The sequence below is a fragment of the Durio zibethinus genome, chromosome 12 (genome assembly GCF_047325235.1).
Source record: "Durio zibethinus cultivar Kanyao isolate XHJ-2024 chromosome 12, ASM4732523v1, whole genome shotgun sequence".
Lineage (NCBI taxonomy): Eukaryota > Viridiplantae > Streptophyta > Magnoliopsida > Malvales > Malvaceae > Durio > Durio zibethinus.
The window spans coordinates 1,807,377-1,879,465 of NC_143173.1; the positions used below are offsets into that span (position 1 = coordinate 1,807,377).

Here is a 72,089-nt window from a genome sequence, read left to right on the forward strand (position 1 = left end):
GAAATATCACACTCAACAGTAACTCGTGTAATCTTTTCCTTTTTTTCAAGGTCTGTTATGGTTTCTTTTTCATAAAAGACCACATCTCTGTTTCTGACTGTCTTTTTTTTTACTGGATCCCATACCCTGTAACCAAATTCTTCATCACTATATCTTACAAACACACACTGTATGGCTTTACTGTCAAGCTTTGATCTCTGCTCTTTCGACACATGCATGAATGCTTTACACCCAAAAACTTTCAAGTGAGAGTATGAAGTATCTTTCCCTGTCCACACTCTTTCTGAAATGTCAAAGCCCAAAGGAACTGATGGTGACCTGTTAAGTAAATAACAAGCTGTGTTGACTGCTTCACCCCAAAATGGCTTTGGTAATTTTGCCATCATCAACATACATCTGATTTTTTCTATAATGGTACGATTCATTCTTTCAGCTATACCATTATGCTGCGATATTCCAGGTTCTGTCATCTCATGCCTGATTTCATGCTTTGAACAATACTTTTCAAAGCCTTTAGATGTGTATTCCTCACCATTATCAGTTCGAATACACTTCAAGGGTAATCCTATCATCCTTTCAACCATGGCATGAAATTTTTAAAAATACTGCAGTACCTGACTTTTGTATTTCAACATATACACCCAAGTCTTACGTGAAACATCATCAATAAAAGTAACAAAATATCTGCTACCACCTAATGACTTAACCTCAATGAGACCACATACGTCAAAATAAATTAATTCTAATATATTTTCTTTTCTCTAAGAACTTTTACGAAAAGAAACCCTATGATGCTTACCAAATAAATAATAATCACATAAATCAAGAGACATACCTTTGGTTAAAGAAATAAGAGACTGCTTTGTCAAAACCTGTAACCCCTTTTCACTCATGTGTGCCAGCCTCTTATGTCACAAGTTTGCTGAAGCATCATTTTCAACGGCATTTACCTAGTTACCGTTTAATTGCATCCATGTCTTATACATTGTGTAGCATAGTTTTTCTCTTGCAACTATCATAGATCCTTTGAGAAGCTTCCACTGTCCATTCTTTTATCGACTTTCATATCCCTCTTTATCAAGGACATTAATAGCAAGCAAGTTTATTCTCATATCTGAAATGTGTCTAACATCCCTCAAAGTTAATATGCAACCTGTACTAGTTTGTACAGCAATATCACCAATCCCAACAATCTGTGACACATTCTTATTTCTTATCTTGGTACAACCAAAGTCTTCTGCTTTGTAAGTTGTAAACAACTCTCTTTTAGGAACACAATGATATATCGCTCATGTGTCAACTATCCACTCAATGCCGGGATCACTAACATGATTACAATCATCATGTGTATAAATCAAAGTAACTGAATCACTATCTGAATTCACTGCTGTAATATTATCATCATCTGAACTCTTGGCTTTCTCATCTTTTCATTCTTGCTTCAAGATTTTACAGTTTCATTTTATATAACCCATCTTACCATAATAGAAACATTTCACTTTACCTCTAGACTTGGATCTATGTTTAGACTTACCACGGCATTTTGAGTCCTGACCTCTATCGATATTTTTATCCCTGTTCTCTGTGACCAGAGCTTGATTCCCAGAGTCTACATCTTTTCACCTTGCTTTTTCATTAAGTATACTATCATTTACCATCTTCAATGTCACCTTATAATCAGAAGCAGAATTAAGAACAGTCACAACTAGAGTATTTCAACTGTTTGGCAATGAACCCAAAAGAAATAATGCCTTTATTTCATCATTTATCTTAAGCTCCATAGTAGTCATCCGATTACATATATCTTGAAAATCACTCAAGTGCTCGATAACAGATCGTCTATCCCTGTACTGTAAAATTGTAAGTTTTTTAACAAGCATAACTTTATTCATACCTATTTTTCTCTCATACAATGCTGCCAATTTTTCTCAAGCAATGTGAGCATCTGACTCCTGCGCTACATGATGGAACACGTTGATATCAACCCATTTTTTTATTGTAGCTAGCGTCTTTCTACCTAGCTTCTTTCAGCTTTCATCTTTCATATCTGTTGGTTTAGCCAAATCACTCAATACTAACTTATACAAATCTTTACAGTATAGATGATCCTTCATCATAGGCTTCCAAATTGAATAATTTGATGCTGTTAATTTTATCATAGAACCTGTATCACCCTTCATGATCTCAAACAAAATTTACTTATATCCTGGGTTACTTCTGTATCGATGTCTCAAAATAACCTTCGCTCTGATATAACTTGTTACACCTGAAGCAATAATCACAACAATACAGAAGCAATAGACAACAATCAATAATCAAAAACGCAAGAAAGATAAAGCACACCAAGATTTACGTGAAAAATCTTTCAGTGTAGAAAGAAAAAATCACGGACCACCAGAAAAATCTTCACTATCAAATAATAGGTATACAAAGTTTTTCTCTAGCTAAAACTAGAGCTAATCAACAATTAGAGAAACAATTGGAGAAATCTCACCAAATAAATGACTCAACAAATACACCCTAGATTTATTCCTAGAGAGCTTCAAACTCGATCTTTACCGTTAGAATGTAAAATTCTAAATCATAAACCTCCTGACAAGGTTTCAACTTAATCGAACCACGGATCGACTTCCGTTCAACCAACTCTTCCTTCTTCTTTTTCTCTCTGCTTTTTCTGGCTTTTCTTCTTTCTCTACTTGGTTTTTGAAACACTCTTAAAACAATCTCACTTCTTTTTTATTAAGTAGTTAAGGCTCTGTGTAAAATGAAAGATCAAGGCCCATGGCCTTTACTTAGTCCAAAACCACTTACATGAGGTTGGACCACATTTTCCTAACAGTTTGAGCCTGTCAAGATTCTAATACCCCATTTGCTTGGAGGTAGAAGGCAAAACAAAACTAGCCCAACACTTTTATATTTAAATATATATCGTTTAAATTATACAACTAGAGTTTATATACAATTTAATACGAAATAATAAAATTATAATTACTTAAATTAATATCGTTCAATTATGCAAAAATATTATTACATTTTTTATTACATCAGTTATAGATTCAATCAATCAAAATACAACATGTCATTAAAATTTACAAATTCCCTCCTTATAATTTTAAAAGAATTTTTTTTTCATGGCTTATATGAGGGGTTAGATTGCTTGTTGGATATAAAAAAAGAAAAGTTTGGTGATACTATATAAATCATACTAAGTACAATCAAATCGAGCATTGAAATCTTGTTTTAAAATTTTGAAATTTAATTTAATTGATTCATACAAATATTTTTAAAATATGATATTCAGTAAATTTAAAATTCAAATCTTAATATCTGTAATTATGAATTGTGAAAATTATACTAATATTTGGTGATTAAAGTTGTATTGAAAGTTAACGGATAAAAAATAATTATGCTAACTATGAAAGATAAACTGAAATTTTAATTTGCAAAATTAAGCATTTTACTCTCATAGATTTTTATATAAAACCACTTTTTAAATTTGAATTAATATTCTTGTTTCGACAAATTTCTTAATTTTAGGATCCATACATATATTAAAAAAAGTAAGTAACTATAGCAAAAAAAAAAGAAAAGAAAAGAAAAAAGAGTCTTAGCTTCTCTAGATTTTTTGTAGTTTTTTTTTTCTATATTTTCATTTTTATTTATATTTTTTCTCTTTTCTAAGACTTAAAGAGTTAATTGTTTGGCCGTGGAACTTACTTCATAGATTTGGTGGACTTGACTTACTTGTCAAGTCTTTTTTGTTCTTCTTTCTAGAATTGTAGAATTTAAATGGACCATAAATGCTTTCCGTGGAAAATTCAAGTTGGAAATTGGATTTTCTGGAAATTTTTAACTCCATATACTTGGTTGACTTGACTTGACTTGACCTCCTTGTCAAGTTCTTTTGATGTTCTTTCTACACGCCGAATTTCATTCATACATATGAATGCTTTCTGTGGAAAATTCAAGTTGGAAATTTAAATTGGAGTCTTCGAAGAAATTTCCTAATGCTTGATGTGGTAGAAAACATTTTTCTGTAACTTTATATATTAGGTGTTGGTAGCAATGATCAGTACGCAACCATGAAAGCAGTTACAATTTCCTTGTTTGGGTTTCTTCTTGTCATCGCAGCCGCTATTATTAGCTTTTGTGATGGGAATTCCAAAGTGCTTTGCATTGGAAGTGAGGGGCAAGCCCTTTTGACGTTCAAGCAAGACCTCATTGATCGATCAAACAGGCTATCTTCTTGGGTTGAAGGTGAGGATTGCTGTGAATGGCATGGTGTTTTCTGCAATAGCCTGACTGGCCATGTTAAAGAGCTGCATTTGGGGCTTCTTTCAACTAGTCCTGATGTTTATGCACCGGCTGCTGAATGGGATGCTTACTTTCGATCAAAGTTAGGAGGCAAAATAAATCCATCTTTGGTCGATTTGAAACATCTCAGTTTCCTAGACTTAAGTAATAATGAATTTGGAGGCCTGGCAATTCCCGAATTCATTGGTTCGATGAAGAGTTTGACGTATCTTAACCTCTCTTGGGCAAATTTCCTAGGAGCAATTCCCCATAATCTTGGAAATCTCTCAAAACTGCATTATCTTGATCTTGGACTCAATTCCTTATTTGAAGCTAAAACTCTTCAATGGGTTTCTGGTCTTTCATCTCTGCAGTATCTTGGTTTGAGCCTTGCAAATCTTAGTAAAGCAACTGATTGGCTGCAGGCAACACACAATCTTCCTTCTTTGGTGGAGTTACACTTGTCAGGATGCTCTCTAAATAATGGTCCATCTCCAATCAGTGTTAATTACACATCTCTTGCTGTTCTTGATCTTTCTCAAAACATGTTGTCTTCGGTGACATGGATATTCAATCTTCGTAGTCTTGTGTCCATTGATCTTAGCTCTAGTGGAGTTGAAGGTATGATTCCCAGTGGCTTTCAAAACATGTCTTTTCTCAAATTTCTTGATCTTAGTTGGAATTCATTCTCTTCATCATCGACACTCAACTGGTTGTCTGATTTAAACCAACTTCAATTCCTTAGTCTTAACAGTGTCGGCCTGCAAGGTAATTTTTCAAGTACCATTGGAAACTTAAGTTCTCTTACTCATCTTGATTTTTCAAATAACCAGCTTGAGATTGAACCCAAATATTTGGAAAGTCTTTGCAATATGAGGGAGATGGATTTGTCAAATAATACAATTAATCATGAGGTCTCAGAAATCATAGAGAGTTTGTCTAGATGTAGTTTGGATCGATTAGAGTCATTAAATATTGCATTTAACAAACTTTCTGGCCATTTACCTAATCAACTTGGCCAATTTAAAACTTTAGCATACCTTTACCTTAACCGAAACTCCATTTCTGGTCCCATTCCATTCTCAATAGGGGAGTTGTCATCATTGAAAGTTCTTGATATTTCATACAATCGATTGAATGCAACTCTTCCTCAAATTTTAGGACAACTTGGGAATTTGGAACATTTAGACGTTAGCAATAATATGTTGGAAGGAAATATATCAGAAACGCACTTTTCTAATCTCACGATATTGAGATCTTTTTGGGCATCTAACAACATGTTAACGTTTATACCAAACCCAAGTTGGATTCCTCCTTTTCACTGTGAAGGTATTGGACTAGGTAACTGGCGTCTTGGTCGGCAATTTCCTCAGTGGCTACAATTCCAAAGGAACATGTATAGTTTAGATATCTCCCATGCTGGAATTTCAGGTGTCATTCCCACTTGGTTTTGGAACCTTTCGACTTCATTTGAATATCTAAACCTTTCCCATAACCAATTAGTCGGGGAGTTTTCATATTTACCGATAAGTTGGATTGCTGACTTGAGTTCCAACCTATTCACAGGTCCATTGCCACAGGCAATATTCTCAGATTTGGGGGATTTATTTTTGTCCAAGAACTTTTTTTCAGGATCACTTTTTAATTTTCTTTGTAATTCCTCAAATAACCTGAAAGTTTTGAACATTCTTCACGTTGAATCAAATCTTCTGTCAGGTGAAATTCCAGATTGTTGGGAAAATATGCCAATGTTGGAAGTCCTAAATTTAGGAAACAACAGTCTAACTGGGAAAATTCCTAGATCCTTGGGATCTATGCGTCTTATTGAGTCATTAAGCCTTCGTAACAATAACCTGTTTGGAGAAGTACCATCCATATTGCAGCATTTAGTTAATATGCTTGTTCTTGATCTTAGTGAAAATCAATTGACGGGAAGTATTCCAGCATGGATTGGAGACAAGCTCTCAAACCTTGTGATTCTAAACCTCCGTTCAAATAACTTTCAAGACTATATTCCTGATCAGATTTGTGCTCTTAATTCTCTTCATGTCTTGGATCTTGGTTATAACAACATTTCAGGAGCTATTCCAAAATGTTTTAGTAACCTAAGTGCCATGGCCACAAACCTCAACCCACACGTGGCTAATTGGTTCTCGAGATTCTACCCTGACAACTCGTTTTATTTTGGTGCATTATTGGTGATGAAAGGAAGAGTGGATGAATACAGTACCACACTCGGACTTGTTACCGGCATAGACCTTTCAGTTAACAGTCTCACAGGAGAGATCCCCAAAGAACTTGGTTATCTTATGGGACTGCTGTCATTAAATTTGTCAGGGAATCTCCTAACTGGAAAGATACCAGAGACCATTGGTAATATGGAGATGTTGGAATCTCTTGACTTGTCCATGAACCGACTCCATGGTGAAATCCCTTCAAGTTTTTCCAATTTGAATTTCTTGAATCACTTCAACTTGTCCTACAACAACTTGACAGGACAAATCCCATCAAGCACCCAACTCCAAAGCTTTGACAAGTCTTCTTACATTGGCAATCATCTTTGCGGACCTCCAGTCACTAAAAATTGCAACAAAAAGGGCGAAGCACCTGATGGTACAAATGGAGGTAGTAGTGGAGGAAAGAAAACATCAGAGGTGAATTGGCTTTATGAAAGCATAGTGCTTGGATTTGCGATGGGGTTTTGGGGAGTAGTGGCTCCCCTGGTTTTAATCAGGTCTTGGAGGTTTGCTTATTATAAAAAATTGGAGCAAATTGGTGACAAGCTATGCATGTTTTGGGCTACTATTGGTATGTAATTATTTGTAATGGCAGCTCATGTCGGTGTGTTTGGTAATGTAATAATTTGATTTGCATGCTCTTGACTTTATCCATGTATTCTGATTTGGAAGTGGTATTTCATGTTATAATTTATTAAAATGAAATAAAATTATGTGTGTTAATGTATTAGACTCATAAATATGTATTGGAGTTTTATTAAATATGAGTTGGGTGCTTTTTTTTATAAATCCCCTAATTTCTTATATGGAAATTAGAGAGTGTCGTTTTACAAGGGAAAAAAATTTGTCGTATTTTCCTTTCTCTTTTTCTAAAAGTTCTTAAAATGTTTATAATTTAAAATAAATTGAAAAAACGTCATAGATTTGATCAAATCATTTATAAATTTAAAAATAAAAAATAAAAGTTCACATCATCGCACAAAAAAAACCAACAACAAAAACGTAATCATAATATATTAATTATTTTTAGTTTTGATGTATTTATAAGATTCAAATGTTCATAATTTAAAATAAATTGAAAAAAGGTCATAGATTTGATCAAATAGTTTAAAAATTTTAAAATAAAAAATGAAAGTTCACTTCATAGCAAAAAACAAACCAACAACAAAAACGTAATCATAGTATATTAATTATTTTTAATTTTGATATATTTATAAGATTCAACATGTGAGTATTTTTTTTTTGTATTAAAAATAATTATAAATATATTAAAAACAATGAAAAATAACTTATCCTAAAGTAGTCAGGGTTCAAATTCTAGTAATGGATAAAAACATAAAAAATATTGACCGATGTATATATATGAACAATCATATTTTTGAACAATAACATATTAGAGACCATATTAATTATATATCATTGTCAATTTTATTAATTGTGTAATCAAAATGTGGTCAGAGAAAGGGAAGAAAATGATAGCTATGATCAATTTTTTCCTTTTTTTTTTTTTTTATGGATTTGAAGTCCTTTTCTACTACATTGGGTTGGGTATTAAGGTGAAAAATATTGAAAAAATTAAAAATCAATTTAAAATAATAGTTTTGATTTGGTTTATATTGATTTTTTTAATTCAGCTTGAATATTAAATATATATAAATATATATATATTAGGTTAGGATCCAATTTTAAATCAAAAAATAAAAAACAAAAACAATCGAATAAAACAAAATTATATATTTTTATTAGTTTATATATTTTTTAATTTTTATAAAATAAAAATAATAATTGTATATGAAAATATATTTAAATATATAAAATTTTATATGAAAATAATATATATAAATAATTAAATTTTAAAAATTGATAAATTGAACTGAATTAAATTAATAAAATTCGATTAGATTCAAATTAAATTATACAAAAGATCGGTTCGAATTTAGATTAAATTTTAAACATTTTTAATATTATATAATATTTGAAAAATTGAACCAAATTTAATTTGATCCAAATTATTATCACTTCTAATCGATGAGGAGGTATTGAAGAATAAGGCCCTCTTCTTTAAAAATAATGGAGATTACACTTTCAGCCTCCTCTGACACCACTTCTTTCATCACCTAAGCTGATCCCAAAGGAGGATGGTGGCCGCGGTGATGGTGGCAGTTGTAGTAGCCATATCTTTGGAATTGGTGCAGTTTGAACTTTTCTATAATGGCCGCTGGTGGTGGATATATGGTGTTCGATGGAAACCCTGTGGATTTCAACCGTGTGACAGCTTGCAATGCCATTCTTTCACGGTGGATTTGATGAAAATGCAGCAGAATATCCCTGCCGTAACACGTTCTAGCACTGATTCCATCAATAACTACTAAGAGCAACGGAGTTACAATCATGGATAAGGATGCCCTCATTCTGATTGTGGAAGCCTATTATCATTTTGGCTCTTATATATATAGGAATAGATGGATTTTTTTTAATTAAATTGTAAATTATTAAGCTTAATTAGAAAGTTCTTAATATTTTTGTTATGGCTGAGCTCCGACCTTGGGGTGTTTTTGGAGAGGCAATGGGGAAGAAAAGGGCGGTTAGAGGCAAATGTAGGATAAATTTCTTGCGTTTGCACTCTAACACGTATGTGAAAAAGATTCACATTGAAAATGAAGTGGGAATGAGAGAAAATGAAATAGTATCAAGTTGTGTTAATGATGTTGGGACCTTTATATTTATAAGTAAATTATGAGGGATCATTAGAGGACAATAAGAATAATACTGGGTTGATGTGACCCTGAATGTATCAGATTAATTTGATATATCAAATTAACACAAATGACAAAAGTATCTCTAATTATTTACTAAAAGCTTCAAAGAAAAAAAAAAAAAACCATATGCCTCTTGACCGTCAAATGCCCCTAACGATTTTCTTCAAAATTGATAACTAATTATTTTATGATGTCAAGTGTTGATTCAATTACGCGGAAAGCATAATTCATATCTATTGAATAATGTGTATCTTGTAGAAGATAGAAGAGATGACTTTAATAGCTTTTTTTATTAATCTATTAGCAAAGTTAACATTTCTTATGTTCAATCTCAAACAGCTTTTACAGGGGAGATACTTCTAGGGAGTGCTGCCGTTGCCAACTATACTTTTGAGCAAAACTTAACTATAGGCCTCGGAGAAGAATAAAAATGAAAAACGAAAACTTACAACTTAATTTAGTTAATTTATATAATCATTTTTAAAATATAATATTCATATCTTATCATCTACAACCTATTTTTTTATACATAAATTACGACTTCTTTATGTATAAAAAAAACACGGAAAATGAGAAATAGTTTGAGCTAATTAAATTTTAGGTTTTTGTTATGTTTTTATATTTTTTTTCTTTTTTCTTAAACAAAGAAGGAAGGGAAACATGTTTGAAAGTCTACCCCTAATACATAGGGTATTTCCACCTCTAGATAATACATTCCATACTTTTTTAAGACATGTTGGTGTTAATTATTTCTCCTTTCCTATCCTAAGTTCTTCAATTGGTCATTGTTTGAAAACCCCATTAGTCAAATTGCCAACTGTTAATTGGTTGGATGCCAAGGAATCATGATTTTACTTTCTTCGCTAATTTTGGGTTTTAATGGCTGAATTATATAAGGTAGTAGATGATGATAAAGTGTTAAACTCTTATTTTCAATTATTAAAATTTAATTTTTGATAATTTCAATTAAAAAAAACACATGGAAGAAGTTAATTACTTATGGAAGTGGAAGTGGAATTGAATGGATGTATCTTTTCCATTTCATTTCTATAAAGAATTGAATCTCCGTTTGTTGACCCTTTCGTGATGGGCCTATTAACATTACACGTAAAGTTTATATCATGTGATAGATGTGATGGGAAGTGTTGAAGTGGTCTGGACCATTCTAAACACATAAATATAAGATCTTTCCAAAATATCAGATTGAAAGTTTAATATTCGAGAGTTCAATTCTAATCTAACTATTTTTTATTGGAGCCTTTGGAAACTTCAATTCCATTTTTCATTATTTCATTGATTATAAAGATAAAGGTATTTGTTTCTTTGACCAACAGCAATCAGCCAATCACACTGCTGAAAACATTTTATATATAAAGTCCAAATAGCAGATATTACCAGGAAAACATTAAAAAAAAAATCGAAGATTTAACAATTACACAAAACTATTCATCAGGTAGAGGAAAAAATAAAAATATAATAATAAAAAGGTAATGTGTGGAATTCATGAATTATAAGGTGGTGTTGGTGGGTGGTGGAAGCAGCAGCAGAACTCTTGAACAGTCAGACGGTGCTGGAGGAACAGACATATGAACGGGTCCGCTCGGCATTGGGGAAGGCCTTTTGATTGGGATTGGTTTCCCAGTTTTTCTGCCACAACAATCATATAGACTGGATTTTTACAATCACCTCCCTTAAGTTCTAGAATATAACTCAGAAAATTTGAAAGCATCAAAATAATGCATTTTTTATTAATTTTTTCTGTTCATTGTGGATTGAGACATGGCTCTAATTGAAGTTTGAAATCATATACAGTTCAATGCCATGCATGAGAATTATAAACTTCGAAAAATTCAGAAGATTATAAGCATTTCTGTTACAGGGCATTTGCACATGCTGGTTTTGAAGGAAAAAGTGGTTCATCTACAATCAAGCAACCCTGAATATGAAGAGTAGTTTTATATTGTTCTAATAGTTTTACTACTTTCAATTTTGGTAGCTTTGAGAGGGCAGTTGAGATCTTTGAATATTATATTGTTTTGAATGTCTTAAATATTTTATTATTTAAGACATTGATAAAATTAATAAGAAAATGACAATATATTAAGAATGCCAATTACCATTCTATATATCCTCTTCCACCTCACCCCCATTCAATGTTCAATTATACGGCTGATGGGCCGGTAGAACACCTACATCATGGACTTTAATCAAGCAATGGAATAGAAAGGGAATCAGGATGATGTTTCTGATGTGCAGGAAGTTGATTGTAGCTACTGCTTCCCTCTTCCTCAAAGTAGTTGCTTTGTTCTAAGGCTGAATTTGACTTTATAGATCCTTCCTTTAAGTTACTATCAGGTATTTTATTGTTCTACAAATATCGTCTGCATTGTACTTGATGTCGAATCAGGTGTAGTATTGTGGATGGTATTTGTACGAAGATTTTGGCCTTAAGAGAACTGTTTAACTGCTGCTCATGTACCAGCTATCGCTGCACTAAGGCTAGATGATTTCTCAATAGCAGATGCTTTTAAATCAGGAAAGTGTTGGGCTAAAAACCCCAATCCAATCACAATAATGGAAGTAAAATCAAACAATTAATCAATAACATAAAAAACAGTAATTTAACGTGGTTCGACTCAATTGACCTACATTTATGGATGAGAAAAAAATTCACTAATTGTAGAGAATTACAGACATACATTAAATCAAGCACTCAACAATCAATACCCATAAGCCCTCTCAATCTCTTCTAGTCTTATGGAGTATTCTTAACCAAACAAACACAAACACAAGTGCTTGCTTTCAACACAAACAAACACGTACCTATATGTACCTATGCATCATACCTATTTGAACTCTCTCAGTCTCTTCTAATCTACTCATAAACATTTAAATATACACACCCATAAAATGTAAATCTCCAGTAGTCTTATAGGGTGTCTATCCCATAAAATCCTATAGCTATCTTACATATTTTTCTCATGCTTAACCCTATGAAAAATTTACCTATTTATAAGTATACAAACTTGCCTATTAGAAATCCCTTTCCTCTTAGAATTCTTCTTCTACAAGTCAAACTTGCCTATTAATAATCCATTTTCTCTTAGAATTCTTCTTTTGCAAGTCTTCTTGTCCATCAAGTAATATTTAATCAATCCCAAACAAATCTCTTAGAGATTTGAGTCACTATTCCCAACAATCTCAACCTTGACTTATATTCCATCAAATCATCTGTCTTCATACTAGACATGCTTGGCTCTACCTGCAATGAAAGTCTCACAATCATCTTCTCTTATGTGTCCTTACGCTTCACGCACATCGATCCTCAATCCTCAAAATTTAAACTCGAACTCTTCTCTTAAATCGAGCTCCTCTAGGCATGCCTTTTCCCATGGCTTGAACTTTCAGCTCTTCTCACGTCTTGAACCTTCAATTCTAATCCAATCCCACTAGCAGAAACAAAATCAAATGATTAATCAATCACACAAAAGGTAATAATTTAACGTAGTTCGACCTAATTGACTTACATTCATGGATAAGAAAAAAATTCACTAGTTGTAGAGAATTACAAACATACATCAAATCAAGCACTCAACAATTAATACACATAGGCCCTCTCAATCTTTTTTAGTGCTATAGAGTATTCTCAACCTAAACAAATACAAAGCCATGTGCACCATTTCAAAACAAACAAACACATACCCATATGTATCCATACATCATACCTATATGGACCCTCTTAATCTCCTCTAATCCACTTCCATGCATCATACTTATGTGGACCCTCTCAGTCTCATCTAGTCCACTTATAAACATTCAAACATACATACCCATAAGATGTAAATCTTTAGTAGTCTTATGGGGTGTTTATCCTATAAAAACCTATAACTCTCTTGTATATTTTTCTCATCCTTAACCTTATAAAGACTTTACCCATTTATAAGTATAAAAGCTTGCCTATTAAGAATCCTTTTTCTCTTGGAATTCTTATTCTACAAGTCAAACTTGTCTATTAAGAATCTCTTTTCTCTTAAAATTCTTTTTCTACAAGTTTTTTTGTCTATCAAACAATATCTAATCAATCCCAAATAAATCTCTTATAGGATTTCAATCACTATTCCCAATAGAAAGGACGCAAGAATAGATCTTGGCTTCAAGGAGAAAGGATTTATTCAAAGCAAAATGAGATAAACCATCACTCATAACTTTTTCCATGTGATTACCTTTTTTCCAAATTATAAATGCCTTGGTACCCTTGCATTTCAAATTTATATAATCACATTTAAAAAGTAACATTTAATAAATTTAGAATTCAAATCTTAATATCTGTAACTAGGAATTGTGAAAATCAAACTAATATTACTGATTAAAGTTGTAGTGGATAAAAAAATTGATTATGTTAACTAGGAAAGATAAACCTAAATTTTAATTTTTGCAAAATTAAACGTTTGACTTTCATAGATTTTTATATAACTTCATTTTTATATAAAATCATGTTTTATATTTGAATTAATATTGTTTTTTCAATAATTTTCTTAATTTTAAGCGTCTAACATATATTGTAAAACTTGATTTAACCAAAAAAAAAAGTAACTATAGCAAAAAATAATAAGGAAAAAAGTCTTAGCTTCTCTAAATTTTTTGTAATTTTACTTTTTAAAAAAATATGTATTTATTTATTTATTTATTATCATTTCTAAGACCTAAAGAGTTAATAGTCTAGCCGTGGGATTTACTCCCATAAAATTGATGGACGTAACTTGCCAAGTCTTTTTTGTTCTTCTTTCTAGAATTATCAAATTTCAATGGACCATCAAATGCCTTTTGTGGAAAATTCAAGTTGAAAACTGGAGGTCACAAGTTTTCTTTGTAATTCAACAAATTAAGGTGGTTAGCTTACGATGAAAAGATGGAAAGCATTGGTTACCAGATTTCTTTCATACAGAGTAGATAAGTTGGTTTAGGCTCCTTCATTACTTTTCAATGTATTTATCATTATCATTACTTGTTTAAGACTTTGTCATGAATTGAAAAAAATGATGCTGATGAACGGTGATTAAAGTTATATTAAAAATTAATAAAAAATAATAATTGCGTTAATTATGAAAGATATATTAAAATTTTGCAAAATTAAATGTTTAAAATGACATATATATATATATATATATATAAAGTTATTATAACTTCATTTTTATATAAAACCAGTGTTGTATTTGAATTAATATTCTTTTTCAACAATTTGCTTAATTTTAGTCAAGCATATATATCAAAATTTGAATTAAACAAAAAAAAAAAGAAAATAACTATAGCAAAAATAATAAGCAAAAAGAGTCTTAATCTCTCTAAATTTTATGTAATTTTATTTTTGTTCAAAATTTTTCATTTTTCATTTCATTTTTTCCTCGTTTCTAAGACCGAAAAAGTTAATTAGCTGGCATAAAAAATAAAATTACCGGAAACTTAACTATAACCCAACTATATTAATCAAATCATGTTCATCAATATAAGTTAATTAACTATGTAATTGAACAAGCATAGTGATTTACACAATTTTTAATTAGCTAAAAATAATTGTGTTAACTATGAAAGATAAACTGAAATTTTAATTTGCAAAATTAAACATTTTACGTTCATAGATTTTTATATAACTTCATTTTTATATAAAATCATGTTTATATTTGAATTAAATTCTTTTCTCAACAATTTTCTTAATTTTAGGCACCAAACATATATAGCAAAATTTTGATGTAACCAAAAAAAAAAAAAAACTATAGCAAAAAATAATAAGAAAAGAGGGTCTTAGCTTCTCTAAATTTTTTGTAATTTTATTTTTTTCTAAATTTTTATTTTTTATTAATTTATTTTTCTCTTTTCTAAGACCTAAAAAGTTAATTGCCTGGCTGTGGGACGTATTCCATGGACTTGGTGGACTTGACTTACTTGTTGGTTTTTTTTTTTTTTTTCTTTCTTTCTAGAATTGTCGAATTTCAATGGACCATAAAAAAAGATTTTGTGGAAAATTCAAGCTGGAAATTGGAGGTCACAAATTTTCTTTCAAATCATGGTGGTTAGCTTACTATGAAAAGTTGGAAAGCATAGGTAAGCTTTCTTCCTTACGGGGTAGATCAACTGGCCAATTTATGTTTCGTGTTTGTTACTTTTCAATACATTTATCATTATCATTACGTGTTTAAGATTTAGTCATAAATTAAGAAAATGATGCTAATGAACGGTGACTAAAATTATATTAAAAATTAATAAAAAATAATAATTGTGTTAACTACTAAAGATAAATTAAAATTTTTGCAAAACTAAACGTTTGAAATCACATACATAAAGTATTTTAACTTCATTTTTATATAAAACCTGTGTTGTATTTGAATTAATATTTTTTCAACGATTTGCTTAATTTTAGACAAACATATATAGCAAAATTTGATTTAACAAAAAAAAAAAAAGAAAAATACTATAGCAAAAAAAAAAAAAAAAAAAGGAAAAGGAGTCTTAACTTCTCTAAATTTTATGTAATTTTATATTTTTTTCTAAATTTTTCATTTTTTATTTCATTTTTTCCCTCTTTTCTAAGACCTAAAGAGTTAATTGGCTGGCCGTGGGACTTACTCCGTAGACTTGGTTGGCTTGATCTCCTTGTCAAGTTCTTTTTATGTTTTTTCTACACGTCGAATTTCATTCATATATATGAATGCTTTTTGTGGAAAATTCAAGTTGGAAATTTAAATTGGAGGTCTTCGAAGAAATTTCCTAGCGCTTGATGTGGTGGAAAACATTTTTCTTTAACTTTATATATTATGTGTTGGTAGCAATGATCAGTATGCAACCATGAAAGTGGTTACAATTTCCTTGTTTGTATTTCTTCTTGTCATCGCAGCCACTGTTATTAGCTTTCGTGATGGGAATTCCAATGTGCTTTGCATTGAAAGTGAGGGGCAAGCCCTTTTGAAGTTCAAGCAAGACCTCATTGATCAATCAAACAGGCTATCTTCTTGGGTTGAAGGTGAGGATTGCTGTGAGTGGGTTGGTGTTTTCTGCAATAACTTGACTGGCCATGTCAAAGAGCTGCACTTGGGTCTTCTTTCAAGAGGACCTGATGCGGATGAGCCGGTTGCTGAATGGGATGCTTACCTTCGGTCAAAGCTAGGAGGCAAAATAAATCCTTCTTTGATCGAGTTGAAGCATATCAGTTTCCTAGACTTAAGCAACAACGACTTTGGAAGCCTGACAATTCCCGAATTCATTGGTTCGATGAAGAGTTTGACATATCTTAACCTTTCTCTAGCAAATTTCCAAGGAGAAATTCCCCATAATATTGGAAATCTTTCAAAATTGCTTTATCTTGATCTTGGACACAATCCCCTATTTGAAACTAAAACTCTTCAATGGGTTTCTGGTCTTTCGTCTCTGCATTACCTTGATTTGAGTGAAGTAGATCTTCGTCAAGCAACTGATTGGCTGCAATCAACACAAAAACTTCCTTCTTTGGTGGAGTTACACTTGTCAAGATGCTCTCTAAATAATGATCCATCTCCAGTCAGTGTTAATTACACATCTCTTGCTGTTCTTGATCTTTCGAGAAACACGTTGTCTTCGGTGCCTACATGGATATTCAGTCTCCGTAGTCTTGTGTCCATTGATCTGAGGTCTAATGGAGTTGAAGGTGTGATTCCCAATGGTTTTCAAAACATGTCTTCTCTCAAATTTCTTGATCTTAGTAGGAATGCCTTCTCTTCATCGACACTCAGCTGGTTGTCTAATTTAAACCGACTTCAATTCCTTGGTCTCAGCAGTGCCGGCCTGCAAGGTAATTTTTCAAGTGCCATTGGAAACTTAAGCTCTCTTACTCATCTTGATGTTTCACATAACCAGCTTGAAATTATAGAACCTAAATGTTTGGAAAGTCTTTGCACTATGAGGGAGATGGATTTGTCAAATAATGGAATTGATCAAGAGGTATCAGAAATCATAGAGAGTTTGTCTAGATGTAGTTTGGATCGATTAGAGTCATTAAATATTGCATCTAACAAACTTTCTGGCCATTTACCTGATCAACTTGGCCAATTTAAAATTTTGGCATACCTTTTCCTTTCTAGAAACTCCATTTCTGGTCCCATTCCATCCTCAATAGGGAAGTTGTCATCATTGAAAGTTCTTGATGTTTCATACAATCGATTGAATGCAACTCTTCCTCAAAGTTTAGGACAACTTGGGAATTTGGAAGATTTAGACGTTAGCTATAATGTGTTGGAAGGAAATATATCAGAAACGCACTTTTCTAATCTCACGAGATTGAAATTTTTTTGGGCATCTAACAACTTGTTAACGTTTAAACCAAACCCAAGTTGGATTCCTCCTTTTCACTGTAAAAGTATTGGATTGGGTAACTGGCATCTTGGTCCGCAATTTCCTCAGTGGTTACAATTCCAAAAGAACTTGTCTTTTTTAGATATCTCCTGTGCTGAAATTTCAGGTGTCATTCCCACTGGTTTTGGAACCTTTCAACTCAATTTGAATGTCTAAACCTTTCCCATAACCAACTAGGCGGGGAGATTTCATATTTATTGATGAGTTCGATGGTTGACTTGAGATCCAACCAATTCACAGGTCCATTGCCGCAGGCATCCTCTGATTTGGAGTATTTATTTTTGACTAACAATCTAATTTCAGGATCCTTATCTAATTTTCTTTGTAATTCCCAAACTAAACTGGAAACTTTGAGCATTCTTGACATTGAATCAAATCTTCTGTCAGGTGCAATTCCAGATTGTTGGAAAATTTTGGGAAGTTTGCAAGTCTTAAATTTAGGAAATAACGATCTAACTGGGACAATTCCTATATCCTTGAGATATATGGTTCATATTGAGTTATTAAACCTTCGTAACAATAACTTATTTGGAGAAGTACCATCCTCATTGCAGCATTTAAATGTTACGCTTATTCTTGATCTTAGTGAAAACCAATTAACGGGGAGTATTCCAGCATGGATTGGAGACAAGCTCTCAAAACTCGTGGTGCTAAACCTCCGTTCAAATAACTTTCAAGGCTATATTCCTGATCAAATATGTACTCTTAATTCTCTTCAGGTCTTGGATCTTGGTTATAACAACATTTCAGGAGCTATTCCAAAATGTTTTAGTAACTTAAGTGCCATGGCCACAAAACCCTCCGACCAACACCTAAGTTATTGGGCTTTCGAATTAGACTTTGATAACCTGTTTTATTTGGGTGCGTTATTGGTGACAAGAGGAAGGGAGGATGAATACAGTACCACACTTAGACTTGTTACTAGCATAGACCTTTCAGTTAATAGTCTCACAGGAGAGATCCCCAAAGAACTTGGAAATCTTATGGGGCTGCGGTCATTAAATTTGTCGAAGAATCTCCAAACAGGAAAGATACCAGAGAACATTGGCAATATGGAGGTGTTGGAATCTCTTGACTTGTCGATTAACCGACTCCATGGTGAAATCCCTTCAAGTTTCTCCAATTTGAATTTCTTGAATCACTTCAACTTGTCCTACAACAACTTGACAGGACAAATCCCATTAGGCACCCAGCTCCAAAGCTTTGACAGGTCTTCTTACATTGGCAATCATCTTTGCGGACCTCCAGTCACTAAAAATTGCAGCGGAAATGGCGAAACACCTGATTTTACAAATGGAGGTAGCAGTGGAGGAAAGAAAAGATCTAAGGTGAATTGGCTTTATGTGAGCATAGTGCTTGGATTTGTGATGGGGTTTTGGGGAGTTGTGGCTCCCCTGTTTTTCATCAGGTCTTGGAGATTTGCTTATTATCAAAAACTGGAGCAAATTGGTGATAAGCTATACGTGTTTTGGGCTACTATTGGTATGTAATTATTTGTAATGGCAGCTCATTTTGGTGTGTTTGATAATGCAGTAACTTGATTTGCATGTTCTTAACTTAATCCTTGTATTCGGATTTGGAAGTAGCATTACATGTAATTTATCGAAAGGAAATAAAATTGTGTTAATGTATTTGACTCATATGTGTGTGTTTGAATTTAATTAAATATGAGTTGAAGGTATAATTTTTTATAAATCTTTTATTTTGAAATATTTCTTATTCTAGTCTTATTTATGATTTTGGTTATTCAAAAGTAAAATTTCAAAAACTACAGATTTTTATAAATCCAAATGAATTGAAAGCTTTTATTGTAACTATGCAAAAATTGGAGGATATTGGTTTACAGAAAAAAAAAAAAAAAAGCATGCGAAATGGGCCGGATTTAACCAACCCGTTTTTGTCAATTCACCCCACCTTACGAACCCATTAGTGAATCAAGCCTAATACTTTTTACCCTATTTTATGTATTTTTTTAGTTCTATTTATCAAAAATTTGAAAATAATAATAAATATAAAAATATAAAAAGGCAAAAAAAATTAAAAAATTAAAAATCAAATCTAAATCATCATAAAAAATTTTAGTCGTATTTTTCTTTTAAATCTAAATCATCATAAAAAAATTTAATCGCATTTTTCTTTCTCTTTTTCTAAAAGTTTTAAAAAATGTTTATGATTTAAAATAAATTAAAAAAATCTTGGATTTGATCAAATAATTTATAATTTGAAAATAAAAAATAAAAGTACACATCATAGCAAAAAAAGCCAACAACAAAAAACGATACCATAATAAATTAAATATTTTTAGTTTTGATATATTTATAAGATTCAATATGTAAGTTAAAATTTTATTTTATTTTTATTAAAAATAATTATAAATAGTGGGATCAAATTCTAGTAATGGATAAAAATATATAAAATAATGACCAATGTATATATGAACAATCAAATTTTTGGCCAATAAAATATTAGAGACTAATTAAAGAGTGGCAAATCATCCAATTAAGGCTGGAAGGTTATGCTTATGTAGGGTGTGAATTTGAAGAAAAAAAAAAAAAGAAAGGTAGCACTTGAGGGAAGAGGTAAAACTAACCTATAATGCCACCTAGAAAGTGACCACTGACTTTTACATCTTATTATCAATTCAAAAAGTTATTATAACATCAATTATGCTAGTTTAAGAAACTTATTTATGATAAATTTTGACATAATTAATAAAAGAAGGATTATATGAAATAATTATTCAATGTAAAAATATATCTTTTTTATTTTATTAAAATCACACCATAAAATAATATTTTTAAAAAATGTTGATTATTTATTTTATATTATACGTTATTATTAGATCGGTAAATTTTTTTTCAACAGCATTTACTTATTAGTGGTACGTGAAAAATTAAAATTAACCCGTGTCAATAATATGATTATATTATATAATTTAAATGAAAAGCATATATATATAAAGTAATCTTTTTATAAATTCAAAGTCTAATCTAAGTGATTTATACAAATATTTTAAAAAGTACTTCTAATCGGATTAAAATTAAAATTTATGCACTTGTAATTCTTTTTTTAATTCTCAAATTTAATTTATTTGGTATAAAAATAAAATTACGACAAACTCAACTATAACCTGACTATATTAATCAAATCTTGTTCATCAATATAAGGTAATTAACATTGTAATTGATCATTCTAAGCATAGTGATTTACTATTTTAATTAGCTAAAAATATAACTTATAGGCAGGACATAAAAGTGAAACATCATGGGTGATGTAAGAGAATTTTAACTTGATCTGGCCACAATGCCCCGACAAGTATTCCTTTTGACTCAGCTGTTGATTCTACTATTAACGACTAAATAATGATGTTCGACGCTAATAACTTGTTCATATAATTTTACTCTCTTTCCATCGTTTCTTTAATTTGTTCTTTCTTTCTTTTTTTTTTTAAAACTTTTTTAAAATAAATATTTGAATAATATAGCCTTTCCCTCCCTTGCTTGTAATTACTGTATATATAACACTGAGCTTCAAATTTCATTTCCTATGACCAAAACCAAAATGCAAAATCAAAGAGAATTAATTATAAGATCGAAGAAGAATCGTTTCCATAATAAGAACGACTTGATTTTCATACATGGACTCTTCATTTTTTCAATACCCAAATCTCCAATTGTCTCTTGAATCCTCTTCTTCCTATATTTCTCAAAAAATTTCTCACTAGAATCATTCAATTATCTCCATAACCAAACCCTTTCAATGGAAATGACTCCCGTGTAATCTTCCTTTGGGAGTCCTAAATCAAGCATAGGAAAACACTTTCGATACCACATCCGTTAATAGTTTTAGAAAGGATCATTAAGTGAACTTGAATGCAAATGAAGATGAGACAGGAAAGGAGGTTTAGTATAGAGGAGTTAGGAAGAGGCCATGGGGAAAATAGGCAGCTGAGATAAGGGATTCCATAAGGAATGGTGTTGGGCTTTGGCCTGGAACCTTGGATATAGCTGAGGCTACAGCTAGTGTATGATCAAGCTACACTCGCAATGCGAGGTCCGATGGTGATACTCGGTTTTCCAATGGATACAGTTTATGATTCACTTCAAGAAATGAACTATGGACTTGAAGAAAGTTGTTCACCTACTTTGACAATTTAGAAAAGGTACTCCATGAAGAGCAAAAGATCAGGGAACACGAAGATCAAGAAAGAAGGAAATGGGGAGGGAAAATATCCTGGTGTTTGAGGATTTAGGAGCTGATTATTTGGAGAAGCTTCTAAGTATATCTGAGAGTGCAACTCCTTATTGGTGAATAATTGAGTTCAAACACCAACATTTTTTCTTCTCTTTTTTGTTTCTTCTCCCTTTTCAATTGAGATAGTGGAGGAGGACCAAATTTTTTGTTGGATATCGTCTGTGAATTTGTAAATCTTTGAGATGATGTACAATCAAAGTTTAGTGCTATGCATAATTTTAGCCAACAATAATATTACATACTAGTTGAACATTTCTACAAATTTTCATTCTTCTATATATACATATATATATGATAACAATTTCTAGTTATTTTGAATTCATAAAGAGTTATCATCTATGTTAATCATATATTAGTAGTAGTTTTATTTTCCTTTTTGCTTAAAAGAACACTTGAAAATAGAGGTCGTTGCGCCAAATTGTATTCTCATTTCTTTTTTTCTTGGTATAAAAGAAAATATTTTTTTCGAATTTATAAGATTTCTGTCCATATCTCACCACATCCTTTTTCGTGAAAGTAGAATATTAACCAGCTTTTCCTTGAGCAATATGTGCCATTGCCAAGGCAATTTGGACCCAATTTTGAATCAGATGAAGCTCTAATTGAATGTGGCTGAAAACTCACCGAATCACTATCGTAATTTATAACTAACACTGTTTTTAATGTGGAAGAGAACTCAATCCCCCTAAATCCAAGCCCATGGATGTGTTTTTACCATCATGAGCTTTTTTATGCTGCCTATCGAGCTCAATCAACGACTTGCATAATAAAAAAAGAGAGAACTGTTATTTACCTATCAAATTAAAGTTATAAAATCTAATGGACCGGCTTCATATATATATATATATATTAGTCAAAATTGATCCATCATATTATGATTCAAATACAAAATTAAATTGGGATCATACTTAATTAATATCGTACTATATGTTTGAATATATTACAATATGATACCACTATAATTATTTGTAATTTGACATTAATTGACCTAAATCCAGATTAATTGATTGACTGTGTTAGCCCACGATATAATTACAAACACTCTGCACTGGGGAAAAGGGTTACGGAATGTCTGGGAAGCCATTGCACTGTAAAGGGTCAGCATTTCGCCGAACCATCCCGAGCTTCAGGTGTCAAGGTGGAGATTTCACAAAGGGGAATGGCCCTGGAGGAGAAGCAATCTATGGCATGAAATTTGCAGATGAGAATTTCAAGCTTACACATACTGGACCTGGTTGTTTGTCAATGGCCAATGCAGGACCAAACACCAATGGCTCCCAATTCTTTATACGCATGGAGAAGACTCCATGGCTTGATGGAAAGCAAGTTGCGTTTGGTAAAGTAGTGGATGGATAAGCGTTGTCAAGGAGATGGAAAAAGCTGGCTCAGACAGTGGGAGGACTTTGCAACCAGTTGTGATCGATGACTGTGGTCAGCCAAAAGAAATTGATGGAGAACCTGGGAATGATGAAGTACTGTATTTTTTTTTTTATGTTTCTACATGGCAATTTGGACTCTGTCCTCTTTGTTAGTCACTGCTAATGTACGTTACAATAGAAATTTGAGGCACTCCTGAAGGAAAAATTGCTTCAGTGTCATGTTTTATCAGATTATACATTTTTGGTTAGGAGAGGAACTGATCAATTTCATTTATATTATACTTGGATCACAATTTTATTTCCATCGCATGATACTTGAATTATACTTGATCACAATTAACAGAACATAGTCGAGGACTCTTATTCATGGGTCAAGCGAACGGAATCGGGCAGGCAATGGAGATGGGGGTGGCCGAAAAGGTTAGTAAAGTTGTTGCTGTAGAGGTTTGGGGGGTTGCTGGGGATTAGAATCGCTGAGATGTGTTTTAGAAGATGGGAAAGGGAGGTGAAGGAAAAAAAGAGATGGTTTTGGTTCAAAAATGAAGAAAATAAAGGATTTTGGCAATTGGCGATGGGTTTAAGAGAGGTTGATGAGAGCATGGCGAGGAAAAATAGATGTAGAAGATATTTGTAGGAAGGAGGGAGAAGGGGAAGGCTTTATTTTGTTTATTAGCAGCAGCAGGGTTGTTTAGGCCTGTCAAAATTCTAATACCCCATTTGCTTGGTGGTATAAGGCAAAACAAAACTAGCCTAACACTTTTATATTTAAATATATATCATTTAAATTATACAACTCGAGTTCATATATCATTTAATACGAAATAATAAAATTATAATTACTTAAATTAATATCGTTCAATTATGTAAAAAAATTATTACATTTTTTATTACATCAAATGTAGATTCAATCAATCAAAATACAACACGTTATTAAAATTTGTAAATTCTCTCTTTATAATTTAAAAGAATTTTTTTCCCATGGCTTCTATGAGGGGTTAGTTCCATTGCTAGTTGGATATAAAAAAAAGGGTTTGGTGATACTATATGATCATACTAAGTACAATCAAATCACGCATTGAAATCTTGTTTTAAAAATTTAAAATTCAATTTAATTGATTTGTACAATTATTTTTAAAATATAACATTCAATAAATTTAAAATTCAAATTTTAACACCTATAATTATGAATTGTGAAAATCATACTAATATTTGGTAATTAAAATTGTATTAAAGGTTAATGGATAAAAAAATAATTGTGTTAACTATGAAAGATAAAACTGAAATTGTAATTTGCAAAATTAAACGTTTTACTTTCATAGATTTTTATATAAAACCACTTTTATATTTCAATTAATATTCTTTTTTTGACAAATTTCTTAATTTTAGGCGCCATACATATATTAAAACTTGATTTAAAAGAAAAAAAGAAAGTAACTATAGCATAAAAATGATAAGGAAAAAGAGTCTTAGCTTCTCTAAATTTTTTGTAATTTTATTTTTTTCTAAATTTTCTTTTTTTTTTTCATTTTTTCTGTTTTCTAAGACATAAAGAGTTAATTGTTTGACCGTGAACTTGACTTACTTGTCAAGTCTTTTTTTGTTCTTCTTTCTACAATTGTAGAATTTAAATGGACCATAAATGCTTTCCGTGGAAAATTCAAGTTGGTTTTTGTGGAAAATTCTCCATAGACTTGGTTGACTTGACTTACTTGTTAAGTCTTTTTTGTTCTTTCTACAATTGTAGAATTTAAATGGACCATATATGCAATTTAAATGGACCATAAATGCTTCCCGTGAAAAAGTCAAGTTGGAAATTGGTTTTTGTGGAAAATTCTAACTCCGTAGAGTTGATTTACTTGTCTAGTTTTTTTTGTTCTTCTTTCTACAATAGTAGAATTTAAACGGACCATAAATGCTTTCCGTGGAAAATTCAAGCTGGAAATTGGTTTTTGTGGAAAATTCAAACTCCATAGACTTGCTTGACTTGACTTGATGTGATGGAAGATATTTTTCTTTAACTTTATATATTAGGTGTTGGTAGCAATGATCGGTATGCAACCATGAGAGCGGTTACAATTTCCTCATTTGGATTTCTTCTTGTCATCGCAGTCACCATTATTAGCTTTTGCGATGGGAATTGCAATGTGCTTTGCATTGAAAGTGAGAGACAAGCCCTTTTGAAGTTCAAGCAAGACCTTATTGATCAATCAAACCGGCTATCTTCTTGGGTTGAAGGTGAGGATTGCTGTGAATGGCTTGGTGTTTTCTGCAATAACTTGACTGGCCATGTCAAAGAGCTGCATTTGGGGCTTCTTTCAAGTAGACCTGATGTGCATGCACCGCATGCTGAATGGGATGTTGAATGGGATGTTTACATTCGGTCAAAACTAGGAGGCAAAATAAATCCTTCTTTGATCGAGTTGAAACTGTTGGGAAATACCACAATACCCACGCGCAGCAACCACACACACAAAATAACAAGCTCAAATCAAGAATAAGAACACGCAAATATATTTGGTTCGGCCCAACTCAAAATGGCCTACTCCAAACCTAATCTACTATCAAATAAATCTTTACAATTGTGAGACTTTTAGAATGAGAAAAGTCTCCTAAAACTCCTTACTCAAAACTTAACCCAAAACCCAATTACACTCTTTTAATAGCCTACTCACTTAGCTATTCTCTTGGTGTCTAACTCTCTGGGGTTACTAAACTAAAACCAAAACATCTTATTTATAAAGGGTGAAACCCTTTATACCTTTACTAAACTTCCGATGTGGGATACAAGACAAACTCAAACTCATTTAACTTTTGATATGGGATTCTGAGATTCAAGGCAAATCCCAACAAATCCTCCCTTGACTTGAATCTCCAAACACTTCAACAGTATCTGCAAAGCTAACATGCTTACCTTTCTTCTTTTCTTTCATCATAGGCATTCCAGCAACTGAGCCTCCATCAAACATGTACAAGTGATTGACCCTATTCCCTTGTAGAATCACACTATCATTCTTATACACTTTCAACCAATCATTACTACCATAAAATGTGTACCCCCGAGAAGCTAACTCACCCAAAGCAATCAAATTGTAGTGACAATTTGGTACATACCTTACATGACGAAGTGTCCTAATAACACCATTGTGAGATCTAAGGCAAACACTCCCAATGCCTTGAATCTGCACCTTTTTTTCGTTAGCAACCACAATATCCCCATACTTTTCATTCTCATTCAACTCCATAAAGCAGCTCCTATCATTGCAAACATGAACTGTAGCAGCTGAATCTAAAACCCAACCTTTATCACTTTTCAAAGTCTGAGTCTCATCCACACAAGTTGTCAAAACAACATCATCATCATCAGACACGACAGCAACAGTATCACTCTTTTCTTCATCTGATTTCTTCTCATCATTCGTCCTTTTGAAAGCAACCATATCCCTTCTCAGCTTCCTGTAGCGTACTTGGATATGTCCCTTCTCACCACAATAATAACATTCTACATCACTGTAATCTCTGTCTCTTGACTTAGATCTCCATCTCGATCCATCAATCCTCTTTTGAGTCCTCCCTTGATCAAAACCCTCTACAGCTAGTGTACTCCCCCCAGGTGATGAGTTCCGAGCTCCCATAAACCTTTCATTCTCACGCAACAGGGCAGTCACATCATCCAACTTCAAAGCAGACCTGCTTACCAACACAGTCTGAACTAAAGGCCTATAAGACTTGGGTAAAGATGACAGCAAAATTAAAGCCTTCTCTTCATCTTTTAACTCATCAACAGAAATCGCTAGCAATTGAGAAACCAATTTATTAAACTCATTCAAGTGATTATGAAGACTCATACCTTCTTCCATCTTCAGAGAATACAGATCCATCTTCAAACATAATCTATTAGTCAACGACTTCGAAGCATAAATACCTTCAAGCTTATCCCACAAACTCTTTGGAGTACTCTCAGTCAACACACTGTACTTTACTTCTGGAGCTAACGCCAATCACATAGTACTAACAGCCTTCTTTTGAATCCTATTCCAATTAGCATCAGACATTCCCTCAGGCTTGCTACTCTCTAATGCTTGATCCAACCCTTGTTGTACTAACAGATCTTGAATCGTACTTTGCCATAACATAAAATTACTCTTTCCATCAAATAACAGAATCTCAAACTTAGGCATAGACATACCAGACATACCTTCTTCAGACATCTTCAAACACTGCTTCACGATCTCTTGGACCCATGAACCTCGAACCTCGCTCTAATACCACTTGTTGGGAAATACCACAATACCCACACGCGGCAACCACACACACAAAATAACAAGCTCAAATCAAGAATAAGAACACACAAATGATCTTCCCTCTCTTACTCTTAGTCAGTCGTTCCTTTTATGTAACTCGTTGGCTTCAGAACTTGCTTTCCTTTCGAAACCATTGAGCGAAGAATGATAACTCTAGATCGAAACATACTAACTATAGGACATAGGCCTTAGGTTTGGATGCATATTGAAACACACCGCACTTGAGGTGAGGAATTGATTGATTGTCTTACAACACGCATCCTTATCTTTCCGAATGACTTACTATCAGGCTGGCTGGACTGTACTAAGCTAAGGATCGGGATCGGAGATAGAATCAATAAAAGTAAAAGAGAGGGGCTAAGCTCTGTCTGGTCTGTCCTTTAGTTGAAAAGAAAAAGGACTTGCGATGGGCTGTAGCCTCAATTTTCATTGACCCTTCCAAGCTTCCAAACTGGCATCCCACGCGCAGCAACCACACACACAAAATAACAAGCTCAAATCAAGAATAAGAACACAGAAATATATTTGGTTCGGCCCAACTCAAAATGACCTACTCCAAACCTAATCCACTATCAAATAAATCTTTACAATTGTGAGACTTTTAGAATGAGAAAAGTCTCCTAAAACTCCTTACTCAAAACTTAACCCAAAACCCAATTACACCCTTTTAATAGCCTACTCACTTAGCTATTCTCTTGGTGTCTAACTCTCTGGAGTTACTAAACTAAAACCAAAACATCTTATTTATAAAGGGTGAAACCCTTTATACCTTTACTAAACTCCCGATGTGGGATACAAGACAAACTCAAACTCACTTAACTTTTGATGTGGGATTCTGAGATTCAAAGCAAATCCAAACAAAAACATCTCAGTTTCCTAGAATTAAGCAACAACGACTTTGGAGGCTTGGCAATTCCCGAATTCATTGGTTCCATGAAGAGTTTGATATATCTTAACCTCTCTTGGGCAAATTTCCAAGGAGCAATTCCCCATAATCTTGGAAATCTCTCAAAACTGCATTATCTTGATCTTGGACACAATTCCCTATTTGAAGATAAAACTCTTCAATGGGTTTCTGGTCTGTCGTCTCTGCAGTATCTTGATTTGAGTCATGCAGATCTTGGTAAAGCAACTGATTGGCTGCAGATAACAAATAAACTTCCTTTATTGGCAGAGTTACACTTGTCAGGATGCTATCTATATAATGATCCATCTCCAATCAGTGTTAATTGCACATCTCTTGCTGTTCTCGATCTGTCTGCCAACAAGTTGTCTTTGGTGCCTACATGGATATTCAGTCTTTGTAGTCTTGTGTCCATTGATCTTACCCTTAATGGAGTTGAAGGTGTGATTCCCAATGGTTTTCAAAACATGTCTTCTCTCAAATTTCTTGATCTTAGTTGGAATTCATTCTCTTCATCATCGACACTCAACGGGCTGTCTAATTTAAACCAGCTTCAATTTCTTGGTCTTCGTAGCGTCGGTCTGCAAGGTAATTTTTCAAGTGCCATTGGAAACTTGAGCTCTCTTACTCATCTTGATCTTTCAGGTAACTTGCTTGAAATTATAGTACCAAAATATTTGGAAAGTCTTTGCAATCTGAGGGAGTTGGATTTGTCAAATAATGGAATTGTTCATGAGGTATCAGAAATCATAGAAAGTTTGTCTAGATGTAGTTTGGATCGATTAGAGTCATTAAACATGGGATTTAACAAACTTTCTGGCCATTTACCTGATAAACTCGGCCAATTTAAAAATTTGGCATACCTTTCCCTTTCTGGAAACTTCATTTCTGGTCCCATTCCATTCTCAATAGGGAAGTTGTCATCATTGAAATTTCTTGATGTTTTAAACAATCGATTGAATGCAACTCTTCCTCAAAGTTTAGGACAACTTGGGAATTTGGAACATTTAGACGTTTGCAACAATATGTTGGAAGGACATATATCAGAAATGCACTTTTCTAATCTCACGAGGTTGAGATTTTTTAGGGCATCTAACAACATGTTAACGTTTAAACCAAATCCAAGTTGGATTCCTCCTTTCCACTGTGAAAGTATTGAATTGCGTAACTGGCATCTTGGTCCGCAATTTCCTCAGTGGCTACAATTCCAAAAAAACTTGTCTCGTTTGGATATCTCCCATGCTGAAATTTCAGTCGTCATTCCCACTTGGTTTTGGAACATTTCGACTCAGTTGGAATATCTAAACCTTTCCCATAACCAACTAATTGGAGAGATTTCATATTTACCGATGAAGAGGACGGTTGACTTGAGTTCCAACCTATTCATAGGTCCATTGCCACTGCAAATCTCATATTTGAGGTTTTTATTTTTGTCTAAGAACCTATTTTCAGGATCACTTTCCAATTTTCTTTGTAATTCCTCAACTAAACTGGAAGCTTTGACCATTCTTGACATTGAATCAAATCTTCTGTCAGGTGAAATTCCAAATTGTTGGGAAAATTGGCAAATGTTGCAAGTCTTAAATTTAGGAAACTACAATCTAACTGGGAAAATTCCTAGATCTTTGGGATCTATGCGTAGCATTAGGTCATTAAACCTTCGAAACGATAACCTGTTTGGAGAAGTACCATCCACATTGCAGCATTTAGTTGAGGTGATTATTCTTGATCTTAGTGAAAATCAATTGACGGGGAGTATTTCAGCATGGATTGGAGACAAGCTTTTAAACCTTGTGGTTCTAAACCTTCGTTCAAATAACTTTCAAGCCTATATTCCTGATCAAATTTGTGCTATTAATTCTCTTCAAGTTTTGGATCTTGGTTATAACAACATTTCAGGAGTTATTCCAAAATGTTTTAGTAACCTAAGTGCCATGGCCACAAAAACCCTCTACCAATATGTGGGTAACTTCGCCTGGGAACTCGACCGTATTAACTTGATTCCTTTGGCTGCATTATTGGTGATGAAAGGAAGAGAAGATGCATACAGTAACACACTAGGACTTGTTACCATCATAGACCTTTCAGTTAACAGTCTCACAGGAGAGATCCCCAAAGAACTTGGTAGTCTTATGGGGCTGCGGTCATTAAATTTGTCGGGGAATTTTCTAACAGGAAAAATACCAGAGAACATTGGCAGTATGGAGGTTTTGGAATCTCTTGACTTGTCCATGAACCGATTCCATGGTGAAATCCCTTCAAGTTTCTCCAATTTGAATTTCTTAAATCACTTCAACTTGTCCTACAACAACTTGACAGGACAAATCCCATTAAGCACCCAGCTCCAAAGCTTTGACAAGTTTTCTTACGTTGGCAATCATCTTTGCGGACCTCCTGTCACTAAAACTTGTAGCAGAAATGGTGAAACACCTGATGTCACAAATGGAGGTAGCAGTGGAGGAAAGAAAAGGTCTAAGTTGAATTGGCTTTATGTAAGCATAGTGCTTGGATTTGTGATGGGGTTTTGGGGAGTAGTGGCTCCCTTGTTTTTCATCAGGTCTTGGAGGTTTGCTTATTATAAAAAATTGGAGCAAATTGGTGACAAGCTATACGTGTTTTGGGCTACTATTGGTATGTAATTATTTGAAATGGTAGCTCATTTCGGTGTGTTTGGTAATATAATAATTTTATTTGTATGCTCTTTACTTAATCCATGTATTCGGATTTGGATATGGTATTCTATGTTATAGTTTATTGAAATGAAATAAAATTATGTGTGTTAATGTATTTGACTCATAGATGTGTATTCAAGTTTTATTTAAATTGGGTTGAAGGTACAATTTTTTTTATAAATCCTTTTAGTTGGATTGAATTATTAAAAAGATAAATCAAAGTCAGGGTGAATAAAAACATGTCATGACAAGTTGTCATCCTTAAATGGATGTATTCATTAGGCACCCCTATTAATTTGGTTTTTTTTTTTTTTTTTGGGTTGTTTTTTTAAGTTTTGGCTATTTTTTGTTTTTAATTATCTATTTTTTTTTATCTATGTTTGGAGAACTAAATTGGCAGTAGAAGTGTTCATGTGGCATCCCATTTAGTTTTTTTTTTCTTTTTTTTTCAGCCCTTTCCTTTCCTTTTCTTTGTTTTATTTTATTATTTTTTCTTTTTTTAATAAAATAAATTTTGTAAAAAATGAAGTCATTGGAGGTTGAGATGTCAAAATAACACATATTTGATTGGTTTTAATCCATCAATATAATAGGGACAATTTTTAAAATAAAAATCGGATCAAAGTAGGATGATATTTTCTTTTTGAAGATCAAAGTCGAGTCGAAACCAGGTTTAAGATATTTTATTCTGCCTCGTCTCAAGGTATATATATTAGAATATATATTATTTAATTTTAATTTTATTTGTTATATTAATAATTTATGTTAATAATTAAGATATAATTTATATTAAAAATTATAATTATTAATGTTATATTATTGAATTGATTCTTGGTCAAGGTAAACCTAATACAAATTATATATATATATATATATATTTATATAAAGTTGGCATCGAGTATAAAAAATAATAATATGATCAAAGTTAAAACGAATATAAACTAGTCACTAGTCTTTACTCGAGCCTTTGCCGTCTTTAAGTGGAGGTCTTTATGTGCTATCCCTATTTGGCTATTTTCATTTTTATCCTTTTGCTTATGCATTTTCTTTTTTTTTTTTAGCATATTTTAAATCATTTTTATTATTTTTAATTGTTTTGAAAAATAAAATTAAAAGAATAAATTTGTATTTGAATTTGTTATAAAAGTTATAGGAATTATATATATTATTTACAAATTAATGGACAAATTTTCACCGATCATTACTTTTATCCAAAAATTATGAACAATAACAAGATTTTAGAATAAAAGTTCAAATTATACACTACCTTAAACTCTACACAGTAGAAAAAGCAAGTAGCATTTTATTAAAATTGAATATTTAAGAACTCTCACTTAAAACTTTTGACCAAGTTTTTTTTTTTTTTTTTTTGGGGGGGGGGTGAAGTTTAAACTTTAAAGCCCTGTTATATTAATCATTTTTTGACGAGCTTTTCTGAAACCAGAAACTATAGAAATAGAAGATTCACTGATTAATTTGCTTGCTTATCTGGTAATTGATAGGTTGAAACTTGAAATTTGGAAACCTTTTGGGGGGTAACTGAATGCTCTACTATAATTTTACAAGACCAAATGTAGAAAATAGTTGACCTGTACCAATTAAACCATCATAAAATAATGCTTCATTTGAATGAATAATAATAAAGATTTTCATCGAATCACATTGAAACTATTCATTTTGACGTCCGAGAGGCCGTCCAAATGGAACATGATTGTTGCAAAATTTTCAGGCCTGGAAAATATTGGTCAATAATAATTTTGCATACAAATCCATGATTTCATATTGAACAAATAAAAAGAACCGAATCATTCTTGACTATTTTTGTTATTTATTTATTTATTCTTTTGTTTTTGAATGATAAATCATTATAATATGTAACATTTACATATTAATCAAATTCATAAGGATTGTTTATCGTAGAAAATAAAGGGTTCAGTTTCTGGAAACTCTAAACATATGCAGATAACCAGACATAGATGAAAGGAATAACGTTGGTAGTTTAGAATATGATACATTTCACATTGAATAGAAAATTTTAATTATTGATGAATAAAATTAATTTTTGTATTAATTTTATTAATATTTTAAATAATTATGTTTGAACAGAAATAAATATCATATGATAAATGGTCACAACTATTTGAATATAAATGAATTATTATTCATAAAGGTAATGATTATACAGAAGGTCATAACCATCTGAATATAATTTTATGTTTGTTCATTCATTATAAATAAATCTTTCAGTATGATCATTTTTACTATTTTTGATTAGAGAGTTTGAGGCTTTGTTGTATCCTAAAGGTATAATTGTCTTTAAGAAAATGTTCTTTATGTCTCAAAGCCAAAATTCTTTTCTATTATTTTTTTTCTCTTATGTATTTTTCTCTAACAATTTAAAGGCAATTATATAAGAAAATTTAATTTGCCTAAGGAAGATATAAAGAAAAGAAATTGGCATGATTTGGAGATTAATATTAGAAAAGGCTAAATGAGTCAAAGGTGCTGAAGCATGCTTCTGCTAAAGATATGGTTTTGGAAAATGTTGATGCAGTGAAAGATGAAAAGGATGTTGAGACTGATGCACGTAGTCATGCCAGTCATAATGAGAAACAAAAACCTAAGTGGGAAACTGTCACTGCCCAAAAGAAATGTGAGCACGTGGAGAGTTTAGAAGGTAGTGAAGGTCATGAACCATATGGTGGAGCGTCTCCTTGTAAGGCATTAGCCACGGTAATGGAAACAGAACAACCTATGAGGCCAAGGATGACAGATCAGTTGACGATTTTCTTTTAACCTTACTAAGAGCACTTGATAAGCTACCTATAAATCTTACAGCTCTACAGATGTGTAACATTGGTAAGTCTGTGAATCATTTGCGTAGTCACAAGAATATAAAAATACAGAAGAAAGCGAGTTTAGTTGATATATATAAAAAAAAAATGAGTTGATGCTGAGATGGATGCTAAGTCTGGTTCAAATCAGGCTGTTACCTGGTCTGCAAGACCTTGTTTTACTGAAGTTTCTCACAGTGAAAGCAAGTACTCTGGGTCATCTGAGGTTGCCATGAAGAGTTCAGTACCTTAACTTTCTGTTTCTAAAACTGGTTCGGTTAAGCTTGCTCAAGGAGAGACTGCAAGCAAGTCTGCTTTTGCATAAAATATCAGTCTGGTTTAACATGTGAAAAGGCCATGGATGCTCTTATGGCTGAGGGTAATAGTCATAAGTTCATTGTTAACATCCCAAATCAAGGTAGAAGTCCGGCACAAAGTGCCAGTGGATGATCTCTTGAAGATCATTCTGTCTGAGCAGAGCTTCTTCTCCTATGCTTTCAGAGAAGTCTGAACAATTAGATTGTAACATGAAGGAGAAAAGTGATACTTGCTGGACAAATATTATCGCTGATGTGAATACTGAATCTTGGCAGAACAATAACTTGAAAGATATGCTGATTGGGTCTGATGAGGGAGATGGTTCACACACAGCTGTTCCATATAAAATAAAATAAAAATTGTAAAACTGGAGAAGATGCCAGGAAAACAACTGAAGTTACAAAAATGGCTTCCCCATCTTTGGAAATGAACTTAAATCAGGGAAACTGCTGGAGGCTTCTTTCAGCTCCATTAATGCTTTAATTGAAAGTTGTGTCAAGTACTCTGAAGCAAATGCATGCGTACCAGTTAGGAATGATGCTGGAATGAATTTGCTTGCTAGTGTGGCTACTGGAGAGATTTCTAAGTTAATGTGGCTTCACGGATTGATTCTCTACAAAAGAAACACTCATGTTTTTGACTCGCATTGCTGAAACCTTTGCATCTTCCCCTGATAAATTAGATGAGTTGTGCAATCATGGACTTGTTACTCAGGCTGACTTTTTTCAGCATGTGCAAGGGGGTCTCCTCTAAAAAAAAAAAACTTTACTTTTGCTTGCGATCAGTGGCATACTTAAAGATATACTATTAGGTTCTGGCGTTTCCTCCAACTCATCTGTTCCGCCAGTTTTAAGTAGACCAGCAGAGAAGATCTTTTAGATTGACAATCTAGCAAATGAGCTTCTTCCTCCATTGCCACAAGGAACCATCTCCCTCCCTGCCAGCTTAAATAACTTTTATGAGAACTTTATTTCTCCACCATTGTGCAACTTATATATCTCTGTTATTTACCACTTTTAATTGGTTATAATATTTTTTCGATATATAATGAATTCAAACTTTACTCATAGGACCAATATACCTATGTAAAATAAGAGTTCATAATATATTTAACTCCAATTTTAATTACTTTCACAATCATTTTGTGATTAATACGTTCATATCGAGATCACCACTCTCAACAATAGTAGGAATTTCGATAGAACTTGGAGGTGAGCCAATATTTAAAGATGCTGAATTCTTGGACTCCTCCACAGAACTTCCTTTGGGATTGGAGTTACCACTGCGATGTCTGTAATGCCTGGAACACGATGACGTTCCAGATACAGAGTCATTATCCTTCTCAACAGAAAATGCTTGAACAGGAGTGGTATTTTGATTACCGATTAAGACAAGTTGTTCCACAGCATGAACCACACCCTCTCTAACAAACATTTTGGAGAAGGTTCCAGGAAGCTTCTCCATGAGGATCTCAGCAATTTGGAGGGAAAGAACCAGGACATATGGATCTTTCCATGCTATAACACCAGCCAAGAAACTTGATATGTTTGTCCCACTCAACCGCTTCTGAAGCATCTTTGCACTGCTGAAGTACATCAGTTTTCCAATAACTGAAAGACATTTGTAGCGAACAGTGCTATTGACACTAAAACTATAGATATGTATGAGAACAGGAAAGAGATCCATTCCAAACTGCTGAAGAAGTTTGGGTTGATCATTCAACAATTTTCACTTGGGCTGAAACCTCAGTAGCGTTTCCATTGGTGTCTTCTTGCTTGCCAGAGCTGCTAGCAGAAGACTTCTTCACAATAGATCCTTTCAAAAATATAAAATCAAGTTTAGAGGTTTCAATAATCATGAACTTGGAATTGGCCATTGGACCATTACTATATGCATTGAAAACTCATGATAACATTTGAGATAGTTGGTTTTCATTAAAAGCTATCATTATAAATGAGATAATTTTAATAGCCAAATCTAAATGATTTGTAGGTATGAGGTAGATTATTATGGTTGGCTTAGAAAAGCCATAAGCCAAAATTGATTCCACAATCTTGATCACATTGTGGTAATTTTTTGCTATGTATATGGTCTAATTCATAGATTGTAGAAATGATTTATCATCTATGGTTTTATATAGTGAAAATTTCAAAGTATATTTACTTTGGAAGCATGAGTGATTCAAAAATCTTTTAATTTTGAAAACTTTTATAATAGCAAAAGGAATGCTCTTTAATCCATTTGGTTGATGGAAATGGTTTTGTTCATGGTAATAAAAAAAAAAATTTGTCCATGATGAAATAGATTCATATAAAATGAATTGACATAAAAGTCTTAAAAAGAGACTATAGAAGCATGATTATATTTAAAATCAGCTTATTGATGCAAACTCTTATAATGAGTTAAAATATAAAAGTTTTAAAACTTTTATTGAAATATTAAGATATCGGCTAGTTATCTTTCACTAAGGGTGGATTTGGAGGCCTCCTACTTAAAAAAAAAAAAAACCACTAAATAGTAAAAAGATAAATGAAATGGCAAATTGATTAAGTATATATATGATATCTTGATAGTTGAATGAGATATTCTTTAATAAAGGAATGCATACTTGCATATGGTGGGGGTGATAAGAATCAAAAGAAATAAAAAAAAATTACCACCATCGTGTTGTACGATTTTAGTATAATTTTATGAGCAAATTATACAAGCTAATAAGTTTAAACACTTATTAAATTAAAGCCATAAAAAAGTCCTTAAAAAATATATTAAAAAGGACTAAAATAGTTTGGTTTATTCATTGAGTTTTTCCAATTGTACTAGAATTATAATTGTATTAAGGATGTATAAAAGTATGGAGATAAAATGGTTGAAAGTTATGAATATAGAGTTGTGGCCACAACCAAAACTAACTATTTCTTAAAATGATAATAATGAGGTAATAATGTCTGGAGCATATAAATGATATGAAAAATGAAAAATTTGGACATATTAGATTGAAGTGATTATATTAAAGATTCAATCTCAATTGGATCTCAATTGGGGGTAATTACCATAAAAGAAAATTAAATTCCAAGATATTTGGTTAGTAGTACTACAAGTAGAATGGATTTAAACCCTTACTATTAGACACCAATAATAGGAACCCAACTTTGAATTAGTAACCTCTAATTACAAAGTTTAATAGATGAAAACAAGTTATTGTTATGTGTCTATTAAACATTAGTAAAATCCATTCAAATTTTAGAAACTAGTGTGATCTATTGCGTGGGAGGATGAGTTTTTATTCTCTTAATGGAGTTTTAAATGTCTAAAGCAATTGAGACATAATGGAAACTCTACCTATATAAACATAGAAGTGGTGCCGCTTTAAAAAAAAGAATTGTTGGGGTTTCTCTTGTAAATGTTTATGAATAGGATAAGCACATGACCATAATAGTGCTAAAAGCAGTTATAAACCTCTAACAGAAGAATAAATAAGTATTATGTGTGTTACATTTTCAATTCTAACACTAGGAGTTAAGGTTTAATCTGCGGACACTATCAACTTTGTTAGAATTCTAAGATATATACGCTAATTGAAGGTTTAAATCGAGAGATACATTCTTGTATTCATAATATTTATTTGTGTGAAAGGTAAAAATTAAACACCACATTCCAAACTAGTGGGGGATTGTTGGTAGTTTAGAATATGGTAAATTTCACATTGGATAGAAAGATTTAATTATTGATGAATAAAATTAATTTTTGTATTAATTTTATTCATATTTTAAATAATTATGTTTGAACAGAAACAAATATCATATGACAAATGGTCATAACTATTTGAATATAAATAGATTATTATTCATAAAGGTCATGATTATACAAAAGATCGTAACTATCTGAATAGAAGTTTGTCTATTCATTCATTATAAATAAATCTTTTAGTATGACTATTTTCACTATTTCTGATTGGAGAGTTTAAGGCTTTGTTGTATCCTAAAGGTATAATTGCCTTTAAAAAAATGTTATTCATGCCTCAAAGCTAAAATTCTTTTCTATTGTTTTTTTTTTCGCTTATTTATTTTTGTCTAACAAATAATTGATAAAGAAAGGAGTTGCTTTGATAAAGAATTGGAAAACGTAGACATTCTATGGTGGAATGTTTAAATCTCTTCTTAGGAGTTAAGTAAGACCATACAATATAATTACCAGAAATGTTATATGATTCAAACCAAATATTAATCTATAACTAGTCCAAAATCACATAGCAAATTTATCCTTGAAATTTATCTCCACAAATTAAAATATCGCCAATTTAAGATAATATTTTTTATTTGAGTCATTGGAATTTTAATTTTGATTACTGAAATTGAAATAATATTAGCTAATACCTTATCAATTTGAATATCCAATTAATTTGTTATATGATCTTTTTTCTTTTTAGTTATTTGCACAAGATGACATCTTTTATGCTTTAATTTAGATAAAACTACCCCCTACTATTGTGTTTTTTTTACACAATATCCAAGACTCATGTATAAAGGTGTTCATGGGTAAGATCGGTTTGGTTTCAGGTCAGATTCGGTATTAATAGCTTATATGCTTGTCTAGACCTAGCAGACTTGAAATTCGAATCTCAAAATTTTTTCAAACCTGACTTAAATTAAAAAAATAAATCCCAAATACACTCATTAAACTTTTTTTATAACAAAAATTTGAAAAAAATGTTATTAAATTAAGTTCAATGAAATTATATTTAATTCACATATATATAAAAATTAAAATATATATTTATATTTATAAAAATTAAAAATAAAAATTATATAAAAGTAACAATTACGTTTAATAAAATATTTATAATTTTTATACATACGTAAATTAATTTATATATAATTTACATATATATAAAAATAAAAAATTTCTATTTATGTGAATTTAATTGGGCTGGACTTGGGTTTTAAATTTTGTCTAAAATTCAATTCAAAATTTAAGTGGATCTAAAAATTATGTCCAAACCATGTTTAACAGGTTTTAATTTTTTATCCAAACCCTTTCAAAACTTGAGCAAACCTTCGAGTTTAGACAGATAACTCGATCCTTGAATAGGTCTACTTATATATATATATATATATATATATATAAGAGGATCATTTCATATGAAATTTGCACCAAACTCACCTTTTATGTTTTTTTCCCTAGTACTATTTTTGTATGACATTACTCTTTTTTGGGTACAACAATCTCATTGGAGAGATCCCTAAAGAACAAGCTAGTCTCACAAGATTACAATCGTTAAATTTATCAAGAAATTCCTTGGGAGGAAAGATACCTGACCACATTGACAACATAAGTGCAATACCCAAGCCCAAGTTATTATATCAGTGACCCAACCCATAAGTATCATTGGTTAAAAAAAAATAAAGGAGAAGAAAATAAAAAGAAAACTTATCAACAACTTTTGTTGATAGTTTTCTCTAATAGAAAAAAAGGGAAAACTTTAAGAAATACTTGAGAAGAAGAATAGAGGAAGAGATAGGGCAAATCAATCTTAGAAATCACTGATTTAGGTAAGATTTTGCTTAAAATTTTTAGAATTTTCATGTTTTATGTAATTTTCTACAAACTCCAACTTATATTTTTATATTTTTTCAATTTCAAAAATATTCCGACAATTTTTTGGTGACAATCCTACAAAATTGTGATACCAATGGAAATGTCTCTTCAAGATCTTTCTAATTGTATGTGTGTTAGTTGAGTAATGTAGGAGAATTTAATATTTCAAGTTTCTGATTTTTGAGGTTTCTTGCAATTACAAATGCCTAATTTTGAGCCACCAGAATTCCCTACTCCAATGGCCAATTTGGTCAAAAGTTAGGTGCTTTTGATAGTACGAAATGTGAACTTTCTAGTGATATAACTGGTTTGTTCAAATTATTTATAGGCTAAGAGAATCAAAGCCCCAAAATAGGTTTCATGAATAAAAAAACTCAAAAAATCTGGGCTGTTTGTGATAATTTGTCAAGTTTTAGACTTCAAAACTTAGGCTTCTAAAAATCATTTTTGCCAAAACAAAATTCTAAGCTGTAGTATTACATTTTTTCTTTAAATTAATGCTTTTCTTTGTCACTAGGAACTGTAGTATATTCAAGATTTTGTGGCTCAAATTAAGTCAAATGATCATGGAATGTGAAAATTTTAGAATTTAGAAATTCTCATTTTTAATTATTTTAAAAATTATTTTTAGCCAATATTTGATGTACTTAGTTATAAATACTTGAATTTTAGTTATATTATTTTTAATGAATTTTTACTTATTTTAATATATTTTTATTGTATTAATTTCATGTTATTGGCATTGTTAAAGAACTATTAAATTATATTTAGATTTATAAAAAAAAAATGATTACTATTAAATGTTAAAAATTAAATATTTGTAAAATTTTAAATTCCTACTGATTTTTTTTATGTTTTAATCCTTAATTTCATATTTATACTCAATTTTAGGCATTTTGCTATATTAAAAGAAAATTTGTTTTATATACTAAAAAAAATATTTTCAAATAGTTTCGAATTGTCGAAAAGGTTGCCACATAACCCAATTTGCTTAGAATAATCTGTGGAAGGTTTACCTTGTTAAATTTATGTTTTTGGGTTAAATTTTGATTTTTAAATATTTCTTGAATTGTTAGGATATTAAAAAAATTGAGTGATTTACCGCTTAAGTTTTGGTTTAGCACATCAGGTAAGTAATTTGATATCCCTTTGAAATTTATGTCTATAAATGTTAGCTTCAATATATTTAGAGTTGAAATATATAATATATATAGTTTTGTTTGTTTATTTTGTAAATCGGGTTGAGTATGCAAAATATATATATGATTTCTTTGTTATGAGTTTGGAATATGGTTTGACATTGTTTTGATTTTCAAATATGATTTCATAATAATATATTTATATAATTGTTGTTTGTTGGAATATGAAATGTTGCTTTGGAATGATTATGGAATTTACTATGTATGGATTATGTTTTGCAAAAATTTATAAATATTGAATTTGTATATTTTGGCTAATCTGAAAATATATTGTGGTTTTTGTCTCATAGTATGACTATATTTTGACTCTGCCAATAGGGGTTAATTGTTGGCCATGTCGACATGTATTTTGTGATATTGATATTGGTTTCAAACCATGCCACCAATTAAGAATAGTGGTTTTTGTTCACCATGCCATCGGTTGAGAATAGTAGTTTTTATTCATCGTACCATCAGTGATATACTTCTATCCCACTGCATTAAAGGGGTTACTATAATTTTTGTTCTATCCTATTGCACTAACGGGTTAATTATGATTGTCAGTGCAATGATCTAGTTGTTTCTGATATATTTTTGTCTCATTGCACTAAAGGAAAATTTCTGATTCTAACCTACACTACAAGGGTTAAGGTGATCGTAGTATGTTACAGGAGACTAATAAATTTTATAATTTTGTGATATTTATTTCATTTTGTAATCTGAGAATTTGATTTTGAGAATATGATTTGTGAAAATGTGTTTGAACACAAGATTACCCAAAATATTTTTGAATCACTTAGTTAATGTTTTGGCCTAAATGTTTTGTGACATACTTAATCCAACTGAGGGGATATCAGTTACTTGCCGAGTCATCGTACTCATTCCTTTATTTTTCTTTACTTTTTCAAATTTCAATGTTTGCGTCATAGGAGACTTAATCTTGACAACTACTTTGATTAGCAAGATTAGAATCTATCTTTAATTTGGTATTACTTTTGAAGTGAGTATTTTATTATTGATTCTAAAAGATTTATTAGTAAGAATTTTAGTATATTCGACTAATTTACAAAGAGTATAATTTTATAGACTTGAGATTCTGTAAAGTATTATTTTAAAGATTATTGAAGATTTTAATTTAGTTAGATATCTGTTGTCTTATACGCTTATAAGATTCGTCTCATAAGTATGCGGCATTATTAAGCTCTAAATCTTCAGGTTTGGAGCGTGACAATGAGGATACTAAAATCTCTTGATTTTGAGGGCAAGAATCCCATCAAGTACCTAACTCCAAACTTTTGACGAGTTCTCTTACATTGGCAATCAACTTTGTGGACCTCCGGTCAGTGTAAACTACAACAGAAAAGTTGTTACAAATGAAGGTGGTAAGGATGAAGAACGTGTGCTTGTTGATTGGGTTAGTCGTGGGAGGTTTTCAGTTCTCCCTGATAACACGAAATATAAATTTTAATTTCTTTATTATAATTCATAAAAATATTATTTTTAAATTAGTTGAACTTGATAATATTAAATTAATTATAAACATCATCACTTATTCACCATTAATTTTACTTTTACTGACCAAAAAAATATATATAGTTTACATTATCATATCTTATTTTAACCATTAATTATTACCATCATCACTTATTTTACATTAATTTTAGCTAAACATATATAGCAAATTTTGATTTTAAAAAAAAAAGCCTATAGCAAAAAAATAATAAAGAAAAAGAGTTTTACTTCTCTAAATTTTTTGTAATTTTATTTTTTTCTCAATTTTTATTTTTTATTTATTTTTTCTCTTTTCTAAGACCTAAAGAGTTAATTGCTGGGCCGTGCAACTTACTCCATAGACTTGGTGGACTTGACTCCTTTATCAAGTCTTTTGTTCTTTCTACAATTGTTGAATTTTAATGGACTATAAAATGCTTTTTGTGGAAAATTCAAGTGGGAAATTGGAGGTCACAAGCTTTCTTTGTGTTTCATCAAATCATGGTGGTTAGCCTACTATCAAAAGTTGAAAGCAACGGTCACAAGTTTTCTGCCTCAAGGGTTAGATCAGCTGGCTTATTTGTGCTCCGTGTTCGTTACTTTTTTATGCATTCGTCTTATCATTTACGTGTTTAAGACTTAGCCATGAATTGAGAAAATGATGCTAATGAACGGTGATTAAAATTATATTAAAAATTAATGAAAAAATAATAACTGTGTTAACTATAAAAGATATATTAAAAATTTACAAAATTAAATGTTTAAAGTCATGTACATAAATTATTATAACTTTATTTTTATATAAAACCAGTGTTGTACTTGAATTATCTTTTGTCAACAATTTTGCTTAATTTTAGCTAAAAATATATAGCAAAATTTGATTTAACAAAAAAAGCAATAACTATAGAAAAAAAATAAAGATAAAGAGTATTTAACTTTTTTCTAAAGTTGATGTAATTTTATTTTTTTTCTAAACTTTTCATTTTTTATTTCATTTTTTCCTGTTTTCTAAAACCTAAAGAGTTAATTAGCTGGCCGTGAGACTTGCTCCATAGACTTGGTTGACTTAAAGTTCTTGTCAAGTTCTTTTTATATTCTTTCTACACTTGTCGAATTTATACGTATGATTGCTTTTGAGGAAAATTCAAGCTGGAATTTTAAATTGGAGGCCTTTGAAGAAAATTCCTAGCACTTGATGTGGTGGAAAATATTTTTCTTTAACTTTATATATTCGGTGTTGGTAGCAAGGATCGATATGCAACCATGAGAGCGGTTACAATTTCCTTGTTTGGATTTCTTCTTGCCATCGCAGCCATCGATATTAGCTTTTGTAATGGGAATTCCAATGCGCTTTGCATTGAACGTGAGAGACAAGCCCTTTTGAAGTTCAAGCAAGACCTCATTGATCAATCAAACAGGCTATCTTCTTGGGTTGAAGGTGAGAATTGCTGTGAGTGGCTTGGTGTTTTCTGCAATAACTTGACTGGCCACGTCAAAGAGCTGCACTTGGGGCTTCTTTCAAGAAGTCCTGCTGAAGATGTGCCAGTCGTTGAAAGGGATGCTCATGAGGATAAGCCAATTGCTCTGTGGGATGCTTATTTTCGGTCAGCTGAATGGGATGCTTACTTTCGCTCAAAGCTAGGGGGCAGAGTAAATCCTTCTTTGATCGAGTTGAAATGTCTCAATTTCCTAGACTTAAGCAATAACGACTTTGGAGGTCTGGCAATTCCCGAATTCATTGGTTCGATGAAGAGTTTGACATATCTTAACCTTTCTCGGGCAAATTTTCGAGGAACAATTCCCCATATGCTTGGAAATCTCTCAAATTTGCATTGCCTTGATCTTGGATACAATTCCCTATTTGAAGCTAAAACTCTTCAATGGGTTTCTGGTCTTTCTTCTCTGCAGTATCTTGATTTGAGTTCTGCAGATCTTGGTAAAGCAACTGATTGGCTGCAGGCAACACACAAACTTCCTTCTTTGGTAGAGTTACACTTGTCAGGCTGCAATCTAAATAATGATTCATCTCCAATCAGTGTTAATTACAAATCTCTTGCTGTTCTTGATCTTTCCACAAATACATTGTCTTCGGTGCCTACATGGATATTCAGTCTTCGTAGTCTTGTGTCCATTGATCTTAGCTCCAATGAAGTTGAAGGTGTGATTCCCAATGGTTTTCAAAATATGTCTTCTCTCAAATTTCTTGATCTTAGTAGGAATTCATTCTCTTCTTCATCGACACTCAGCTGGTTGTCTAATTTCAACCAACTTCAATTCCTTGGTCTTAGCAGTGTCGGCCTGCAAGGTAATTTTTCATGTGCCATTAGAAACTTAAGCTCTCTTACTCATCTTGATGTTTCACATAACCAGCTTGAAATTATAGAACCCAAATGTTTGGAGAGTCTTTGTAATCTGAGAGAGATGGATTTGTCAAATAACGGAATTGATCATAAGGTATCAGAAATCATAGAGAGTTTGTCTAGATGTAGTTTGGATCGATTAGAGTCATTAAATATTGAATCTAACAAACTTTCTGGCCATTTACCTGATCAACTCAGCCAATTTAAAAATCTGGCATACCTTTCCCTTTCTGAAAACTCCATTTCTGGTCCCATTCCATTCTCAATAGGGAAGTTGTCATCATTGAAAGTTCTTGATGTTTCATACAATCAATTAACCGGACCTCTTCCGGTAGGGGAGCTATCATCTTTGAAGTTGCTTGATGTTTCAAACAATCAATTGAATGCAACTCTTCCTCAAAGTTTAGGACAACTTGGGAATTTGGAACATTTAGACGTTAGCAATAATATGTTGGAAGGAAATATATCAGAAATGCACTTCTCTAATCTCACAAGATTGAGAATTTTCAGGGCATCTAACAACATGTTAACGTTTAAACCAAATCCAAGTTGGATTCCTCCTTTCCACTGTGAAAATATTGAATTAGGTAACTGTCATCTTGGTCCGAAATTTCCTCAGTGGCTACAATTCCAAAAGAACTTGTTTCATTTAGATATCTCCCATGCTGAAATTCCAGGTGTCATTCCCACTTGGTTTTGGAACCTTTCGACTCAATTTGAATATCTAAATCTTTCCAACAACCAACTAGTGGGGAAGATTTCATATTTTCCTAGGAGTTTGGTTGTTGACTTGAGTTCCAACCTATTCACAGGTCCATTGCTACAGGCACCCTCAGATTTGATGTTTTTATTTTTGTCTAAGAATCTATTTTCAGGAACACTTTCCAATTTTCTTTGCAATTCCTCAACTAAATTGGAACCTTTGACCATTCTTGACATTGAATCAAATCTTCTATCTGGTGAAATTCCAAATTGTTGGGAAAATTGGCAATTTTTGAAAGTCTTAAATTTGGGAAACAACAATCTAACTGGGAAAATTCCTAGATCCTTGGGATTTTTGCGCCGTGTTCTGTCATAAAACCTTCGTAACAATAACCTACTTGGAGAAGTACCATCTACACTGCAGAATTTGGTTGACATGCTTATTCTTGATCTTAGTGAAAATCAATTGACGGGAAGTATTCCAGCATGGATTGGAGACAACCTCTTAAACCTTGTGGTTCTAAACCTCCGTTCAAATAAATTCCAAGCCTATATTCCTGATCAAATTTGTGCTCATAATTCTCTTCAGTTCTTGGATCTTGGTTATAACAACATTTCAGGAGCAATTCCAAAATGTTTTAGTAACCTAAGTGCCATGGCCATAAAACCCCTCAAGATACACGTGGGAAACAGTACCTGGTCATTCGAGTCTAATAACCTGTTTCTTTTGGGTGCATTATTGGTGATGAAAGGAAGAGAGGATGATTACAGTACCATACTAGGACTTGTTGTCGGCATAGACCTTTCAGTTAACAGTCTCAGAGGAGAGATCCCCGAAGAACTTGGTAATCTCATAGGACTGCGGTCATTAAATTTGTCAGGGAATCTCCTAACAGGAAAGATACCAGAGAACATTGGCAATATGGAGGTGTTGGAATCTCTTGACTTATCGATGAACCAACTCCATGGTGAAATCCCTTCAAGTTTCTCCAATTTGAATTTCTTGAATCACTTGAACTTGTCCTACAACAACTTGACAGGACAAATCCCATCAGGCACCCAGCTGCAAAGCTTTGACAGGTTTTCGTACATTGGCAATCATCTTTGTGGACCTCCAGTCACTAAAAATTGCAGCAGAAATGGCGAAACACCTGATGTTACAAATGGAGGTAGGAGTGGAGGAAAGAAAAGGTCTAATGTGAATTGGCTTTATGTAAGCGTAGTACTTGGATTTGTGATGGGGTTTTGGGGGGTAGTGGCTCCCCTGGTTTTCGTCAGGTCTTGGAGGTTTGCTTATTATTAAAAAGTGGAGCAAATTGGTGATAAGCTATATGTGTTTTGGGCTACTATTGGTATGTAATTATTTGTAATTGAAGCTCATTTCGGTGTGTTTGGTAATGTAATAACTTGATTTGCAAGCTTTTTATTTAATCCATGTATTCGGTTTATGGATGTAGTATTCCATGTTATAATTTATTGAAATGAAATAAAATTGTGTGTGTTAATGTATTTGATTCGTAGACCTATGTTCAAGTTTTTATGCAATATGGCTTGAAGGTAAAATTTTTTTATAAATCCTCTAATTTGAAATATTTCTTATACTAGTCTTCGTTATGATTTTGATTTGTTGTTCAAAAGTAAAATTTCAAAAACTACAATTTTTTATAAATCCAAAGGAAGTGAAAGCTTTTATTGCAATTATATAGAAATTGGAGAATGTCGGTTTACGAGAAAAAATATATATATAAAAGCTGGCCGAATCTGATCAACCTGATTTTGTCAATTCACTTCACATTACTAACCCATGAATGAATCAAGCAAAATAGTCTTTTTTATCCAAATTTATGTAATTTTGAAAAATTTTAATCGAAATAATAATAAATAAAGAAATATAAAAAGAAAAAAAATTCAAAAAATTAAAAATCAAACGTAAGTCATCATAAAAAAATATAGTTGTATTTTTCTTTTTCTTTTTTCTACAAGTTTTAAAATGTTTATAATTTAAACTAAATTGGAAAAACGTCATAGATTTGAACAAATAATTTATAAATTTGAAAATAAAAAATAAAAGTTCATGTCATAGCAAAAGAGCCAACAACAAAAGCGTAACATGTGAGTTAAAATTATTATTATTTTTTAATTTTGATATATTTATAAGATTCAACAAGTGAGTTAAAATTATTATTATTTTTTTATTAAAAATAATTATAAATATATTAAAAACAATGAAAAGTAACTTACCTAAAATAGTGGGATGAAATTCTAGTAATGGATAAAAACATTTAAAATAATGACCAATGTATGTATTAACAATTAGTATAACATCTTATTTTCTATTCAAAAAATTAGTATAACATCAATTATGCTAGTTTAAGAAACTCATTTACGATAAATTTTGACATAATTAATAAAAGAAGGATTATATGAAATAATTATTCAATGAAAAAATATATTTTTTTGTTTTATTAAAATCACACCATAAAATAATATTTTTAAAAATATATTGATTATTTATTCTATATTATACATTATTATTAGATAGGTAAATTTTTATTTCATCAGCATTCACTTATTAGTGATACTTGAAAAATTAAAATTAACCCCTTTCAATAATATGATTATATCATATAATTTAAATGAAAAGTGTATATATATATATATATATATAAAGTAATCTTTTTATAAATTCAAAGTCTAGTCTAATTGATTTATATAAATATTTTAAAAAGTACTTTAGATTAGATTAAAATTTAAATTTATGCATCTATAATTCTTTTTTTAATTCTCAAATTATAATCTTTCTTGCATAAAAAATAAAATTATGACAAACTTTAACTATAACCCGACTATATTAATCAAATCATGTTCATCAATATAAGGTAATTAACATTGTAATTGATCACTCTAAGCATAATGATTTACAATTTTAATTAGCTAAAAATATGAGTTATAGGTAGGACATAAAAGCGAAACATCACGGGTGATGTAAGAGAATTTTGACTTGACCTGGCCGTCATGCCCCGACGAGTATTCCTTTTGACTCACCTGTCGATTCTGCGACCAAATAATGATGTTGGACGCTAATAACATCTTCATACAATTTTACTCTCTTTCCATCGTTTCTTTAATTTGTTCCTTCTTCTTTTTTTTTTACATTTTTAAAATAAATATTTGAATAATGTAGCCTTTCCCTCCCTAGCTTGTAATTACTATATATATATATATATATATATATATATATATATCACTAAGCTTCAAATTTCATTTCCCATGACCAAAACCAAAAAGCAAAATCAAAGTGAATTAATTAAAAGATCGAAGAAGAATAATCGTTTCCATTATAAGAATTACTTGATTTTCATGCATGGACTCTTCATTTTTTCATTACCCAAATCTCCAATTGTCTCTTGAATCCTCTTCTTGCTATATTTCTCAAAAAAATTCTCACCAGAATCATTCAATTATCTCCATAACCAAACCCTTCCTTTCAATGGAAATGACTCCCAAGAAATGTTCCTTTGGGAGTCCTAAATCAAGCATAGGAAAACACTTTTGATACCACATCCGTAATAGTTTTAGAAAGGATCATTAAGTGAAGTTGAATGCAAATGAAGATGAGACAGGAAAGGAGGTTTCGTATAGAGGAGTTAGGAAGAGGCCATGGGGAAAATATGCAGTTGAGATAAGGGATTCCATAAGGAATGGTGTTAGACTTTGGCCTGGAACCTTGGATATAGATGAGGCTACAGCTAGCGTATGATCAAGCTACACTCGCAATGCGAGGTCCGATGGTGATAATCAATTTTCCAATGGATACAGTTTATGATTCACTTCAAGAAATGAACTATGGATTTGAAGAAAGTTGTTCACCTACTTTGACAATTGAGAAAAGGTACTCCATGAAGAGCAAAAGATCAGGGAACATGAAGATCAAGAAAGAAGGAAATGGGGATGGAAATTATCCTGGTGTTTAAGGATTTAGGAGCTGATTATTTGGAGGAGCTTCTAAGTAAATCTGAGAGTGCAACTCCTTATTGGTGAATATTTGAGTCAAACACCAACATTTTTTCTTCCCTTTTTTGTTTCTTCTCCCTTTTCAATTGAGATAGTGGAGGAGGACCAAATTTTTTGTTGGATATTGTCTGTGAATTTGTAAATCTTTGAGATGATGTACAATCAAAGTTTAGTGCTATGTATAATTTTCGCCAACAATTATATTACATACTAGTTGAACATTTCTACAAATTTTCGTTCTTCTATATATACATACATATATATATGATAACAATTTCTAGTTATTTTGAATTCATGAAGAGTTATCATCTATATTAATCATATATTAGCAGTAGTTTTATTTTCTTTTTTGCTTAAAAGAACACTTGAAAATAAAGGTCGTTGCGCCAATTTGTATTCTCATTTCTTTTTTTCTTGGTATAAAAGAAAATATGTTTTCTAATTTATAAGATTTCTGTCCATATCTCACCATATCCTTATCAGTAAAGCCATTCTATTTTCTTTTCAATTGAGGTTTTTTATTTTCTTTTCGGGAAAGAAGAATATTAACCACTTTTTCCTTGAGCAATATGTGCAATTGCCAAGGCAATTTGGACACAATTTTGAATTAGATGAAGCTCTAATTGAACTATAACCAATTTGGCTGAAGGCTAACCGAATCACTATCATAATTTATAACTAAAACTGTTTTTAATGTGGAAAAGAAATCAATCCCCCTAAATCCAAGCCCATGGATGTGTTGTTACCATCATGAGCTTTTCGATATATAAATTAATCAAAATTGACCAATCATATTATGGATTTAAATACAGAATTAAACTAGGATCATACTTAATTAATATCATACTACATGTTCGAATATGATACCACTATAATTATTTGTAATTTGACATTAATTGACCTAAATCTGGATTACTTGACTGTGTTAGCCCACAATATAATTGCAAATACTCTGCACTGGGGACAAGGGTTTCGGAATGTCTGGGAAGCCATTGCACCATAAAGGATCAGCATTTCACCGAATCATCCCGAGCTTCATGTGTCAAGGTGGAGATTTCACAAGGGGGAATGGCACTGGTGGAGAATCAATCTATGGCATGAAATTTGCAGATGAGAATTTCAAGCTCAAACATATCGGACCTCGTTGCTTGTCAAAGGCCAATGCTGGACCAAACACCAATGGTTCCCAATTCTTTATATGCACTGAGAAGACTCCATGGCTTGATGGAAAGCATGTTGTGTTTGGTAAAGAAGTGGATGGATAAGCGTTGTCAAGGAGATGGAAAAAGCTGGCTCAGAAAGTGGGAGGACTTTGCAACCAGTTGTGATCGAAGACCGTGGTCAACCAAAAGAAAATTGATGGAAAAGCTGGGAATGATGAAGTAATGTATTTTTTTTATGTTTCTACATGGCAATTTGGACTCTATCCACTTTGTTAGTCACTGATAATGTACGTTTCAATAGAAATTTGAGACACTCCTGAAGGAAAAATTGCTTCAGTGTCATGTTTTATCATATTATACATTTTGGTTAGGAGAGGAACTGATCAATTTCATTTATATTATAGTTGGATCACAATTTTATTTTCAACACATGATACTTTAACTATGCTTGATCACAATTAACAGAACATATACGAGGACACTTAGTCATGGGTCAAGGGAACGGAATTGGGCAGGCAATGGAGATGGGGGTGCCTAAAAGGTTAGTAAAGTTGTTGCTGCAGAGGTTTGGGGGGTTGCTGGGGACTAGAATAGCTGAGTTGGGTTTTAGAAGGTGAGAAAGGGAGGTGAAGGGAAAAAACAGATGGGTTTTGGTTCAAAAATGAAGAAAAGAAAGGATTTTGGCAATTGGTGATGGGTTTAAGAGAGGATGATGGGAGCATGGTGAGGAAAAATAGAGGTAGAAGATATTTGCAGGAAGGAGGGAGAAGGGGAAGACTCTATTTTGTTTAGGCCTGTCAAGATTCTAATAATTCCCCGTTTGCTTGGTGGCATAAGGCAAAACTCAACTAGCCCAGCACTTTTATATTTAATATATATATATGTATATATCACCCAGAGTTTTTAAATTATACAAACTGAATTTATATAACATTTAATATGAAATAATAAAAACATAATTACTTAAATTAATATCGTTCAATTATGTCAATTTGTATATAAAAATTAAAAAAAAAACTCATCAAAATAATAAAAAATTATTATATTTTTTATCACGTCTATTGTAAATTCAATCAATCAAAATATAATACGTCATTAAGTAAATTCTCTTCTTATAGTTTGAAGAGAAAATTTTTTCCATGGCTTATGTGAGGGGCTAGTTCAATTGCTTGTTGGTTATATAAAGAAAAAGTTTGGTGATACTATATGAATTATACCAAGTACAATCAAATCAACATATTTAATTTAATTAATTTATACAGTCACCTATAAGAGGTGACATTCAATTTAAGATTCAAATCCTAATATCTATAATTAGGACTTATGAAAATCATACTAATATTTTGTGATTAAAATTGTATTAAAAATTAATGGATAAAAAAATAATTGTGGTAACTATGACAGATAAACTAAAATTTCAATTTGCAAAATTAAACGTTTTACATTCATAGAATTTTATATAACTTCATTTTTAAATAAAATCTTATTTTATATTTGAATTAATAATCTTTTTTCAACAATTTTTTAATTTTAGGCGTTTAAACATATATAGCAAAATTTGATATGGCAAAAATGAAAAAAGAAAATAACTATAGCAAAAAATAACAAGAAAAACGAATCTTAGCTTCTCTAAATTTTTTGTAATTATATTTTTTTCTAATTTTTCATTATTTAATTTTTTTTCTCTTTTCAAAGACCTAAAGAGTTAATTACCTGGCCGTGAGACTTACTTCATAGATTTGGTGGACTTGACTTACTTGTCATGTCTTTTTGGTTCTTCTGTCTACAATTGTCGAATTTCAATGGACCATAAAAATGCTTTTTTGGAAAATTCAAACTGAAAATTGGAGGTCACAAATTTTCTTTGTATTTCAACAAATCATTGTGGTTAGCTTACTAAGAAAAGGTGGAAAGCATTGGTTACAAGCTTTCTTTCTTGCAAAGTGGGCTTCGTGTTTGTCACTTTTCAATGCACTTATCATTATCATTTACGTATTTAAGACTTAGTCATGAATTGAGAAAATAATACAAAAGAACGGTAACTAAAATTATATTGAAAATTAATAAAAAAATATACTAATTGCGTTAACTGTGAATAATATATTAAAAATTTGCAAAATTAAATGTTTGAAATCACATTAATATATATGAAGTATTATAGCATCATTTTTATATAAAACCAGTGTTGTATTTGAATTAATATTCTTTTTCAATAATTTACTTAATTTTAGTCAAACAAATATAGTAAAAAAAAAATAAAATAACTATAACAAAAAATAATAAACAAAAAGGAATCTTTTAACTTCTCTAAAATGTATAAATCTCACATTCGACATTATAACAAGTAACAAATTCATACTGAGTCTCATCTACTTCAAGCTTCAAATGTTTCCAATCAAAAACTTCCCTTATATTTTCAAACCCACCTAAACTACGAAAGATATACGAAATTTTAATTTGCAAATTAAACGTTTTTCTTTCATAGATTTTTATACAACTTCATTTTTATATAAAATCACGTTTTATATTTGAATTAATATTCTTTTTTCATCAATTTTCTTAATTTTAGGCTCCAACAATATACAAAAAAAAATAAATAAAATAACTATAACTAAAAAAATAATAATAAGGAAAAAGAGTCTTAGTTTCTCTATATTTTTTGTAATTTTTTTGTAATTTTTTTTCTTTTCTAAGACCTAAAGTGTTAATTACCGGGCCATGGGACTTACTCCACAGACTTGGTGGATTTGACTCCTTTGTCAAGTTTTTTGTTCTTCTTTCTACAATTATCGAATTTCAATGAATCACAAAATGCTATTTGTGGAAAATTCAGGTTGGAAATTGGAGGTCACAAGCTTGCTTTGTATTTCATCAAATCATGGTGGTTAGCATACTATGAAAAGTTGGAAAGCATAGGTCACAAGCTTTCTTCCTTACGGGGTAGATCAATTGGCATGTTTATGCGCCGTGTTTGTTACTTTTCAATATATTTATCATTATTATTTACGTGCTTAAGACTTAGTCACGAATTGAGAAAATGATGCTAGTGAACGGTGATTAAAATTTATTAAAAGTTAGTGAAAAAATAATAATTATGTTAACTACGAAAGATATATTAAAATTTTGCAAAATTAAACGTTTGAAATCACGTACATAAAGTATTATAACTTCATTTTTATATAAAACTAGTGTTGTATTTGAATTAATATTCTTTTTCAACAATTTGCTTAATTTTAGCCAAACATATATAGCAAAATTTGATTTAAAACTATAGCAAAGAATAATAAGAAAAAAGAGTCTTAACTTCTCTAAATTTTATGTAAATTTTTTTATGAATTTTTTAGGGATAAGGTTTAAAAAAAATCTTAGACAAAAATTTAACAATCATTTAAGTTCCTAATATTTAATTGCAATTAATCAAGCTCTAAATCTTCTATTTCAAATCAAGTAAACCTTTACATATATTTTTTCACTCAATTAAACTTTTATACATCTGTTTTCATTCAATTAAGCTCTTTATTGGACGAAAACAATTAACTGGCTTTTCTCTAACAAGGGCTTAATTGATAAAAAAAATGTTGAATTTTAGTTCATGGGGTTTTTTTTTTTCACCCATTTACCTTTCTTTTATGATATATTTGATTACCTTATTATACTTGCATCACAATTTTATTTTCAACACATGATACTTTTGTTATTCATGACCACAATTAGCAAAACATAGGACTCTTATTCACGGGTCAAAGGAATGGAATTGGGCAGGCAATGAGATGGGGGTGGCCTAAAAGTTTAGTAAAGTTGTTGCTGTAGAGGTTGGGGTTGCTGGGGATTGGAATAGCTTAGATGGGTTTTAGGAGGATTTTAGAAGGTGGGAAAAGGGGGTGAAAGGAAAAAAGAGATAGGTTTTGGTTCAAAAATGAAGAAAAGAAAGGATTTTGGCAATTGGTGATGGGTTTGAGAGAGGTTGATGAGAGCATGGTGAGGAAAAATAGAGTTAGAAGATACTTGTAGGGAGGAGGGAGAAGGGGAAGGCTTTATTTTGTTCATTAGCAGCAGCAGGGTTGTTTAGGCATGTCAAGATTTTAATACCCCATTTGCTTAGTGCCATAAGGCAAAAAAAACTAGCCCAACACTTTTATATTTAAGTGTATATCATTTAAATTATACAACTTGAGTTTATGTATCATTTAATACGAAATAATAAAATTATAATTACTTAAATTAATATCATTCAATTATTTAAAAAAATTATTACATTTTTTATTACAGCAATTGTAGATTCAATCAATCAAAATACAACACATCATTAAAATTTGTAAATTTTCTCCTTATAATTTCAAAAGAATTTTTTTCCATGACTTATATGAGGGGTTAGTTCCATTGCTTGTTGGATATTAAAAAAAAAAAAAGCTTGGTGATACTATAGAAATCATACTAAGTACAATCAAACCTGAAATCTTGTTTTAAAATTTTAAAATTTCACTTAATTGATTCATACAAATATTTTTTAAATATGATATTCAATAAATTTAAAATTTAAATCTCAATATTTATAATTATGAATTGTAAAAATTATACTAATATTTGGTGATTAAAGTTGTATTAAAAGGTAATGGATAAAAAATAATTGTGTTAACTATGAAAGATAAACTGTAAGCGTTTTATTTTCATAGATTTTTATATAAAACTACTTTTTATATTTGAATTAATATTCTTTTTTTGATAAATTTCTTAATTTTAGGCGCCACACATATATTAAAACTTGATTTAACAAAAAAAAAAAGTAACTATAGCAAAAAAATAATAAGGAAAAAGAGTGTTAGCTTCTCTAAATTTTTTGTAATTTTATTGTTTCTCTAAATTTTCATTTTTATTTATATTTTTTCTCTTTTCTAAGACTTAAAGAGTTAATTATTTGACCGTGGGACTTACTTCATAGACAATGCGGACTTGAACTACTTGTCAAGTCTTTTTTGTTCTAGAAATGGACCATAAAAAAATTCAAGTTGGAAATTGGTTTTTCTGGAAAATTTTAACTCCATAGACTTGGTTGACTTGACTTACTTGTCAAGTCTTTTTTGTTCTTCTTTCTACAATTGTCGAATTTCAATGGACCATAAAATGCTTGTTTGGAAAATTCAAGCTGAAAATTGGAGGTCACAATTTTTCTTTGTATTTCAACAAATCATTGTGGTTAGCTTAAGAAAGGTGGAAAGCATTGGTTACAAGCTTTCTTTCTTGCAAAGTAGGCTTCGTGTTTGTTACTTTTCAATGCACTTATCATTATCATTTGCGTATTTAAGACTTGGTCATGAATTGAGAAAATAATACAAATGAATGGAGACTAAAATTATATTGAAAATCAATGAAAAAAAATTAATTAAGTTAAATGTGAATGATATATTAAAATTTTGCAAAATTAAATGTTTGAAATCACATTAATATATATAAAGTATTATACCATCATTTTTATATAAAACCAGTGTTGTATTTGAGTTAATATTCTTTTTCAATAATTTACTTAATTTTAATCAAACAAATATAGTAAAATTTGATTTAACAAAAAAAAAAAGAAAATAACTATAACAAAAAATAATAAGCAAAAAGGAATCTCTTAAATAATAATCATTTAAGTCTCTGATATTTTATTGCAATCAATCAAGCTCTAAATCTTTTATTTCAAATCAATTGAACCTTTGAATAAATATTTTCACTCAATTAAACTCTTATACATCTATTTTCATTCAATTACGCTCTTTATTGGATGAAAACAATTAATCATTTTTTCTTTAACAAGGGCTTAATTGATAACAAAAATGTTCAATTTTAGTTCATGGGTTTTATTTTTTTACCCCCATACCTTTCTTTTATGATATATTTGATTACCTTATTATGCTTGGGTCACAATTTTATTTCCAACACATGATACTTTTATTATTCATGACCACAATTAACAATACATAGGACTCTTATTCATGGGTCAAAGGAATGGAATTGGGCAGGCAATGGAGATGGGGGTGGCCTAAAAGGTTAGTAAAGTTGTTGCTGTAGAGGTTGGGGTTGCTGGGTATTGGAATAGCTTATATGGGTTTTAGGAGGGTTTTAGAAGGTGGGAAAGGGGGCTGAAAGGAAAAAAGAGATAGGTTTTGGTTCAAACACGAAGAAAAGAAAGGATTTTGGCAATTGGTGATGGGTTTGAGAGAGGTTGATGAGAGAATGGTGAGGAAAAATAGAGATAGAAGATATTTATAGGGAGGAGGCAGCAGGGGAAGACTTTGTTTTGTATATTAGCAGCAGCAGGGTTGTTTGGGCCTGTAAAGATTCTAATACCCCATTTGCTTGGAGGTAGAAGGCAAAACAAAACTAGCCCAACACTTTTATATTTAAATTATACAACTAGAGTTTATATAAAATTTAATACGAAATAATAAAATTATAATTACTTAAGTTAATATCGTTCAATTATTCAAAAAAATTATTACATTTTTTATTACATCAGTTGTAGATTCAATCAATCAAAATACAATATTTCATTAAAATTTATAAATTCCCTCCTTATACTTTTAAAAGAACTTTTTTTCCATGGCTTATATGAGGGGTTAGTTCCATTGCTTGTTGGATATATAAAAAAAAGAAGTTAGGTGATACTATATGACTTATACTAAATACAATCAAATCACGCATTGAAATCTTGTTTTAAAAATTTTAAATTTAACTTAATTAATTCATACAAATATTTTTAAAATATGATATTTAGTAAATTTAAAATTCAAAATTTAGCATCTGTAATTATGAATTGTGAAAATTATACTAATATTTGGTGATTAAAGTTGTATTGAAAGTTAACGGATAAAAAATAATTATGTTAACTATGAAAGATTGTAGACATCGATTTTGTTCGGGTCTACTGTTTTTATTTCACTATAATATTAATAATAACGATAATAATAATAATAATAATTTAATATAAAATAAAATAATTATAAAAAAACAAAAAATAGAAAAACAGAAGGTAGGGTGGCTGGTGCTGCTGCCGCCCCCCGACCAGCCACCCTACAGCCTTCTAACTAGCCCTTTATCTACCCACTCTCACTAGCCTACAGCCACCCAGATCTCCCCTAATTGAAGCTCTTTAAAATCCCCATCGATTTTCCCCTTCAACTGGCTGGAAGGCTCTCTAAAGAAAAAAAGAATACTCGTTCAACCTACTTTCTGAAAAACCCTCAAGCTCAGTCGAATCGCACGCCGAACCGACCCCTTTTCGGTCCAGCCAAACCGGTCGTTGACTGGACCATTAACCAATCCAGTTCAGGTAAAAAAAAAATTTTTTTTTGAATTTTTGAATTTTTTTTATATTATTATTTTTGTTATTTTAAGTATATTTTTATATTTATACATGATAAATTTCTAAATTTGTTAGAATAATTGTTTAAATAATAATAATAAAATTGAAAACAAATAATAATTAAAAATATATATTAAAAATGCTCAAAAAAATCTACTATTATTATTATTTTCCCTGCCTAGATGTTGGAGGGAATAAAAAATATTTTTCTAAAAAAATAATTCCGTCTAGATATTGGAAAATTATTATGAATAAATTTTCATAAAAAAAAACACATAAGAAATTTTTAATTAGTTTTCAAAAATTATAAAAAATTGAACCTGCTCCGAAAGTTCGCCTAGATGATGAGGATTTTTAGAGATGTTCGCGTTTTACTTAAACCTTAAACACTAATTTTTAATTTTCAAAATCCTAAGTTTTTAAAACCCCTAAAAATCCAAAATCTCTTAAATCCAAACCCCCTAAAAATCCAAAATCTCTTAAATCCAAACCCTCTAAAATCTTTTAAATCCAAACCCCTAAAATTCGAAACCCATAAAATCCAAATCCCAAAATCCAAAATCCCTAAAATCCAAACCCTTAAATCAAAACCCCAAACCCTAAAATCTCCAAACCCTAAAATCTCCAAACTCTAAAATCAAAACCCTAAACCTTCTATATCCTAAAATTCAAGCTTTAAAACCCTCTAAACCTTAAAACCAAACCTTCAAGACCTCTACTCAAGCCTTTACTCAAAACCTCTTAAAAGTCCTAAGGACGCGTGTGAAAATTCTATTTGAAGCAATTTGTTCCCGAATGCCGCCTAGATGATGGGGTATTTAGAAAATTTTATTTCATTAAGTGTTTTCACACAATTTCGTAATTCACATTAATAATAGAATTAATAAACAAAAAGTATAATAAAAAATTGAGATCTTAAATATAAACAGTCGCACCTAAGCTCTGCCTAGATATTGGAGAGTCGGGGTGGTCTCATTATACTTAAGAATCCAACTCTTAAATTGCATTTCATTTTACATAACATTCATTTGCATACATACGTTAGCATGTTATTATCAATAATTATTTGCACTATTCTGTCTTTAATTTTTATTTACTACTTGGTTATAAAATATTTTATAATAAAAGAAAAAGAATAATACTTTTAAAAAAGAATTGTGATATTACAAAATAAAATAGAAATAACATTCCAAAAGAAATAATTCTTGATACTCTGTCTAGATGTTGGAGAGTCACCGATAATTTTCTATAAAGAAGTGTTATTTCATTTTAAGGATTGTTGTGTTAAATCTTAAGCGAAAAGAGTTATTTCAAATTCTGCCTAGATGTTGGAGAATTTTAAGATAATTCTTTAACTTAAAGATTTTCTCAATATTTCTAAATAAAAATTTTAGCAAAAATATTTTTTAAAACGAAGGAAATTAGTATTAAATTTTAAATTAAAATCATTTTTATCCAACACCGAAAATAGCGCATAGTTGAATGGTACCAATTTATGGGCGTTGTGGGGGTGCTAATCCTTCCCCGCGCGTAACCGACTCTCGAACCCAACCCGGTTTTTCGTAAACTGAAATCTATCTTGTTGATAAACTTTAAACCCGTTTTTATAGTTTTATTAAAAAGATAAACTTTTGGATGACCAATCACACCCTAACAAAGATTGGTGGCAACTCTATTTTATTTTCTCGATTTTAAAACTCATCTTACGTCTAATAGTGCCAAAACCGTTATGACAAAAATAAACTGAAATTTTAATTTGCAAAATTAAGCATTTTACTCTCATAGACTTTTATATAAAACCACTTTTTAAATTTGAATTAATATTCTTGTTTCGACAAATTTCTTAATTTTAGGCGCCATACATATATTAAAAAAAAGTAAGTAACTATAGCAAAAAAAAAAAAAAGAAAAGAAAAAAGAGTCTTAGCTTCTCTAGATTTTTTGTAGTTTTTTTTTTTCTCTACATTTTCATTTTTATTTATATTTTTTCTCTTTTTTAAGACTTAAAGAGTTAATTGTTTGGCCGTGGAACTTACTTCATAGATTTGGTGGACTTGACTTACTTTTCAAGTCTTTTTTGTTCTTCTTTCTAGAATTGTAGAATTTAAATGGACCATAAATGCTTTCCGTGGAAAATTCAAGTTGGAAATTGGATTTTCTGGAAATTTTTAACTCCATATACTTGGTTGACTTGACTTGACTTGACCTCCTTTTCAAGTTCTTTTGATGTTCTTTCTACACGTCGAATTTCATTCATACATATGAATCCTTTCTGTGGAAAATTTTCAAGTTGGAAATTTAAATTGGAGTCTTCGAAGAAATTTCCTAATGCTTGATGTGGTAGAAAACATTTTTCTTTAACTTTATATATTAGGTGTTGGTAGCAATGATCAGTACGCAACCATGAAAGCAGTTACAATTTCCTTGTTTGGGTTTCTTCTTGTCATCGCAGCCGCTATTATTAGCTTTTGTGATGGGAATTCCAATGTGCTTTGCATTGGAAGTGAGGGGCAAGCCCTTTTGACGTTCAAGCAAGACCTCATTGATCGATCAAACAAGCTATCTTCTTGGGTTGAAGGTGATGATTGCTGTAAATGGCATGGTGTTTTCTGCAATAGCCTGACTGGCCATGTTAAAGAGCTGCATTTGGGGCTTCTTTCAACTAGTCCTGATGCTTATGCACCGGTTGCTGAATGGGATGCTTACTTTCGATCAAAGTTAGGAGGCAAAATAAATCCATCTTTGGTCGATTTGAAACATCTCAGTTTCCTAGACTTAAGTAATAATGAATTTGGAGGCCTGGCAATTCCCCAATTCATTGGTTCGATGAAGAGTTTGACGTATCTTAACCTCTCTTGGGCAAATTTCCAAGGAGCAATTCCCCATAATCTTGGAAATCTCTCAAAACTGCATTATCTTGATCTTGGACACAATTCCTTATTTGAAGCTAAAACTCTTCAATGGGTTTCTGGTCTTTCATCTCTGCAGTATCTTGGTTTGAGCCTTGCAAATCTTAGTAAAGCAACTGATTGGCTGCAGGCAACACACAATCTTCCTTCTTTGGTGGAGTTACACTTGTCAGGATGCTCTCTAAATAATGGTCCATCTCCAATCAGTGTTAATTGCACATCTCTTGCTGTTCTTGATCTTTCTCAAAACCTGTTGTCTTCGGTGACATGGATATTCAGTCTTCGTAGTCTTGTGTCCATTGATCTTAGCTCTAGTGGAGTTGAAGGTATGATTCCCAGTGGCTTTCAAAACATGTCTTCTCTCAAATTTCTTGATCTTAGTTGGAATTCATTCTCTTCATCATCGACACTCAACTGGTTGTCTGATTTAAACCAACTTCAATTCCTTAGTCTTAACAGTGTCGGCCTGCAAGGTAATTTTTCAAGTGCCATTGGAAACTTAAGCTCTCTTACTCATCTTGATTTTTCAAATAACCAGCTTGAGATTGAACCCAAATATTTGGAAAGTTTTTGCAATATGAGGGAGATGGATTTGTCAAATAATACAATTAATCATGAGGTCTCAGAAATCATAGAGAGTTTGTCTAGATGTAGTTTGGATCGATTAGAGTCATTAAATATTGCATCTAACAAACTTTCTGGCAATTTGCCTGATCAACTTGGCCAATTTAAAAATTTGGCATACCTTTCCCTTTACCGAAACTCCATTTCTGGTCCCATTCCATTCTCGATAGGGAAGTTGTCATCATTGAAATTTCTTGATGTTTCATACAACAGATTGAATGGAACTCTTCCTCAAATTTTAGGACAACTTGGGAATTTGGAAGATTTAGACGTTAGCAATAATATGTTGGAAGGAAATATCTCAGAAACGCATTTTTCTAATCTCACGATATTGAGATATTTTTGGGCATCTAACAACATGTTAACGTTTATACCAAACCCAAGTTGGATTCCCCCTTTTCACTGTGAAAGTATTGGATTAGGTAACTGGCGTCTTGGTCTGCAATTTCCTCAGTGGCTACAATTCCAAGGGAACATGGATAATTTAGATATCTCCCATGCTGGAATTTCAGGTGTCATTCCCATTTGGTTTTGGAACCTTTCGACTTTTTTTGAATATCTAAACCTTTCCCATAACCAACTAGTCGGGGAGTTTTCATATTTACCAATAAGTTGGACGGCTGACTTGAGTTCCAACCTATTCACAGGTCCATTGCCACAGGCAATATTCTCAGATTTTGGGCATTTATTTTTGTCCAAGAACTTTTTTTCAGGATCACTTTCTAATTTTCTTTGTAATTCCTCAAATAAACTGGAAGTTTTGAACATTCTTCACGTTGAATCAAATCTTTTGTCAGGTGAAATTCCAGACTGTTGGGAAAATATGCCAATGTTGGAAGTCCTAAATTTAGGAAACAACAATCTAACTGGGAAAATTCCTAGATCCTTGGGATCTGTGCGTCTTATTAAGTCATTAAGCTTTCGTAACAATAACCTGTTTGGAGAAGTACCATCCATATTGCAGCATTTAGTTAATATGCTTGTTCTTGATCTTAGTGAAAATCAATTGATGGGAAGTATTCCAGCATGGATTGGAGACAAGCTCTCAAACCTTGTGATTCTAAACCTCCGTTCAAATAACTTTCAAGACTATATTCCTGATCAGATTTGTGCTCTTAATTCTCTTCATGTCTTGGATCTTGGTTATAACAACATTTCAGGAGCTATTCCAAAATGTTTTAGTAACCTAAGTGCCATGGCCACAAACCTCAACCCACACGTGGCTAATTGGTTCTCGAGATTCTACCCTGACAACTCGTTTTATTTTGGTGCATTATTGGTGATGAAAGGAAGAGTGGATGAATACAGCACCACACTCGGACTTGTTACCGGCATAGACCTTTCAGTTAACAGTCTCACAGGAGAGATCCCCAAAGAACTTGGTTATCTCATGGGACTGCTGTCATTAAATTTGTCAGGGAATCTCCTAACTGGAAAGATACCAGGGACCATTGGTAATATGGAGATGTTGGAATCTCTTGACTTGTCGATGAACCGACTCCATGGTGAAATCCCTTCAAGTTTTTCCAATTTGAATTTCTTGAATCACTTCAACTTGTCCTACAACAACTTGACAGGACAAATCCCATCAAGCACCCAACTCCAAAGCTTTGACAAGTCTTCTTACATTGGCAATCATCTTTGCGGACTTCCAATCACTAAAAATTGCAACAAAAAAGGCGAAGCACCTGATGGTACAAATGGAGGTAGTAGTGGAGGAAAGAAAACATCAGAGGTGAATTGGCTTTATGAAAGCATAGTGCTTGGATTTGCGATGGGGTTTTGGGGAGTAGTGGCTCCCTTGGTTTTAATCAGGTCTTGGAGGTTTGCTTATTATAAAAAATTGGAGCAAATTGGTGACAAGCTATGCATGTTTTGGGCTACTATTGGTATGTAATTATTTGTAATGGCAGCTCATGTCGGTGTGTTTGGTAATGTAATAATTTGATTTGCATGCTCTTGACTTTATCCATGTATTCTGATTTGGAAGTGGTATTTCATGTTATAATTTATTAAAATGAAATAAAATTATGTGTGTTAATGTATTAGACTCATAAATATGTGTTGGAGTTTTATTCAATATGAGTTGGGTGCTTTTTTTTATAAATCCCCTAATTTCTTATATGGAAATTAGAGAGTGTCGTATTTTCCTTTCTCTTTTTCTAAAAGTTTTAAAAATGTTTATAATTTAAACTAAATTGAAAAAACATCATAGATTTGATCAAATCATTTATAAATTTAAAAATAAAAAATAAAAGTTCACATCATCGCACAAGAAAAGCCAACAACAAAAACGTATTCATAATATATTAATTATTTTTAGTTTTGATATATTTATAAGATTCAAATGTTCATAATTTAAAATAAATTGAAAAAAGGTCATAGATTTGATCAAATAGTTTATAAATTTAAAATTAAAAAATGAAAGTTCACTTCATAGAAAATAGATTACACTTTCAGCCTCCTCTGACACCACTTCTTTCATCACCTAAGCTGATCCCAAAGGAGGATGGTGGCGGCGGTGATGGTGGCAGTTGTAGTAGCCATATCTTTGGAATTGGTGCAGTTTGAACTTTTCTATAATGGCCGCTGGTGGTGGATATATGGTGTTCGATGGAAACCCTGTGGATTTCAACCGTGTGACAGCTTGCAAAGCCATTCTTTCACGGTGGATTTGATGAAAATGCAGCAGAATATCCCTGCCGTAACACATTCTAGCACTGATTCCATCAATAACTACTAAGAGCAACGGAGTTACAATCATGGATAAGGATGCCTTCATTCTGATTGTGGAAGCCTATTACCATTTTGGCTCTTATATATATAGGAATAGATGGATTTTTTTAATTAAATTGTAAATTATTAAGCTTAATTAGAAAGTTCTTAATATTTTTGTTATGGCTGAGCTCCCACCTTGGGGTGTTTTTTGGAAAGGCAATGGGGAAGAAAAGGGCGGTTAGAGGCAAATGTAGGATAAATTTCTTGCATTTGCACTCCGACATGTATGTCAAAAAGATTCACGTTGGAAATGAAGTGGGAATGAGAGAAAATGAAATAGTATCAAGTTGTCTTAATGATGCTGGCACCTTCATATTTATAAGTAAATTATGAGAGATCATTAGAGGACAATAAGGATAATACTGGGCTGATGTGACACTGAACGTATACAATTAATTTGATATATTAAATTAACACAAATGACAAAAGTATCTCTAATTATTTACTGAAAGCTTCAAAGAAAAAAAAAACCATTATGCCTCTTGACCATCAAATGCCCCTAACGATTTTCTTCAAAATTGATAACTAATTATTTTATGATGTCAAGTGTTGATTCAATTACGCGGTAAGCATAATTCATATCTATTGAATAATGTGTATCTTGTAGAAGATAGAAGAGATGACTTTAATAGCTTTTTTTATTAATCTATTAGCAAAGTTAACATTTCTTATGTTCAATCTCAAACCGCCTTTACAGGGGAGATACTTCTAGGGAGTGCTGCCGTTGCCAACTATACTTTTGAGCAAAACTTAACTATAGGCCTCGGAGAAGAATAAAAAAGAAAAACGAAAACTTACAACTTAATTTAGTTAATTTATATAATCATTTTTAAAATATAATATTCAGTAAATATAATATTCAAATCTTATCATCTACAACCTATTTTTTTATACATAAATTACGACTTCTTTATGTATAAAAAAACACGGAAAATGAGAAATAGTTTGAGCTAATTAAATTTTAGGTTTTTGTTATATGTTTATATTTTTTTTTTTCTTTTTTCTTAAACAAAGAAGGAAGGGAAACATGTTTGAAAGTCTACCCCTAATACATAGGGTATTTCCACCTCTAGATAATACATTCCATACTTTTTTAAGACATGTTGGTGTTAATTAATTTGTATCTTATTTTTCTCCTTTCCTATCCTAAGTTCTCCAATTGGTCATTGTTTGAAAACCCCATTAGTCAAATTGCCAACTGTTAATTGGTTGGATGCCAAGGAATCATGATTTTACTTTCTTCGCTAATTTTGGTTTTTAATGGCTGAATTATGTAAGGCAGTAGATGATGATAAAGTGTTAAACTCTTATTTTCAATTATTAAAATTTAATTTTTGATAATTTCAAATAAATAAAAAAAACATGGAAGAAGTTAATTACTTATGGAAGTGGAAGTGGAATTGAAAGGATGTATCTTTTCCATTTAATTTCTATAAAGACTTGAATCTCCTTTTGTTGACCCTTTCGTGATGGGACTATTAACATTACACGTAAAGTTTATATCATGTGATAGATGTGATGGGAAGTGTTGAAGTGGTCTGGACCATTCTAAACACATAAATATAAGATCTTTCCAAAATATCAGATTGAAAGTTTAATATTCGAAAGTTCAATTCTAATCTAACTATTTTTTATTGGAGCCTTTGGAAACTTCAATTCCATTTTTCATTATTTCATTGATTATAAAGATAAAGGTATTTGTTTCTTTGACCAACAGCAATCAGCCAATCACACTGCTGAAAACATTTTATATATAAAGTCCAAATAGCAGATATTACCAGGAAAACATTAAAAAAAAAATCGAAGATTTAACAATTACACAAAACTATTCATCAGGTAGAGGAAAAATTAAAAATATAATAATAAAAAGGTAATGTGTGGAATTCATGAATTATAAGGTGGTGTTGGTGGGTGGTGGAAGCAGCAGCAGAACTCTTGAACAGTCAGACGGTGCTGGAGGAACAGACATATGAACGGGTCCGCTCGGCATTGGGGAAGGCCTTTTGATTGGGATTGGTTTCCCAGTTTTTCTGCCACAACAATCAAATAGACTGGATTTTTACAATCACCTCCCTTAAGTTCTAGAATATAACTCAGAAAATTTGAAAGCATCAAAATAATGCATTTTTTATTAATTTTTTCTGTTCATTGTGGATTGAGACATGGCTCTAATTGAAGTTTGAAATCATATACAGTTCAATGCCATGCATGAGAATTATAAACTACGAAAAATTCAGAAGATTATAAGCATTTCTGTTACAGGGCATTTGCACATGCTGGTTTTGAAGGAAAAAGTGGTTTATCTACAATCAAGCAACCCTGAATATGAAGAGTAGTTTTATATTGTTCTAATAATTTTACTACTTTCAATTTTGGTAGCTTTGAGAGGGCAGTTGAGATCTTTGAATATTATATTGTTTTGAATGTCTTAAATATTTTATTATTTAAGACATTGAGAAAATTAATAAGAAAATGACAATATATTAAGAATGCCAATTACCATTCTATATATCCTCTTCCACCTCACCCCCATTCAATGTTCAATTATACGGCTGATGGGCCGGTAGAACACCTACATCATGGACTTTAATCAAGCAATGGAATAGAAAGGGAATCAGGATGATGTTTCTGATGTGCAGGAAGTTGATTGTAGCTACTGCTTCCCTCTTCCTCAAAGTAGTTGCTTTGTTCTAAGGCTGAATTTGACTTTATAGATCCTTCCTTTAAGTTACTATCAGGTATGTTATTGTCTTCTACAAATATCGTCTGCATTGTACTTGATGTCGAATCAGGTGTACTATTGTGGATGGTATTTGTACGAAGATTTTGGCCTTAAGAGAACTGCTTAACTGCTGCTCATGTACCAGCTATCGCTGCACTAAGACTAGATGATTTCTCAATAGCAGATGCTTTTAAATCAGGAAAGTGTTGGGCTAAAAACCCCAATCCAATCACAATAATGGAAGTAAAATCAAATAATTAATCAATAACATAAAAAATAGTAATTTAACGTGGTTTGACTCAATTGACCTACATTTATGGATGAGAAAAAAATTTACTAATTGTAGAGAATTACAGACATACATTAAATCAAGCACTCAACAATCAATACCCATAAGCCCTCTCAATCTCTTCTAGTCTTATGGAGTATTCTTAACCAAAACAAATACAAACACATGTGCTTGCTTTCAACACAAACAGACACGTACCTATATGTACCTATGCATCATACCTATTTGAACTCTCTTAGTCTCTTCTAATCTACTCATAAACATTTAAATATACACACCCATAAAATGTAAATCTTCAATAGTCTTATAGGGTGTCTATCCCATAAAACCCTATAGCTATCTTACATATTTTTTTCATACTTAACCCTATGAAGAATTTACCTATTTATAAGTATACAAACTTGCCTATTAGAAATCCCTTTCCTCTTAGAATTCTTCTTCTACAAGTCAAACTTGCCTATTAATAATCAATTTTCTCTTAGAATTCTTCTTTTGCAAGTCTTCTTGTCCATCAAGTAATATTTAATCAATCCCAAACAAATCTCTTAGAGATTTAAGTCACTATTCCCAACAATCTCAACCTTGACTTATATTACATCAAATCATCTGTCTTCATACTAGATATGCTTGGCTCTATCTGTAATGAAAGTCTCACAATCATCTTCTCTTATGTGTCCTTACGCTTCACGCACATCGATCCTCAATCTTCAAGATTTGAACTCGAACTCTTCTCTTAAATCGAGCTCCTCTAGGCGTGCCTTTTCCCATGGCTTGAACTTTCAACTCTTCTCACGTCTTGAATCTTCAATTCTAATCCAATCCCACTAGCAGAAACAAAATCAAATGATTAATCAATCACACAAAAGGTAATAATTTAACGTAGTTCGACCTAATTGACTTACATTCATGGATAAGAAAAAAATTCACTAGTTGTAGAGAATTACAAACATACATCAAATCAAGCACTCAACAATTAATACACATAGGCCCTCTCAATCTTCTTTAGTGCTATAGAGTATTCTCAACCTAAACAAATACAAACCCATGTGCACCATTTTAAAACAAACAAACACATACCCATATGTATCCATACATCATACCTATATGGACCCTCTTAATCTCCTCTAATCCACTTCCATGTATCATACTTATGTGGACACTCTCAGTCTCCTCTAGCCCATTTATAAACATTCAAACATACACACCCATAAGATGTAAATCTTTAGTAGTCTTATGGGGTGTTTATCCTATAAAAACCTATAACTCTCTTGCATATTTTTCTCATCCTTAACCCTATAAAAACTTTACCTATTTATAAGTATAAAAGCTTGCCTATTAAGAATCCTTTTTCTCTTGAACTTTTTCTTCTACAAGTCAAACTTGTCTATTAAGAATCTCTTTTCTCTTAAAATTCTTTTTCTACAAGTTTTTTGTCTATCAAACAATATCTAATCAATCCCAAATAAATCTCTTATAGGATTTCAATCACTATTCCCAATAGAAAGGACGCAAGAATAGATCTTGGCTTCAAGGAGAAAGGATTATGAGATAAACCATCACTCATAACTTTTTCCATGTGATTACCTTTTTTCCAAATTATAAATGCCTTGGTACCCTTGCATTTCAAATTTATATAATCACATTTAAAAAGTAACATTTAATAAATTTAGAATTCAAATCTTAATATCTGTAACTAGGAATTGTGAAAATCAAACTAATATTACTGATTAAAGTTGTAGTGGATAAAAAAATTGATTATGTTAACTAGGAAAGATAAACCTAAATTTTAATTTTTGCAAAATTAAACGTTTGACTTTCATAGATTTTTATATAACTTCATTTTTATATAAAATCATGTTTTATATTTGAATTAATATTGTTTTTTCAATAATTTTCTTAATTTTAAGCGTCTAACATATATTGTAAAACTTGATTTAACCAAAAAAAAAGTAACTATAGCAAAAAATAATAAGGAAAAAAGTCTTAGCTTCTCTAATTTTTTGTAATTTTACTTTTTTAAAAAAATATGTATTTATTTATTTATTTATTATCTTTTCTAAGACCTAAAGAGTTAATAGTCTAGCCGTGGGATTTACTCCCATAAAATTGATGGACGTAACTTGCCAAGTCTTTTTTGTTCTTCTTTCTAGAATTATCAAATTTCAATGGACCATCAAATGCCTTTTGTGGAAAATTCAAGTTGAAAATTGGAGGTCACAAGTTTTCTTTGTAATTCAACAAATCAAAGTGGTTAGCTTACTATGAAAAGATGGAAAGCATTGGTTACCAGTTTTCATCCATACAGAGTAGATAAGTTGGTTTAGGCTCCTTCTTTACTTTTCAATGCATTTATCATTATCATTACATGTTTAAGACTTTGTCTTGAATTGAAAAAATGATGCTGATGAACGGTGATTAAAGTTATATTTAAAATTAATAAAAAAAATAATTGGGTTAATTACGAAAGATATATTCAAATTTTGTAAAATTAAATGTTTAAAATGACATATATATATATATAAAAAGTATTATAGCTTTATTTTTATATAAAACCAGTGTTGTATTTGAATTAATATTCTTTTTCAACAATTTGCTTAATTTTAGCCAAGCATACATATCAAAATTTGAATTAACCAAAAAAAAAAAACTATAGCAAAATATAATAATGAAAAGGAGTCTTAATTTCTCTAAATTTTACGTAATTTTTTTTCTAAATTTTTCATTTTTCATTTCATTTTTTCCTCGTTTCTAAGACCTAACAAGTTAATTAGCTGGCATAAAAAATAAAATTACGGGAAACTTAACTATAACCCAACTATATTAATCAAATCATGTTCATCAATATAAGTTAATTAACTATGTAATTGAACAAGCATAGTGATTTACACAATTTTTAATTAGCTAAAAATAATTGTGTTAACTATGAAAGATAAACTGAAATTTTAATTTGCAAAATTAAACGTTTTACGTTCATAGATTTTTATATAACTTCATTTTTATATAAAATCATGTCTTATATTTGAATTAAATTCTTTTCTCAATAATTTTCTTAATTTTAGGCACCAAACATATATAGCAAAATTTTGATGTAACAAAAAAAAAACTATAATAATAAGAAAAAAGGGTCTTAGCTTCTTTAAATTTTTTGTAATTTTATTTTTTCTAAATTTTTATTTTTTATTTATTTATTTTTCTCTTTTCTAAGACCTAAAAAGTTAATTGCCTGGCTGTGGGACATATTCCATGGACTCGGTGGACTTGATTTACTTGTCCGGTTTTTTTTTTTTTCTTCTTTCTAGAATTGTCGAATTTCAATGGACCATAAAAAAGGATTTTGTGGAAAATTCAAGCTGGAAATTGGAGGTCACAAATTTTCTTTCAAATCATGGTGATTAGCTTACTATGAAAAGTTGGAAAGCATAGGTCACATGCTTTCTTCCTTGCGGGGTAGATCAACTGGCTTATTTATGTTTCGTGTTTGTTACTTTTCAATACATTTATCATTATCATTACGTGTTTAAGATTAGTCATAAATTAAGAAAATGATGCTAATGAACGGTGATTAAAATTATATTAAAAATTAATAAAAAATAATAATTGTGTTAATTACTAAAGATAAATTAAAATTTTTGCAAAACTAAACGTTTGAAATCACATACATAAAGTATTTTAACTTCATTTTTATATAAAACCTGTGTTGTATTTGAATTAATATTTTTTTCAACAATTTGCTTAATTTTAGCCAAACATATATAGCAAAATTTGATTTAACAAAAAAAAAAAAGAAAAATACTATAGCAAAAAAAAAAAAAAAAAAAGGAAAAGGAGTCTTAACTTCTCTAAATTTTATGTAATTTTATATTTTTTTTCTAAATTTTTCATTTTTTATTTCATTTTTTCCCTCTTTTCTAAGACCTAAAGAGTTAATTGGCTGACCGTGAGACTTACTCCATAGAGTTGATTGGCTTGATATCCTAGTCAAGTTCTTTTTATGTTTTTTCTACACGTTGAATTTCATTCATACATATGAATGCTTTTTGTGGAAAATTCAAGTCGGAAATTTAAATTGGAGGTCGTCGAAGAAATTTCCTACGCTTGATGTGCTGGAAAACATTTTTCTTTAACTTTATATATTATGTGTTGGTAGCAATGATCAGTATGCAACCATGAAAGTGGTTACAATTTCCTTGTTTGTATTTCTTCTTGTCATCGCAGCCACTGTTATTAGCTTTTGTGATGGGAATTCCAATGTGCTTTGCATTGAAAGTGAGGGGCAAGCCCTTTTGAAGTTCAAGCAAGACCTCATTGATCAATCAAACAGGCTATCTTCTTGGGTTGAAGGTGAGGATTGCTGTGAGTGGGTTGGTGTTTTCTGCAATAACTTGACTGGCCATGTCAAAGAGCTGCACTTGGGTCTTCTTTCAAGAGGACCTGATGCGGATGAGCCGGTTGCTGAATGGGATGCTTACCTTCGGTCAAAGCTAGGAGGCAAAATAAATCCTTCTTTGATCGAGTTGAAGCATATCAGTTTCCTAGACTTAAGCAACAACGACTTTGGAAGCCTGACAATTCCCGAATTCATTGGTTCG

The 72,089-nt window shown here is 31.2% G+C and overlaps 4 protein-coding genes and 5 pseudogenes across 4 annotated transcripts in view; all 9 read left to right on the forward strand.

Moving 5' to 3' along the window:
* The first annotated feature begins 3,453 nt into the window (after positions 1-3,453).
* LOC111281432 (receptor-like protein EIX2) lies at positions 3,454-7,290 on the forward strand. Its single transcript, XM_022869164.2, has one exon. It carries the CDS (start codon positions 4,083-4,085, stop codon positions 7,107-7,109), a length of 3,027 nt encoding a protein of 1,008 aa, XP_022724899.2. The 5' UTR covers positions 3,454-4,082; the 3' UTR covers positions 7,110-7,290.
* An 8,839-nt stretch (positions 7,291-16,129) lies between these two features.
* On the forward strand, positions 16,130-19,158 carry LOC149515540 (receptor-like protein EIX1; annotated as a pseudogene).
* A 2,147-nt stretch (positions 19,159-21,305) lies between these two features.
* LOC149515541 (ethylene-response factor C3 pseudogene) lies at positions 21,306-22,738 on the forward strand (annotated as a pseudogene).
* A 2,136-nt stretch (positions 22,739-24,874) lies between these two features.
* On the forward strand, positions 24,875-31,624 carry LOC111306643 (receptor-like protein EIX2). Its single transcript, XM_089768951.1, has 2 exons — positions 24,875-25,729; positions 28,451-31,624. Exons 1-2 carry the CDS (start codon positions 25,362-25,364, stop codon positions 31,143-31,145), a joined length of 3,063 nt encoding a protein of 1,020 aa, XP_089625077.1. The 5' UTR covers positions 24,875-25,361; the 3' UTR covers positions 31,146-31,624.
* An 11,923-nt stretch (positions 31,625-43,547) lies between these two features.
* Positions 43,548-47,016, forward strand: LOC149515542 (receptor-like protein EIX2; annotated as a pseudogene).
* Positions 47,017-48,930: 1,914 nt separating this feature from the next.
* Positions 48,931-49,959, forward strand: LOC149515543 (ethylene-response factor C3 pseudogene; annotated as a pseudogene).
* Positions 49,960-50,611: 652 nt separating this feature from the next.
* On the forward strand, positions 50,612-51,030 carry LOC111286952 (peptidyl-prolyl cis-trans isomerase 1-like; annotated as a pseudogene).
* A 9,551-nt stretch (positions 51,031-60,581) lies between these two features.
* Positions 60,582-63,853, forward strand: LOC111286951 (receptor-like protein EIX2). The gene has a single exon (XM_089768953.1). It carries the CDS (start codon positions 60,582-60,584, stop codon positions 63,606-63,608), a length of 3,027 nt encoding a protein of 1,008 aa, XP_089625079.1. The 3' UTR covers positions 63,609-63,853.
* Positions 63,854-71,427: 7,574 nt separating this feature from the next.
* The window catches only part of LOC149515544 (receptor-like protein EIX1), a 3,340-nt gene continuing 2,678 nt past the window's right edge, over positions 71,428-72,089 (forward strand). The window contains exon 1 of the mRNA XM_089768952.1: positions 71,428-72,089. This exon is cut by the window's right edge and continues 2,678 nt beyond it. Within this exon, the coding sequence (XP_089625078.1) occupies positions 71,667-72,089 (423 nt within the window). The 5' untranslated portion in view covers positions 71,428-71,666.

What these genes read in the sequence shown, in the direction of transcription:
- LOC111281432 (XM_022869164.2), top strand. Translation starts at nt 4,083, where the DNA reads ATGAAAGCAGTTACAATTTCCTTGTTTGGGTTTCTTCTTGTCATCGCA.
- LOC111306643 (XM_089768951.1), top strand. Translation starts at nt 25,362, where the DNA reads ATGAGAGCGGTTACAATTTCCTCATTTGGATTTCTTCTTGTCATCGCA. An exon ending in TCTTTGATCGAGTTGAAACT is followed by an intron (nt 25,730 to 28,450) that starts GTTGGGAAATAC and finishes TGAGATTCAAAG; the next exon opens with CAAATCCAAACAAAAACATC.
- LOC111286951 (XM_089768953.1), top strand. Translation starts at nt 60,582, where the DNA reads ATGAAAGCAGTTACAATTTCCTTGTTTGGGTTTCTTCTTGTCATCGCA.